General features: G+C 40.5%; 5 protein-coding genes across 5 annotated transcripts in view; 2 read left to right on the top strand and 3 right to left on the bottom strand.

The window, feature by feature from the left end:
- Positions 1-2,996, bottom strand: part of tm4sf21b (transmembrane 4 L six family member 21b) — a 4,138-nt gene extending 1,142 nt beyond the window's left edge. Inside the window, exons 1-4 of the mRNA XM_071900508.1 lie at positions 2,805-2,996; positions 2,153-2,218; positions 738-889; positions 461-647 (exon numbers count right to left, since the gene is read on the bottom strand). Coding sequence (XP_071756609.1) covers positions 461-647; positions 738-889; positions 2,153-2,218; positions 2,805-2,996 — 597 coding nt within the window. The remainder of the gene's footprint in view (positions 1-460; positions 648-737; positions 890-2,152; positions 2,219-2,804) is intronic.
- Positions 2,997-7,719: 4,723 nt separating this feature from the next.
- On the bottom strand, positions 7,720-10,267 carry mblac1 (metallo-beta-lactamase domain containing 1). The gene is made up of 2 exons (XM_071900512.2): positions 9,761-10,267; positions 7,720-8,804 (listed from the first exon to the last, which is right to left on the bottom strand). The coding sequence occupies exons 1-2, from the start codon at positions 10,181-10,183 to the stop codon at positions 8,565-8,567; spliced, it is 663 nt and encodes a 220-aa protein (XP_071756613.2). The 5' UTR covers positions 10,184-10,267; the 3' UTR covers positions 7,720-8,564.
- Positions 10,268-37,772: 27,505 nt separating this feature from the next.
- On the top strand, positions 37,773-39,501 carry LOC139912651 (E3 ubiquitin-protein ligase TRIM39-like). Its single transcript, XM_071900502.2, has 3 exons — positions 37,773-37,881; positions 38,776-38,802; positions 38,954-39,501. Exons 1-3 carry the CDS (start codon positions 37,773-37,775, stop codon positions 39,499-39,501), a joined length of 684 nt encoding a protein of 227 aa, XP_071756603.2.
- A 1,409-nt stretch (positions 39,502-40,910) lies between these two features.
- mpdu1b (mannose-P-dolichol utilization defect 1b) lies at positions 40,911-49,661 on the top strand. The gene is made up of 7 exons (XM_071900504.2): positions 40,911-41,039; positions 42,394-42,459; positions 42,581-42,713; positions 43,978-44,063; positions 45,578-45,696; positions 46,247-46,357; positions 47,060-49,661. The coding sequence occupies exons 1-7, from the start codon at positions 40,913-40,915 to the stop codon at positions 47,186-47,188; spliced, it is 771 nt and encodes a 256-aa protein (XP_071756605.1). The 5' UTR covers positions 40,911-40,912; the 3' UTR covers positions 47,189-49,661.
- Positions 49,662-63,488: 13,827 nt separating this feature from the next.
- Positions 63,489-70,684, bottom strand: sox19b (SRY-box transcription factor 19b). The gene is made up of 2 exons (XM_071900499.2): positions 69,634-70,684; positions 63,489-66,062 (listed from the first exon to the last, which is right to left on the bottom strand). Exons 1-2 carry the CDS (start codon positions 70,293-70,295, stop codon positions 65,801-65,803), a joined length of 924 nt encoding a protein of 307 aa, XP_071756600.1. The 5' UTR covers positions 70,296-70,684; the 3' UTR covers positions 63,489-65,800.
- Positions 70,685-71,824: the final 1,140 nt, after the last annotated feature.

Below are 71,824 nucleotides of genomic sequence, written 5' to 3'. Positions count from 1 at the left end.
TTTGACAACCATGAAAAGGTAACGACAAATTACGCCATATACATTTCACATAAAATATTAGAACGCAGAAAATGTCAATTTATTGTTTTGCCCATAGAAACTGAATAGGGTTTCGTACTTGTACCAGACTTTGCAGGTGTGGCCTTTTTGCCGCGCCATCGCCATTCTCATCTATAACTTAGTGTGGCTAGATTGTATTTCTTCAGCTTGTATCAAGAGTGCTAGGCTTCATATTAGCTTCCTCCTCTCTTACCTCTTGCCTTCTTCACTGGGCTTCAGTCTAACGTTACTTAGACAGAAAAACTGTGGTTCTTTGGCTCTGCCCACTGATGTTTAACTCAACCAGTGAGATGATTTCTTCCTCCAGAGCAGCTCTGGAGACGCTCTCTCAGAAATGTTGGTAGAACTAAAAGTCCAATCTGCTGATTGTGCAGGCAGCATTAGACAGCTCCAGCCTCACCTCCTTGCCGGAGCAGGTACCGCAGAGGCATCCGAAGAGTCCGTTGACCATTTGGATGGCACAGAGGACCAGCTCCACGGCGGCGGCCACCAACAGAGTGGAGAACAGAGCCACATTGAACTCCACCACGTTCTCTGGAATTTTACACCACTTCCACATCTCCTTGTCACCCAGGTAGCTCCCATTACTGGGGAAGGAGGACAGGAAACGGGGATTATTTTTCCCAGGAAAGACCTACCAGCCACACTGACAGGAAGACACCCACATACTGTCTTACCTGCTGGCGAACGGCGTGCCCCATTCTGGGATGATATTGTCCGGGTTTGACCAAAAGCACGTGGGCCCATTGGCCAGGCCCAGGGCAGCTACACTCAGACTGTACAAGGCCCCCACCACACCAGCTGCTGCAAAACCAATGGACAGGAACATCTAGAAGGAACAGACACAGTACAGTCAACGGCGAAAGTAACAAATTACATTTACTCTTCTTGCTGTAACGAAAAGGCAATTTTGCGCAGTTGCACATTTTTGAGTATTTTTTGATGAGTCAGTAATTTTACTTTTACTTATTGCGACTGAAATCTTGTACTTCACAAGATCCGTTGCAGAGTATACATTTTGTTACATAAATTTGCCACATAAATGTTGAGTCACATTTTACGTTGTTTTTGTACTTTCATTTGATTTTTTTTTTTTTTACACAAAAGAATCTAGTTCAAAATCCCTAAACTTCCCTCTTGTCCTTTTTGCATTGTTCAATTCTTATGCAATTGCACATTCTTATTTAAAGGCCTTCATTAGAATGTAACAGTGTGGATTCAATAAATATATTTAGATTGTGAGCAAGAGAAAGATATGTAACAATGTTCTCTTTTTAAAAAAACAAACCAACCCAAAGAGTAACTTTTACTCCAAGTAGGGGAGACTGGGTATAGTTGTAACACGGGAATGCCGTGGTTTGGATCCAGTTCATGATTTTACAAAAGATGTAACATTTTACCCCAAATGTTGTTACAACTAACCCAGGATGTGGGGTAGAATGTAACATTTCTCTCCCTTTCTTTGATACAGAATAACTATTTTTCTGTGTACCATGGAGATGTTGAAACTGCTCAGTTTTGTAACAGACAGATGTAAAACATTTACACCAGATTTCTCAAATGAGCAAGGAGATATGGACAGAAATGCACAAAGTGTTACAATCCCCTACATTTTAAAAGAGCTACCATTTACTTTCACTTTAGTAGATTTTCACTCCAGTAATTTTACTTCTCCTTCAGTAAAATTGCAGCAAACTAAGAGTAACAAATTATAGTAACCCTATCCTTATTGAGTAGGGTATTTTAGTACTCTTCCCAGCCCTGACTTGACAATAACCTAAACAATGTGACATTTCAAAAAATCATGCTGGAAAGTGCTGAAAATGTAAAAATGTATGTGTTTCAAAAAATAACATAATCTACAGAGATGAAGTTCATTTGAGAGAATACAAATGTAGGAGTATCGCACCATTGTGTCATTTTCTGACTGTGATGATGCAGTAAACTGAAAAGCACTACCACAAAAGAGGTCAAATGTATTCACTGCAGCCCATTCTCCAAAACAGGTTGGTCCAAAAACTGTTTTCCAGAGCAACAAGAGAACAGAAACATTTCAGTCAGAAACAAATAGACAAAACCTGTATGCACTTACCCCACAGCGGTTGTTACAGCAGCCCTTACTACTGGTCAGATGGATGTGGATGGCAGGAATAAGGACCTGGAATCAGATCAGAGAGAGGAAGAGGCCAAGGAAGGGAAAGAGGGAAAGTATCAAAGAACAAGGGAGGATGGGGAGAAAATTAGGAAAAATCAGAGAGAGAAACCAACATGAGACTTTGGCTGATTCTCAGTCTTTATATGGCGAGAAACTGCACACGTCTACAAGAGAACAATAAAAGTAAAGCAGATTCACTGCAGGAATCTGCTATTATTATTATTTCTTTGTAATATTTATAAAATAAAGGCAATTGTGATTAAAAAGTAAATGCATTCAAATCAAATAAAAAAAACTAAGAAAGTAAAAATAAAGGCAAAAACAAAAGCAATTTAAGCAAAAATAAAAAGAAGATAGTGAAGTCACTGCATGGAGCAGAACATAACAGAGCTGAATAGAAATGGATGGACTGGACTCGACTAGACTGGATTGGACTGGACTGGACTGGACTAGATGGAATTGAATTGAACTGGACTGAACTGGAGTAAACTGGGCTGAACCGAATGAAATTTGGAAATTTTAAGTTCTAAATTCGAAGTTCTTACACGCTCGAAATCAAAGTAAAACCAAACATATCGGCGATACTCACCACGATTCCTCCCCCTATGAAGCCTCCCATATATTTGACCTCCTCTGTGAGTCGGTCTTCTCCGTCCCTGTCTTCGGACGCAAACTTTGTGTCAAAGTCGGGGAAGAAGAGCATGATGTTGCAGATGACCGACACCGCAGCCAATACATAGAGGGAGATGGCAATGAACTTGGAGCACTTTCCAGTACACATGATTTCTTGAGATGTGCCGTAAAACAAGGGGGGTTAAAAAAAAATTCAAATCCTAAGTTTGCTTCTCCCAAAGTTCAGATTTTCTGCTTCTTCTATTTCAGATGTTGTCAGTACAATATGTTTCCTCTTCGCACACTTGGGAAAAATGCAAAAAATATCAAATTGGTTATTGTTAAAAGACGTCACATGTGGACGTTTGCACTTCAGATGTAAAGAAAAAGAAGATGGAAGTCGTGTTTATATATGTAGTTGAGGTTTCTTGGGTGGAGGGCGTAGAGGTGGAGTTATAGGAGAGAACAGCCAACCTCTATCTTTATCACACACCTTTATGACTCCCTTGTGTGTGTCAGTGTGTGTGCGTGATTACCTGCCATAAAGTTGAGTTTAGTCCACTGCCCAAAGTTATTTTTTGAACTGTGGGCTTATGACCACTCCTGTAATTAAACTAGACGTACTATATTTGAACCCTTGTTATATGATGTGGAGCTGTTGATTTTTTTTTACTTTCAAATAAAAGACTAGTAGGAGTAGAATAGAATAGAATAGGGGGGGAGGGGGAACAGGAAGCAACAGGGTTTATGGGAAATGTGGTCTTAATACCACTGGTCTATCAATTTATGGTTAAAAATCATACACATAGCACCTTTAATAATCAATTTGACAATGGCTCATAAAATGTTTGTTTGCGTATTTATACCCAAATGAGGTTCATCTTGTTTAGCCAACTGTTTTGGACCAGAAAACATCCCCACAATTTTCATCATGGACACTGACACACCACCTACCAAACCCGCCTCTCATTTGTTGTCTGAGGTGCAGCTTCACGGTTTCTACCTCGATGAGACGGCATCTTGTTTTTAAGCTTTCGGAGGGAAGCATTCACAAACCTATTCTGTTTATCCAACGCCATGAGAACAGCCTATATGAATTTAACCTTAGCATCTAAAGTATCTCTTGTTTTTATGAGAACAACAGAATCACTATGGATACTGATAAGCGCTGTCAGTAAGGATGATGTGTCCGTGTGTGTGTGTGTGTGTGCATGATTTGTTTGCCTTATCAGTGAGTTATGGCGCCAGTCAAATGAGTAGGGAGGCGATGGCAGTGAGCATGGAGGTCGAGTACAACCAACATCTGTCAGGGACACCTGTAACACACACACACACACACACACACACACACACACACACACACAAATGTAACCATAAAGCTTCAACGGAAAAACAAATGACGAGCCCTCAGTATGATTATCACCAAGGCTTACTGGGTCATAAAGGCTGGTTTCCATTACTGTTCCCTGACCTGGCCTTATCTGAGCAGAAGTCAGCCCTCCTAGGTGAAACAATGTTGCTTTAAAAATAAATTCAAGATAAGATGAACATAAACATAAGTTATATGTGATTAAGATACTATGCATAATCAAAGCTTGGGAATTAACTATTTTTGGTGTTTCATGTGAGGCTGATGGATTTTAGCAAAGTTTTAGCAAAATTTTAATATTTCCAGTCTGGTGTGTGTAATGACGATTATATACACTTACTGTAGGAATGGTAAAAGATTAAAAATGTGGTATGCTCTTTCTTAGAAGCCCTGCCTTTATCCTAGGGAGCTTTACAACATATCCAGGCAACAGATATGTAAATATGCAGACAGAGGACAAACCAGAGTCATATTGTAACAAAGTATTGATCCTAGGCCAGCCTAGCCCTGCTCTCTCCTGCTGTTATATAATATAATACAGCATTTCTACATTTTTTTGTCTTGGGGAGTGGCAAGTAATGCTACCACCACCTCCTGGGACAGTTTCCATTCAGTCTAATGGCCAAGAAGAGTTCATTCAAACCAGACTGTAATGTAGTGTCGAAACTTTGTTCGGTCGTTGCCCATATAGTTCACTAGATGACAAACACTCCATAGGGAATAATGAGTGATTGAATGAGTGAACCATTCCGAACACGGCTCCAATAACCTCACCGAGACACGGGTGTTGGTTGTCTTCCAAGTTAACTACGGCTAAACTAACCAATAGGAACTAATAACAAAGCACAGCCAATCTCACGGATTTATATTAATGTAACCTATAACATTTGTTGCTGAACTATACAGCAACTGCACTGAAAAGAATTGCATCAAAGACAAACGGATTCAGAACAAATTATCCGCCTGTTACGCACAATCCAAACCATCACGCCTTAACAAAATTGCGCAGTTGTGGACAACTTCAGTTGTCAGGCATGCCCTTGTCTCCATAACAGCCGATATGGTCAGTTTGATATAAAGAGACATATAGCCTATGCAGCACGTTAACCCACAGAGGTAGCCCCCCCGCACCTTGGATTTACATAGACCTAGTGATGCCCGACCAGAACTAAGGGGGCCGGGCCCTCCTGGGCCTCAGCGCAATTCGAAACAGTGCATGGCATCATGATCTTGGAAAGTCAGCAGGCTAGCTAACTAGCTTACCTAGATAGCTGTAGGCTAGTAAGGCTAGTTTGAACTTGGAAGGTCAGCTAGGCTAACTAGGAAACTTACTGTAGATAACCTAGTTAGTAGCAAGTGCACTAGGCTTCATAATATTAGCCTCCTCTCTTGCCTTTTTCACGGTTCTTCAGGTGAACGTTACTTAGCCAGAAAAACTGAGGTTCTTTGGCTCGGCCCATTCAGGTTTAACTAAACCAATTAGCTTATTTCTGCCTCCAGAGTGGTTTGTACAACTAAAATCTGACAATCTGACAGCCCTGGGCTCACAGCTTGACAAACACTCATATGATCTGAGCAAGCAGGATATTATCTGTTGTTAAAACATATAAATTACCCGGCCAACGCCCTCTCTGTCTCCTACAGAGAATCATATACTCAGATAGAGAATCAAACACTTAAGACTCAAGTCTAAAAGTCAGAGGACTGGCCATGTTTAAAGATGTGACTGTTCATACACATTAACAGATTTAACATTATGGATTGTAACATTAGTTACATTAGTCTTGATGGTCACAAAAAGAGCAGAGATACACCCAGTCAAGAATGAATGCATAGATCAGTACACATAAGTTGCTAGGATAAGTGTACAGAGAGACTGTGGAACAAATGGATAAAAGTGCAAATAAATTAATAATCATCATGGACTCTGGAGTTTAGACCTTTAGATGTAGAAACCCATAATCTTATTTTCTGTAGATAAGTGATTAGAGTAAAGGTCTAATGGTCATTAGGAGACATCGGTATCGGCTACCAGAGGTTACCCAAAAATGAAATTTATTTTTTATTTCTTTAGCCCAAAAATCTTGAAGCTTGATACACTGGACGTACTTGATTGTGAATAAAACTGAGGTCATTTTTTCTATCCTTATCTTTCTTTATACAGACTTAGGTAGGAACATCTATACCAAGTTCCCTCTTCTAGGACTATTTTGTATATTTGTATGTTTAAAGGTTCATTTTACAGAAGTTTACCATATTGCTGTTTCCCCAAATGACAGCCAACAATAGATGACCAAACACTATTCAACACATATCAAAAGAAATGTATTGGTGAAACACAAATAGTCGAATGACATTTATTGACCCGGATGTCAATAATGTTTTATGGTGATGTTACATAAACTTCTCTAAGTATCTACCAGCCTGTGCCTGGTACTACCACTCTAATGGCATTCTGACACGCCCACACACACACACATAAATTCAGAGGCTTTTCCACCCTGGCATGAAATTCTGGCATGAAAATGATCAAATGTAAAGATATTGAATATTGGCAGAAAATAGTGGTATCCAAATACATTGATATTCCCATATTGGAATAAAACCTCGTAATAATTAACCTGTCTGCTGACGTTAATGGAAACTAGTGTGATGCTATCCCTGACCTGAATGACTGAAACTAGTGAGATCATCAGTAGTTCAGAGGTGAAGCTCTGTGTGTGTGTGTGTGTGTGTGTGTGTGTGTGTGTGGGTGGGGGTTTAGACACAGTTGACAGAGAGATAACAGTACGATAAGAAAATATGACCTTGGATTTATTGTCTGATCAAAGACATCAAATATATGAAGTCTCTATAAGGTCATCAAATGGATCTTTGATCTGCGAAGGGGAGAGGGAACAGCAACTTTTAAAGGCACTCTTCTTTAAAAACCGACGTTTGTAAGACACCTCATAACCTCATAAGCATTCATTTGGTTTAAAGGTTAATAAATCTGAATATGTACACCAAGTAAGCGCATCTAGAGCTCAATTACTCCATGTAGAGTTAAAAGCAGTTCAGTGAAATGATGAACATTGAAAATTAGCATGTTGAAATGCAGTAACACCCTGCTAAAGTGAATCCCTGATCTGTTTTTTTCCATGTCAAAATATATTTTACACAATATTCATATGGAAGTTCAAGCCAAACTCTCTTAAAGTGACAATGAAACTGCATTTTGAGAACACCTTGCTTACTTAAAAATGATTAAGTGTATTTCCTAAGTGTTGTTCCTGTTGAAACAGGATATTTGGGTGGGACATAACGCAGAGAGGGATCATTCAGAAGTGTAAACTAATGGGAGATCAGTCAGGGAGAGAAAGGCAGTTTGATTTGATGGGAGGGGCAGAGGGGCGGGATTGTTACAAAAATCTGTGATTTTGGTTTTATTGGCTGGAATTTTTATGTACTCCTCCTGGTACAAGATGAAGTCACCACTTAAGATTTTCCATTTTATAGGAAGTAATGATTCTGATATAAAAATACAAATAAATACAACTTTTGCCATTGTCTGGCATAAATTATGTAATAGGTGTACAGTAAAGAATGAGCTAAAAAGGGGGGACTGCTGCTGAACTGTCTGACCAAAGCTCTAGGAAGTTGCTTATATCCGTAGTACAGTGAATACGGATGTTCAGGAATTCAGTTCAAACTAAACCATCATTACCCATCTTTACCATTATCTAATGAACTAAAGAAATCTTCTTGTAGGATCAATTACACTGAAGCCTGGAAGAAATACAGTTCCAGCTGTTTTATAAGTGAACCGCTCCTTTAACTACAATACAATCATTTATTCTCATTTTATTGTGTTTCTGGACTCCATGCTCACTCCCCAGTGACAACCTAACAAACAATCACTCTCTAGGTATTTACCAGTCTATAAACACCTCACAGCCAAAACCTAAACTGAATCAATGAGATGTTTTGATCAGAATCGGCAAAAGTATGCATATAAATATGAATTATTATTATTAGTGTAATCATACTGGGTTTTAGTTAGAGTTTTAGATTCTCATGCTGGTCAGAATGCTGTTTCAGAGGCTTTCTCACCCTGACAAGAATAAAATTCAGGGGGAAACACTGAATACTTGTCACTTTTGGGATTTTTTTGGGCATGAAAATTGTCCATTTTAAAGACATTAAAAATTGTCTTTCAGCAGATCAATCCAAAATTGACCAGTATCAGCCTTCAAAAATGCATTTGTATTGTAGTTAGATTTTTCTCAGTGTTTAACTTGGATAAAAGTGTCCAAACTCCACCTACACTCCATGTGCCATCACATCCCTTCTTTAAGTAATTTCAAGTATAGATCCAGGTTTGGTTCATCAGTTCCTGAAGACTCTAAATGGCAGTCCATGTCCTGGTATGATGACATCAGCGGTGCGTAGCGCCTCTTGGCGGCTGACCTCATGTACTGCAGGGCTCACACTCAGAGCCCGCCAGCTCTCCTCATCTGAGCAGCATTCAAATAAGTCCCCAGCAACCAGCACCGTCCCCAGTGAGGTTCCCCTCACCTGGACGCTCACGTCCTGTCCTGTGTGGCCTGGACTGGGAACTATAGACACCTGGAGGAGATAAAGGAGACTGCATTTGTTGCAATACACTGTACTTTACTGTACTGAGCTTACAGCTTTACAGGGACAGTGCACATTAGTCAACATTTCAGTAAATGTGCCAGTATTTGCCAGTCAACTGTAGTCGCTGGACATGATGTTAAAGTGCTTTTTAAAGCCTCATGAAGAACCCTGTTTGTACTGATTACATTACATCATTTAGCAGACACTTTTGTCCAAAGCGACTCACAATAAGTGCATTTTGTCAAGATAAAGATAAAATTTGTGCTACCAAACATGAAAAAATACAGTGCCATGAAATCCACAGGTACGACATAAAGCCACAGAACATAGCAGTAGAAACACTGAAGCAGACAGATATAAAATGACATTAAAGCATCTAAACATGGAGCAAAATAACATGTAAGCAGACAACAATGCAACAAGTAGGCAGAGCCACAATATATGAGTGACATATGTGAGACATTCTAGTAGCAGTTTAGACCCTCGTTTCTTAAACTATGGAAACTATGAACTACAAACGGTTTCTAGTGTATCGGCAAACGTACACACCTCATAGAACATGACTTAAGACATTTCATGTATAGTTAGTAGCTACTCTTCAATTCGACATAGATCCAATACAACAAGCAGCACTTATTACATTAAAAAAAATAGCTTTTAGAACTGGCACGCCTGTTATTCCCACAATTGTCTTCCACCAAAACAACACCGTGCGGGTGGTAGGCTAGCTACAGTATCACGGTGAATCAATTGTAAAAGTTGTGATTTTATTAAAATAAAGTCCTGCATAGTGTATCTGTATGCCGAATTTACTAGAAGTTCCCAACGATTCATGAACTGTCTTATTTTATGAGGTGGGTACGTTTAGCAATAACCAAATCAACATTAAACAGATTTTTGAATGGAGTGTGGGCGTGACGAGAGAGTATAATAAACACACTTACATGCTCATCAATACGGTACGCTTGTCCCTCTGCTAGCTGATTGGGGAGGTACCTGTCACCTTCACTAATATCACACCCTACCACTATCATTGCTGTTGGAAAAAGTCCCAAATTTCCTATGTGGTCCGAGTGTCCGTGAGTCCCTACGACCAAGTTAACATCTCCCGGCCCCAGACCCCTTTCCTTCAGTGTCGTGAGGAGGAAGTCGCGGTCCCACGGTCCTCCGGTGTCCACTAGAATAGTCCTGGGTCCCGTTATGAGGGAAATAGTCCCGTCTGCGCGAAATGTGCCGTCGGGCTGCGGCAAACAGTATCCTACTTTGACGACGGAGACGGAGTACGGCTGTCCGGAGATGTCCAGCTGAGATTCAGAGAAAGGGACTGTTTTAAACTCAAAGGGGACAGGTTTACCGCCAGTCTCCATCTTAGGAACAGGTATTCTAAAGAAGAGCACATTACCAGTAGGTTAGTTCGACAGCAGGAGGGAAAACACGTTTACGTGATGCTGTCTTCTTCTTCCTTTTCCTTCTTCCCGGCAGGCTAGGCGCGGTCAGCCCTTTACTGCCACCCTCCGGTTAGGCGTGGACTATTTTGGAGGCGGAGTGATACAGGCCAGCGGAGTGGAGGAAGTTTAGGAACCTTCCTGGCAGGCAGTGGCGTGCACAGACTCTCTAAGGGGCAGGGGCAAAACACGCGCGCACACACGCACACGCACACGCACACACACACACACACACACACACACACACACACACCTTCAGCAAGAGTGTGTATTCCAGTGGCATGAACACTTTCTGAGAAGGCACTTTTTCTTTTTTCTTAGTGTTGTTAGCTCCGGCCTTACCTATATACTCTAATAAAACAACACAAAGACAAATGTAGCCTATTTCTTTGGAGTTTCTCTGCACTCCATTTGATGAACAAACCAAACTCTCCCTCCGTTCCAGGTTAACCCTAACACATCACGTAAACACCAATGAATAGGTTAAAATAACAGGGATGACCAATCAAATAAAAACTTGGATACCAACTCTTACACTAGGATTAATGTTTTATTTATGATTCTGAACTAAATTGTCATCAGGGATAATAAGAGAATGCTGTTTACCATTTATTTATTTATTTATAACAGAAAAAAATACGGGGAAGACGGCCTCAAAAATGTTAGCTTGAAAATTCATAAATTATGTCAAAACAAGCAACTCCCTAAGAGGCTTTTATTTTATTGTTATCAGCAGCAGCAAATGGGTAGATTTTGGTGTTGGGTTATCTAATCATGCCTCAATTCAATTCAAATATTGGCTTGATCTTAGTTCAAGTCTTTTACATAAGGATATTTGATATCAAACAAGAATTTCTAATTGACACTCCTCTATAATTTTTAGATAATGGCACTGGTGTATAGTTTATTAGTAAAATACCACCAGGAAAATCCCAGAAAAATCTCTTAACTGTGGGCATGTTAAAAATAATACATTTTATTTATATAGCAGAGCTGATTTGTCGAAAAGAAAGGTTCACAGCAACTTATTTCGCAGATAATCACTAAGAGTGATGCATGTAGATTATACGAGTTTCTTGACTAAAGAGATGTTTAAGCTTTCTCTGTAGGCCCAATTGTCAAACAAATTTTCCTACCATTTCTGAAATAGCCTAGCATCTTATTCAATGTACATATAAATACTACTTGTCCATGTGTTTGACAATGAGCCAGCAATTAATTGTTACTGAATATCTGAGGTTGCTGGGAGAGAATGGCACAAGTTTGAGAGACTGAAATATCATGTTTTTATAGCTAAATAAATAGATTTAGATTTTTCTACTAGTCTAGGGTATTGCTGCCTTCCTCTCTCAGCATGCTATTTTGGATTTAAGTTGGCACTATTTTGTTGCTTGAGCATGGATTTCTTTTTCAACAGTAATGAATGCTTGAGCTCAGTTGTGACATTTTCACATCTTTAATTTCTCCTGAATCACTAATGAAATTTATATATTTTATATATTATATTTTTTTTAATCTATTTTTACAATTTCATTTTTTAAGAAAGGAATATAGTCACAGTTGAATAAAAGTAATTCATGACTCATTGTCTTTCCTATTTAGCTGAGCTGTATGGTCAGCAAAGACTCATCCAGTACATGACCAACTTGAGGAACCGTCCTCTGACTGTGGACAACATCTTTGCCATTGGTCAGTCCATCCCAACACTTCACCGCCGCCTCGCCGGAGAGTCCATTGACTACACTCGGATTCCTCATGAGGGAGTCCTCCGCATGATAAGGCTGGTTTCCCCCATCCTCTATCCCTCCAAGGACAGCATGGAGCCGACTGAATTCATTATGGGCAAAAAAAATAACATGTTAAAAGACTTAGCGTGTTACATTGAACCCAGAGGATGGCAAAATGAAAGTGTTACACAAAACACTTATTTCCAAGATGGCAGGCAGGCGTTTCATCAGGGTCTTCTCCCCAGTCTACTGCTCTGAGAGGGGAGCTAGAGGGCCAATGGAGGCTGTCAGTCTTCTGTACCTTCCCCAGGACCAGAGACATGGCAATGCCTCACAGTCAGTGGAAGAGGAAGGCTAGCTGGGATGAGAGCAGCGGCGGCCCCCCTCCACCCAAGAGACACCTGAGACTCTGATACTGTAAATAAAACGATTTTAGACATAAATAGGTTTTTAGAGTTATGTATCATATGATAGCATAGATTTGGTAACTGCAGTGAGTTGTGATACACTGTTCTCAGATCTTGGTGTACTTGTTTGCTTATACGATTCGTTTTTTTGGTCTATTGTCTAAGACAAAAAGGAGAAATTTCCCTGGTGGCCTCAGTTCGGGTATCACCAACCAAAAATAGTGCCGAGTGTTGAGTGCTGAGTTTGCTGAGTGGCAACATGTCACAGCAGCAGTTGATGCTGCTCCGAGAGCAGAACCCTTTATAAAAATAAAAATAAAAAAGAAATGGTCCGATATAAAGGTTCATGCCAAAAAGTGCATTTCTGCAAATCGACTCGTCTCTCTGTGCCACTGGCGGTGCAATGGGACACCGGAGTTCTCTCCTCTTGACTGATGTCTCACCTCCATAACAGGGGAAACCCTACGTAGTGTTAGAAAAAGAGCGAGCAGGGAGAAAGAAGTGCCCATTAGGGCATGGACCTACCCTGGTTAAATAAGGTAGCTACATAGCTAAAAAAAAAAAAGGGCAGGGGCAGTTGCGGTCTCTTCACTAGACCACAAAACCCCTCGCTCTCCATGAACCGCCATTTTCTCTGTTTTTCCGCGTGTTGTCATGGGACATTGCAGTTGCATATGTATGGTAAGCCTCAATGTAAAAAGACATTAAGCAAAACACAAAGCAGACTGGGGCTGCACATATGCACAAATAATTGCTGAGTCATTGTGTGTACTTGAGAGGCTGAAATGGACAAAGTGTTTTGAGTTTTAAGTGACCAAGGCTTACTTTTTGACAGAAAGAAGTGCTGAAGAGTGACAGGTGTCGATATTGTTGTTTCTTTTTTCCCAGATATTTCATAGTCCAGTTCAGAGTCTGTTTTTCACCTGAATAATCATTGGACAATACAAGTCAAATGAGTCCTTGCAGTGATAGAAACTTTGGCCTGCAGGTAAGTTTGTTCAATAATTTGTTTCTGAGCCTATTCAAACTTATTTGCTGAATCTTGAATACACACAACTGATTAAGAACAATCTAACTATATTGTACTACAGTTCATTTTTAACTCTCAACCTCATTTTAATACTTATGGCCGCTGCCATGGAGGTCGACTCAGCGTGAAAACACACACACACACACACACACATAATCCTTTTTTAAGCTATCAAAAGGATGTAATATACATGGGGATAAGGTAAGTGTGGCCATCAGGTGGTCATTACCAATATCTGCACGGCTTAACTGCCTGGTGAATTCTATGTGGTTCCTTCCACCATTTCATTTACTTATCTCTTGATCACGGCTTAATGCTCTCTTGTAAATAATCATGTTTTCTAGGATAGAGCGCTTCCCCTGTGGCTTAGTGTAGTCCTCTGTGTTGTAGAACATGTAGCTGTCTTGTGAATAATCTCATTTGACTAAAAGTAGTCCTCTGTAGTGTCTGACAGTTGTCATTATACTTCTAACCTGAGCTAATTGCATTTCATCTTCACCCTGTCATTCAACTTACTCTTCATATTAACTGATTGATATTACTGTCTTGTAGCTGCTGCCTAAGACCTGGAGGTTGACGCTGCCAGAGGAGCAGCAGGAGCGGCTGAGGATGATGACTCTGCACGGAGAGATGTGACTGTAAAACAGTACATGAAAGAATAAAAACAGCATTAGCTATCACTGTTTTCACTCACTGTGGCCCTAAAATGTTTTTTTTTCTCCAACCTACATATTGATTAACCTTTAATGAAATTACAAATGGGATATTCATGTTATCAGCAGAGGTGGAAGTAATGAATTACAAATATGTTACTGTAATTAAGTCGTTTTCTGTGTTTCTGTGTGTACTTGTACTTTTCTGAGTATTTTTCTAAGTCTGTAATTTTACTAATACTTAAGTATGCATTACATTATGTAATCTACTTTGCTACTATTAAACAACCATTCCCTACAGAGTACGATTTCAAAAAAAGCAGTTGATCAACTAAAATTGTGCTGAAAAACGTCATTGAGAGATAATGCCAACCTGGAAGTTACTTCGAGCGAGCGCAACGCGCGAACAGCCTACACGTTGAGGGGTGGCTGGAATCTGTAAACGCTCCTAAATAGAGACTGAAAGATGAGACTGAGAGATCTGTATCTATGTGCAATTTACATCCCCCCCTCTGAGTCCCCCTACTTTTCTGAAGACATATTTTCTTCTCTTGAAACAGAGATATGTCATTTCCAGAGGCGGGGGGAATGTAATCATCTGTGGTGATCTAAATGCACGAACTGCTACTCAACCTGATGTAACTAACACCCAAGGAGATAGTTTTATCATCAATCAATCTCCAACGGGTCATCTGCATGTCCCCCCCCGAAATAACTATGATATTGTCATCAATAGGAATGGTAAAGACCTGCTGCAGCTCTGCCGCAGCCTGAGTCTGTACATCATTAATGGTCGAGTGAGAGGGGACTCTCTGGGAAGGTTCACTTATTGTTCGGCTCTTGGCAAAAGCACTGTAGATTACATGATCACAGACATGGACCCATTCTCTTTCAGTTCATTCACAGTCAAACTCCAAACCCCTTTATCAGACCACAACCAAATTACTCTCTCCCTTAAAAAGACAAGTGTCACACCCACAGAGCCCAGTAAGCTGTCCAGTATGCCCAGTACATATAGATGGACCCATAACAGTGCCGAGCATTACCTGAAAGCAAGTAACAGTCATGAAATTGAGTCATTACTGGAGGCTTTCATTGACCAGCCATACCCTCATACTGTAGAAGGCATATCTCAGGCTGTCCAAAATCTTACTTTCATCTATAAGAGAACTGCTACAAAAGCAAAACTGAAAATTTGTAAAAATAAAAGAAAACTCAAAAAGAATTAAAGCTGCAAGCAGCGATGATCGGGCCCTCGCACTTCGCGCAAGTCGGGGTGTGCCGCAGCCGCCGCATCATTACTGGACACTGACTGATCGACGCGGCTCAGAATTTTCAGTATAGAACGTGTCATTTCCTGTGTTGGCAGTAGGTGGCACTATGACTATAACTGAATATTGGCATGTCGATGTCTTCAGCCCGGGACTCTCATCACATATGTGAAGTTTGGTGCAGATTTGACCACGTGCAGTTGAGTTACAAACCACTTCCTGTGTCGCCAGTAGGTGACGGTATGACCATAAGTAAATATTTGCCTGTAGATGTCTTCAGGCTGGGACTGTCATCAAACGTGTGAAGTTTGGGGCAGATTTGACCATGTACAGCCGAGTTCCAAACCACTTCCTGTGTTGCCAGTAGGTGGCGCTATGACTGTAACGGAATATTGGCCTGTAGATGTGCTCAGGCCGGGACTCTCATCAAACATGTGAAGTTTGGGGCAGATTTGACCATGTACAGTGGAGTTACAAACCACTTCCTGTTTTGCCAGTAGGTGGCGCTATGACTATAACTGAATATTGCCATGTCGATGTCTTGAGGCCATGACACTTATCAAACATGTGAAGTTTGGGGCAGATTTGACCATGTACAGTGGAGTTCCATAGCACTTCCTGTTTCGTGGCGAAACATGGAAATTCGACGCCTCGCCATGACCACGCCGTTGGACGAAAACTCAAGCTTATCATAACTTTTAATCGTCAAGGTCTGTTATATACGCTGAGCAAGTTTGAGGTGGATCCGATTAACCTCCTAGGAGGAGTTCGTTAAAGTATGACCCCTGTAAATGGCCAAAAATGCCACAATAAATGCAAAATGGCTGACTTCCTGTTGGGTTTAGGTCATGGCACCCATTGACCTTTTTTTTAAGTCTGGACATGATACATGTGCCTACAAAATTTGGTACATGTAGGTGAAACGTACGGCGAGGGGTATTTAGTTGAAATTTTGTAGGGGGCGCTATTGAGCCATTTTGCCACACCCATGTGCAAGACCCATAAAATATTAAATTTTTCAGCACTTGTGAGGCATGTGCAAAGTTTGGTGAGCTTTCGAGCAGCTTTAGCCCCTCAAAAATGCGATTCACTGGAGGAATAATAATGATAATAATAATAATAATAATAATTCCTTGAAATACAATAGGGCTTCGCACCAGTCGGTGCTCGGGCCCTAATAATAATTCCTTGAAATACAATAGGGCTTCGCACCGGACGGTGCTCGGGCCCTAATAATAATAATTCCTTGCATTTCAATAGGGCTTCGCACCGGTCGGTGCTCAGGCCCTAATAATTGGTTTGACAAAGATTGTCAAAATCTTAGAAAACAAATGAGAAGGCTATCAAACCTGAAACACAGAGACCCAGGAAATGAAGAGATACGCCTTCAGTACTGTGAGACACTAAAACAATACAAAAGTACAATTCGAAACAAAAAGATAAATCACACAGAAAGGCAACTCAGTATAACTGAAGAAAGCATAGAATCAAACTCATTCTGGGAACAGTGGAAGTCTCTCTGTAAGTCAGAGCCTGAGGAGCTGGTTATTCAAGATGGAGAAGTATGGAGTAAACACTTCCAGACCTTATTCGGACCAACACCACTAAGTGATGACTCAGACACCACACAAATTGTGAAAAAATTAGAGCAAATGGAATTGATCATCAAAGATAACCAAAACCCGTTAGATTTCTACATTACTATAGATGAATTGAAAACAAAATTGAAGCACCTGAAAACCAAAAAAGCATGTGGCCCCGATGGCATATTAAATGAAATGCTAAAGCACAGCACAGAAAAATTCCAATTGGCTATTCTCAAATTATTCAATTTTATTCTTAGTGTGGGATATTTCCCTGAGAACTGGAACATTGGATTGATTACACCTATATTCAAAAGTGGAGACAAATTTGACCCTCAAAATTACAGAGGGGTGTGTGCCACTAGTGTTATAGGAAAACTGCTTTGCAGTATCATCAATTCCCGAATCATGAAATTCCTCACAGAACACAATGTTCTTCATAAAAGCCAAACTGGATTCATGCCCAAACATCGCGCAACTGACCATATCTTCACCCTCGCCACTCTGATCAACACTCATGTACACCAAAACAAAAGCAAAATGTATTCATGCTTTATAGATTTCAAGAAGGCCTTTGACTCTATTTGGCACGAGGGACTTTTCTACAAATTATTGACAATTGGCATAGGAGGTAAGATATATGATTTAATTAAAACAATGTACATGAATAACAAATATGCAATTAAAATTGGAAGTAACAGAACCAACTATTTCAAACAGTGGCGTGGAGTGAGACAGGGCTGCAGTTTGAGCCCAACGCTTTTTAACATCTATATAAATGAACTAGCAGAGCAACTGCAAAAGTCCTCAGCCCCTGGGGTCAGTCTGCAGGACACAGAGGTCAAATGCCTGATGTATGCAGATGACCTTGTTCTTCTTTCTCCCTCCAAAGAGGGTTTACAGCAGAGCCTGGACGTCCTCTCCAGGTTCAGTGAAACATGGGCATTGACTGTAAATTTAAAAAAGACCAAAATCCTGACGTTCCAAAGACGTTCCAGTTCTCAGAAACACAGATTTATACTAGGAAATACAGAAATTGAACACACAACAAATTATAACTATTTAGGTTTGATTATCAATTCCACAGGACGTTTTAACTTGGCTGTGAATGAACTGAAAGAGAAAGCAAGAAGAGCTTTCTACGCCATCAAAAGAAAAATTCCAATTGACATCCCAATTAGGACCTGGCTCAAAATTCTAAATTCAGTAATACATCCAATTATGCTATATGGTAGTGAAGTGTGGGGTCCTCTAGCCAATCAAGATTTTTCAAAATGGGAAAAACACCCACTGGAAGTCCTGCATGCTGTGTAAAATCATCCTGGGAGTCCAGAGGAACACAGTCAGTAATGCATGCAGGGCAGAACTCGGCCAGTATCCAATCATCATCAACATTCAGAAACGAGCCATCAAATTCTACAAACATCTCCGATCCAGCGACCCCCACTCCTATCAGTATAAAGCTCTTCAGTGCCAAGAGTGGAACAAGGACAAGAAGAGTTCCTTCTGGACACAAACACCAGGGATTCAGGACAATCCTCAGTCTCTCTGGACCAACCAAATCATTTCAAAACAGAAAGAAAAATATATCACCTATTGGAAGGAAAAGACAAAAACACAAAGCAAATTAGAATTCTATCTGACCCTAGACAGAGTACACAGTGGCAGAATATCTGACCACTGTGACCAACAGCAAACTGAGGAAATCCCTAACGAGGTGCAGGCTCTGTGCTCACAAGCTGGCTGTAGAAACAGGCCGCCACAGGCAGACCTGGCAACCCAGGGAGAGCAGGTTGTGTTTATTCTGCTGTCAGGGAGAGACAGAGACAGAAAGTCACTTTCTGTTACACTGTGACAGATACAAAGACGTGAGACAGACTTATTTTGAGAGGATAGGTAGAATTTACCCAGAGTTCAACCATCTGCCTGATCCTCTCAAACTGCCCTGCTGTGTGTGGAGAAAAGTCAGTGTGCAGCATCAGCTGCTAAATTTGTAGATTGCTGTCACACTTTAAGGGAAGAGGGACACACAGTTGAATGAGAAATGTTAAGAATAATATATGAATGTATGTGAAAAGTTCTGTTTTTAATTGGCTAAGGTGATATTTTGCTGGTTTATGTTTCCTCAGAAACACAAGTGACATAAACACAGAAACAATGATAGTCAGTAGACAGTGGAGGCACAGCAACACACACGCACACACATACACACACACACACACACACACACACAATAATAATAAATAGGAGGGGATGGAATTATTTTTCTGTTACTTCATTTTTTTTTTAAATTTTATTTATTTATTTTGTTATTTAATAATTTAATTGATGATTAATCTCTTGTTACATGCTTTGGCAATATTGTTTGTTTGTGAACTGTCATGCCAATAAAGCACCTTGAATTGAATTGAATTGACTGAAGAGGGAGATAGACTGACTGACGCTGAAAATTCATGCTCTAGAATTGAAGAGGAAAAGAATGAAAATGTGACAGTGAGCGAGAACCCATGGCTGCATTTGGAGAAGTTTTTCATGTACAAACACAGAAAAGGCGACAGTATACACATGCAATGTCAGCTCTGTTTTCCGCGAGCTATGGTGGTCTCAGCCTACAAAAATTTGACTTCAAATCTTTTTTTTAGTATGGTAAGAAAAAATTCTGCTAAGTATAGATGTGCATAACGTTATTTGTACATAACCATTATTTGATCTTTTCAATTTATCAGAGGAATATATTTTGCTTTTTGGAAGAGGTTTATCTCTGAGGATTTTGTTTAACTCGTTTTCATTTACACACACCAGTAGCCAATTATATGCAATAAACACTGCCTTAAAAGGGAACTAATACTCTGAGTACTTTTTACTTATACTTGAGATTTTTTACATCAGTACTGTAGTTGAGTACAATGCCTGTTAAGTAACAGTACTTCTACTTCACTACATATTTTCACTACTCTTTCCATCACTGGTTTTCAGTTTCATTTAGTGTGCGGTAATGTAAATCAAACCTATGTAAACCAACCTACTGCTCTGTATGTATTTTACATATTGGAATATTACAAAAGACTTGGTATTTCAATTAGAGTATTCTAATCTGATCTGGTACATCAATAACATATAGTCGGGTAGGAAGGTAGGGTCCCCATGCACCCCACTGATATATTTTTCTAACTTACTTTTTTGTAATCCTCAAGGTGTCTAGTAAAACAAATTTTGATGTTCCCAACTCAAAATATTGTCCCAAGGGTCCGTTTGGCGGCCGTCTTTGCGGCCATCTTGGATTTCCGACGAAAATTGAAAATCGACATAACTTTTGAACTAGACATCATACAGAGACAAATGACCCCATTTTTCTGTGTAATTTTGGCATGAGGAATTGATTGAGAGTGTTATTGTCATGATTTTAACAAGTTTGGTATATTAAAACTTAAAAAATAAGAAAAAAGTCTGTTTACACACAAAATCTTGCAAAATATCTGTCTACATATATACCAAACTATACGATCCACGCAAACTCTGAAATCAACTACAATTGACAGTGATTTGGGAAAAATAACAAAATATGAGTTAAATAAGTTAAAATAACAAGGAAAATGTTCCACTACTAGTTTAATCTTGCATGACAGAACAAGCTACAGAAGCGGTAAGCAATGTTATTTTTTTCATCATGCTGCTGTATATTTAGTCATCATCATTAAGAAGCTCTTCATAGTCAATCTCTTGCTCCTCTTCCTCTTCTTCACCCTCCTCCACCTCCTCAGCAGTTTTCTCTAGCAAGTCAATGAGGGAAGGGGGGAAGATAGGGCCACAAGACCACACTGGTTCCAAGATACGCCTTGATGAACCTCCCCCCAACGTTTGAGGGAATTTGCCTCCAGGTTCTAGATCAGATGGTGGCTAAGAAGAATTTTGTCTTCTCAACTGATTCGTACCATGCTGACTCCGTCAAGGCTCAGGAGAGATTGTGCCGTGGCTTCTCCCAGCGGTATATCATAGGTGGACCTGCAACAAGGAAGCTGAGTGACTTCAAACTATTCCTGGCAAATGAGTAGAATAAGACACAACTCTGTCAACTACTATTACAGGTGTGAGGGAGCAAGGCATCTGCATCTCGGCTCGAGAAATGTGGGACAGCGGTGGCAGTGGTGGAGGGCAAAGCGTATCAGCTGGACTCATCTGATGGCAATGTGAGTATATTGAAATTTATATGATGCACCTGTGAGCCTTTCTCACCATATGCTTTTTAATTTGACAATTTGTAGGGTAGGGGAAAAATCTTGTCTGAGGTCAGTCAGACATGAGAAACTGATAATAAAAAATGGAGCCCTAATATATAATCACAACTCACACAATAACGTGTTTCAGGTGACCACATGTGAGCTCCATAAGCTGGTGTCAAACCAGGAGGAGACAGACACCCGGGTTGTTCTCTACCTCAGGTATGCTACTAAGCTGGGGTACAAGTCAGCTGTGGTGAGGACGCCAGACACCGATATTTTCTTTATCCTCCTGCACCATGCCCAATCCATTCCACTTACCATCTACCTCGATATCGGGACTGGAAAGCATCGCCAGATTGTGAACGTCAGTGAACTGGCAGAATCAAAGGGAGCTGACTACTGCACCACAATACTTGGCCTGTATGTGTTCACTGGGGAAGATGTAACAAGTACCTTCAAGGGCAAAGGCAAGGTCGGACCCCTGAAGAAGCTACAGAGCCATCCCAAGTACCATGCAGCCTTCAGGTGAGAGTGTTTTCTTTATATGACATTTTCAGTAGCATTTCATGGCAATCAAGTAATTGCTGAATATAGGTACTAGTACAGCATGATTTTGTAATGTACCAATGTCTTTTTTTTTCAGAAAACTTGGTGATGAGTGGTCAGTAGAGCCAGAGGTGATGGATGATATTGAGGCATTCACGTGTCTGATGTATGGCCAAGCCCGGGAGAAGTCTGTTAATGCTGTACATAGCATCATGCTGAAGAAGATGGTGGGGGAGGATGAGGAACTGACAAGCAAATCTAAGGTGGATCGAGTCCCGGCTCCCACCTTGCAGAGACAACCTTATCCCGCACATCGGCTGTGTGAACCACCGCCTTGCCATCTACAAGCGAGCTGACAAATCAATCTTCTGGTGCCCCAAGCCCTATGATCCTGGACAAGGCTGGGAGAAGACTGAAGAGGGTATCTTGGAACCAGTGTGGTCTTGTGGCCCTATCCTCCCCCCTTCCCTCATTGACTTGCTAGAGAAAACTGCTGAGGAGGTGGAGGAGGGTGAAGAAGAGGAAGAGGAGCAAGAGATTGACTATGAAGAGCTTCTTAATGATGATGACTAAATATACAGCAGCATGATGAAAAAAATAACATTGCTTACCGCTTCTGTAGCTTGTTCTGTCATGCAAGATTAAACTAGTAGTGGAACATTTTCCTTGTTATTTTAACTTATTTAACTCATATTTTGTTATTTTTCCCAAATCACTGTCAATTGTAGTTGATTCCAGAGTTCGCGTGGATCGTATAGTTTGGTATATATGTAGACAGATATTTTGCAAAATTTTGTGTGTAAATTATACAGACTTTTTTCTTATTTTTTGAGTTTTAATATACCAAACTTGTTAAAATCATGACAATAACACTCTCAATCAATTCCTCATGCCAAAATTACACAGAAAAATGGGGTCATTTGTCTCTGTATGATGTCTAGTTCAAAAGTTATGTCGATTTTCAATTTTCGTCGGAAATCCAAGATGGCCGCAAAGACGGCCGCCAAACGGACCCTTGGGACAATATTTTGAGTTGGGAACATCAAAATTTGTTTACTAGACACCTTAAGGATTACAAAAAACTAAGTAAGTAAAAGTAAGTAAAATATATCAGTGGGGTGCATGGGGACCCCACCTTCCTACTAGACTAATAAATTACAGCAATTAACTTTGTGTACTTCATATCCCTTTTGGGACTCTGTGGAGTGTCCACTCCAGAGCGTTCACGTTTCCTCGCCTCAGCTGCCTTGTGTGTATGTAAGAGAAAGATCTTCTAAGATTGAAATTGTTGAAGGCGTTGAAACTTAAATTCCATTACAAACGGTAAGAGTTATATAAAACCACTAACCATGGCTTCAGCAAGGATGTGGTCATACTTCAATCCATGGGCAAGGGCAAGGCAAAGTCTCCCCTCTTGGTAGTGGGGGTTGAAGGGGGCAACGATATATTTGGTAGCCATTTACAGACAGCTACAGACAGACTGACAGATAAAGATATAGATACAGACAGACAAGATAGATAGATAGATAGATAGACAGATTAGGCTCTTAAAAGAGCCTTTGGGTTTCAGAAATTTCTCAATGAATGGAGCAAACTGGCCGGCTTATCTGGACCTGCAGGGAGAAAAGTCGACGACGAAATGTCCATGTATAACTGCAAGCTAGCTATTCTTAATTACAGCAATGTACACTAGAGCAGTCTATAATGCATGTATGTGTAACAGTATGAATAAATAATTTATGTATATATTTCAATTCCTGTTTAATTTGGGACCACCAACCATAATTTCTCTCTTCATTTTTATTTTCTAATGAAAGTGCATAGCGGAAATCCAAGGCTTGTGTTTTGTATTATATGCAGGGCATTGTGGGTGACCCACAGCAGAGTAGGATTCTCATGCTGTGGGTAAGTTGGTCTCCCGCCCGCTCAGATCTAAATTGATCTATAAAAGTGATCTGCATTGTCATACGATGTGTGGAAGCTGTCAGCATTTACCGTTTGTGTTCTTTTTTATATACAATGCAAGTCGTTTCGCAGTTCTGTCGCTACGTGCACATTTGCTGATTGAAAGTATGGTAACATGTCACATTTTGGCTAGCCGCTAACTAGCTCTGAAGCACACATGTGATAGTCTATTAATGTGCAACCTTGTCTTTTAGCTCAAGCTGGAGCGAATAGCAGACCAACTTTCCATTAATGCCAACCGATTGTGGTTGTGTGTGTGTCCCACTATTACAGGTATGTTCATATGTTAAAATGTGAAGTGCAGTATTATATGTTATGTAGATCGCCAGTTAATTGGGTGAAAATCCTTTTGTGAAGACTGCCAAGACTTGCACGTATTACGTGCCTGTTATTTTCGGTAACCACCAGAAGGTGGCAGCAAAGCAAATGTATTGTTTCCTTGTAAAACGGAGCATTTAGAGTCAGGGATATGTATGCTTTTGTTTTAATGCAAGAATTGTATGTTTATGTTATAAGAATGTAGTACTGGATATTGTTATAGTAGTTGTATGTAATAGTATTAATAGTATTGCACTATTATATTGACACTATTACGTAGATAGATAATATAAAATATCTGTACAGTTAAAATATTTTTATTTTTTTAAGTTATCTTTTTTTTAATATATATAATCAATGTACCACTATACGGTCACAATGTAAAAGTAAAAGACAGCAGAGTAGGATTCTCATGCTGTGGCTCAAGCTGGAGCGAATAGCAGACCAACTTTCCATTAATGCCAACCGATTGTGGTTGTGTGTGTGTCCCACTATTACAGAATAAACCACTGTGAATGCTCCATCCATCCCGGCTCCTGTGCAGTACTTGGGCTAGTAAGCAGAACCGGAGACCATTGGTCACATATGCACCAACATGACTTACAGTAAATACAATGGCAGCTCATCTAATTAAATTAATTTTAAAAATGATGTTGTGTTGTATTATTTCTTTCATTATTCATTTGGGTAAACCCGCACTATGCTGCCCTTCAGCATGGATACGTTAGCTAGCTGGAAATAGCTATAGCTAACGTTAGCCAGCTGGGTATATGTCACTTAAGTATTGGAGCTGCTGGCCAAATATTGTATTTGGCAACCATTGGCAAAACCTTTGCGTTATTAACGTAACATAAAAACCTCAAAAAGATTTCATGCAAAACATACAGCAGGTTATTTGCGCAACCACTTACCAGAACAATGGTTAGATCACACTAAAAAAAAACATTAACGATTACAAATGGTACTTTAGCTACAAGGCGCGAGCTTCCAGTATAATAGGATAATAATATTATAAAATGATGTTGATATCACAAACAAACACATACAATTCTATTTAGGTAAATGTTGTCTATAAAGATAATAATAGATAATACTGACTATGATGTTTAAAATTGATTAAATAAAGTTATTTCCGTAAAAAAGTATAAACGAGTAAAAACGTATTGCATTATCAATAAATTACTCTAACTACAAATTGCGTCCTACTTTGAGCACCATCTTCCAAAAAGCATTACGTCTTCCCTTTTCATAAATATGGAGGACGTTCTTCTGCTTTGTTATTGTATGGCATAGATCGGGTTTGACAATTGCCAGCAATGTTAAAAAGCGGACGTCTCCTCCAGCTCTGTCTGTGATCACTTATTTTGTGTTTCAACATAGCGTATAACACAATACAGGTGCTGTCATTGACATATCTTTCTGTTTTGGTTAGACAACTGCAAGACTATAAAAAGTGACTTGATCGAGGGTCACAAAACGCTAACTGGCTAACCAAGGCTAATGGTAATTTCTAGTCTGTTAGCATTTTGTGACCCTCGATCAAATAACTTTTTATATTAATCACAAAAAAGGTAAGAGTTAGCGTTTGTTAAAACCCTCAAAAGAAAGGAAATTAAATTGTTCATCACCAATGCTAACTTCAGCCTGCTCTCCATCAAGGTGTATCAGCATAGAGTTTGGACAACTGCTACAGTATAGCTATGTCTACTGTACTTCAACCCTAACCATGATAACACCCATGATACTAACCTTACTTTTTAAAGCTATGTTAGTTTTAATGGATAATTAATGACAAGACATTTCAGGGATAAAATTAAGGGGTTTGGGTTCAGCGTAGCTTCGATGCAAAAGTAGAATTTACCCTTTAGTGTCTTCTTACCTACTCCCACCAGTAGCAGTTTGTCCACAAACTAGCACTGCGCTTGTCAGCAAGTGAGCTGCAAGTGCGACCATGGGAATGGACAGTTTGTTTGTTTGTGTGTGTGTGTAGAGCAGAGAATAAAGGAATCTCCTTAAATTCATGATCTGTCCCTCATTACTTAATGTTCATTTAGTGTCAACATGTAGATCTAGATTTTTTTTCTAATTTGTTTTTTTTTTACTGCAAACAGCCTATTGAACTTTTGTAGATGGAATTTTTCTGAGATTTAGTAGCCTACATTATGGACAAGATGCCCTAACTCTAACCCATGATGTCTGGTTGAAGAGCCCTAGCTAGCATCCATATCATTATCAATCAACAAACAGTTGCATTTCATGATTTCTTGTGTTCCAGACGGTTGAATTACATAATGAAATAAAAAAAAATTGACTGGCGAATGTCTTGCTCTTCTGTACAGCAGGAAACCTCAGTAGAGAGTTTGGTCTAAGACAGCAGCGTTCTTCATGCAGTAAAGGCTTGTGGATTTCACATTTGTTTGTTTTTTCCGAAGTTGAAGTTTGCATATAGACATTGTTCTTTTGTCTAAGTTGTATAAAAAAAGGAAATACATGTAAAATCGCATACAAAACAATGTTATTACACGGGCGTAGTAGTGGGATGCCACTGTAGTGACGACTTGTTTACTTACGCCTACTTCCCCGGATTTGTGTATAGCTAGCCTCCTGACAGGAGGGGACAGTGTTACCAACTTGTTTCCAAGGAAAGTAGCTATTGGCTGCTCAAAAAGTCGCTAGAAGTCACCAGATGACATCATATGCTAATTTGCATATCAATATATAACCTACAGTCCCCGCTCGCAGCGGAGGGAGGGGGGCTACGCTGTGTGTGGGAAGCGCTGTGATCATTAGACCTCTCTGGATGACAAGCAAGTAGAGCAAACCGGCATCAGCCATACCAATTTATTGGCAAATGCTTTGGGATTCAACACTTTAACATTGCCCCATGGGTCTGAAAAGTCGCTAAATCTAGTGACAAAGTCGCCAAATTGGCAACACTGGGAGGGGAAAGTAACTAAAAGGTCTTTTACTAAGGTCTCTTACTTGGGTGTTTCCACATACATGAATTATGACAACCTGCATCAGGAATTTTTTTTCTATGTATTTTTAGTCTTCTTTAGGCATGAAAAACACACAAAAAAAATTAAGTTACGACTATAGTATGTTGAACTGTGTGTATGGTTTATTTTGTAAACATTTTGAAAATACATTTTACAAATTCTACAGTTCTACAAATACTCCCAGCCAGATATTCCCTTGAGCGCTGTCAGGTGGGGTCATCCTCAGCATCCTCAGCTCCACTGTCACTACTGCTAGCTCTACAAAATATGATAAAGATGCTACTCACACAATAGAACTAATTTGCACAAAATATTGTTTTTGTAGTAAACACACTGCAAATTACATAATAATAACCAAAATCAACTAATTTACAGCTAAAAAAATTTACTATAGAAGAGGTTTTCACAACAACAAAGTTGCAAGTGGATGCATATGTGACGTGTGCTGCTGTTCCCGGTGGCCATTTACAACAGGAGGTTCAGTTACAAAGACAGTTTAGCCTTGTCAGACTCTCATCAGTCTCTTCCACACCGGCAGCTACTAGTTCCTCTGAAGAAAAAGGCTTTGCAAAAATTATGTTTTGTTGAATAGCATTCATATTTATAGATACGAACATAGCGGAGGGATACGTAGCGGAGGCATGTATCCCCCTACTAGGTTCATCTATGAATAAAAATGCTATTTGGCGAAATGACGTTCTTAAAAATATGACCAAACATCAACTGAAAATCACAGTAGCGGGATCTGTTGTTGAATCTGTTCACCAACGTGTTAACTGTAAATTTTCAGGCTATTTTCGTGGCCTAATTAAAATGAATAGGAAGTAAAAATCTGAACGCTACAAACTCGTCCCATGCTGCATCCGATCTTGGTTATATTATGGTTTTCATGGCAGTCAAGAGCCGAATAACCCCCATGTTAAAAATTTGTGGAATATTGCTGTAAACATAACCTTACTAGCGTACGGCCAACTAGCTAACATGTGGCTATATCTTTCAAGCTAGCTAGCTAGTCTTGCTTGTCTGCTGGAGCAAGCAACGACTATTTAGTCGTGACTGTGTGGCATATTTCGGACTAATAATAGTTTAATTAAACAGCTGCTACGCCACTGTGGATATTCAAGTAAGTACTATCCATGGTTTAGTGTGTTCAGTGACTGCAATATTTGTTGTATTAATGTCTGTGTGTCTCTCCCAAAGGCCAGCCACCCACTCCTGAAGAGTACCTATGAAGCTGCAGTCTGGTGCTAAAATCACACATTTACAGGGGAAGTGATGGTGCCGGCTGTCCACTATTAAGTACAAGCAATTTAACAAACACTAATTAGTGACCAAAGATAAAACCTTAGAAGATTCTGACTGCTATGATAAACATAAAGTTTTTGAGGCCACAATTGACTTCTTCCTTTTCCTTCTTCCCGGCAGGCTAGGCGCGGTCAGGGCATTGCTGCCACCCCCGTTAGGCGTGGACTATTTTGAACAACATGATCTCACACAAATATGTGAAATGAACACAAACTCTAAAACAAAGACTTACGTGCTTTGGACACGCATCTCCAGCACGAACTGAATTACGTTCCCCCGCAACAAATTGAAATACATTCCTCTGTCATGAATTTAACTACGTCCCAAAGGTTGGTTAACGGTTAAGTTTAGGAAAGTAAAACAATTTTGGTTAAGATTAGACAAGTAAAACAATTGGTTAAGGTTAGGGTAAAGGTTAAGGTTAAATTTAGGCAAGTAAAACAACTTGGTTAAGGTTTGGGTTAAGGTTATGGTTAGGCAACTAAAACAAATTGGTTAAGGTTAGGGAAATGGTTTGGTCATGGTTAAATAAGAAAAACGTTCGGTAAAAATTAAAATGTGACTTAAATGTCCTTTGAAAACGCTGGGAATCAAACCCCGGTCGCCGGCATTGAAGCCAAACGCATACACCCGTCCAGCACCCCGAGCTCCACACCCTTACACCTCCACACCTCACCATGCTACTTCAATGTGACACTATTTACTGTTAATAGTCGTGTGTCCTTCACGTAACAGTTTCGTGGTGGGAATATGTAAATTTAACACTTTACGTTCCACCAACACGTAATTTTCTGTTAAGTCGTGTTCATTTCACATTTTTCTGTGAAATCAGTCTGATTTTGGAGGCGGTGTGATAAGATAACCCTAGGCTAAGAGTTAGCCATTTAGGGTTACCACATTTACCACATTTAGGTTAAATGTCTGTGTGTGAAAAGGGGTTAAGCTAACCCTGGGCCAACTGTTAGCCCGGGGTTAGGATATAGGCTGAGTTAGCTAGGGGTTAAATGCCTGTGTGAAAAGGGGTTAAGATAAACCTAGGCTAAGAGTTAGCCATGGGTTAAATGTCTGTGTCTGAAAAGGAGTAGCATGTTCCTGTAATACCGGAGGCTGCCGTTTCAGGACCGCAGTCCTAGGACTGCATTTCTAGGACCCTAGTTTTTCGTGACAGCACCACCTAGCGAATTGGATAACCAAGGACCGCATTTCTAGGACACATGGACAAGATGGACGACAATCAGAGTGTGAGTACTGGATGTGAATCAAGTTTTATTTGTTTAACGTTAAAAACAATTCTGGTGTCTTGAATTGGACAGCAAAGTTAACGTTAGCTAGCCGAAGTGTGAGTAGCTAACTATGATAGTCTTAAAGGCACTACAAACAATCAGCTGTTAGTTTATGATAGCTTGCTGCAAAACGAACTGTTAGCCTATTTGTTTATTTGTTAAATGAAACCGTAGCGCGATTTTAGCCCAACTAGGTGTCTTATATCAATTGTTGACTTAATGACTATGATAATTAATTCTAGCCAGCACATTAATTAAACTTCAAAAGATGATAAAAGCATGTCGTGATCTGTGTCTGTCAGCTACATTAAATCAGCAGTAGCCTACTGTCTTAAGTGTAAATGCTTGTTTAATACTCATTGTTTTACCATTTTAATTAAGTTTAAATAATCTTAATAATTAAACTGTGCTGACTGCCTGTTTACCTACAATACGTGTTATCAGCCAGTCTCTTCATTAAAAATGCCAAATGTCTCATCCAACATTACAAAGCAATGTCATTTTGCTTTGTAATGTCGGATGAGACATTTGGCATTTTTAATAGTCAGTTATTATGTAGGCCTATTCTGCAGGCCTACACCACATGTTACCACGTGTTAGATTCTGTCATGTACTGTATAGCCTATATGAAGTGATTTCATGGACACAGATTAAGCTCAATCCAGGACAGAAGATTCAAAATGTCTTTTGGTCCAGTGCTAGGCTTAGGCTTAATTTATGTCTGTGAAATGATCTCAAAATGTTCAATTTGACCAATTAGGCTCTCTCTTTTTCAAGATGCATATAACAATCCAAGAAGGGAGATTCTTGCCCGAATTAAAAAGATGCACCACATGCTGCAAGGACTTCCACTGCCCGTTCTGTAGCTCAACTTTGTTTCACCCAACAAAGTTGAGCAAGGTCAGAACCCATTTAGAGAGCCATTTCAACCGTGCAGTTCTCCATGAAGGTAAAGTTTGCAAACATTCTCTCGGGAAATGCAAATGGAGTTACAATGTGTCTATGCATTAAAAGCAGCCTGAATGTTATGATCAATTCCATTTGAGCAATGAATCAAAACAAGTCCCTCTGTGATTTGTTTGTGGCGACCAGATACTTGATTCAGATTTTGGGTATTCATAATTTACACTTTTAAATAATATGATCATAAAATAATAATACTACAATTCTGTGTTCTTATGTTTTAGGGTATACCATTCACAGATGTGAGTTACATTGCTGACCACAATGGCATTACCACTGCATCCACTGCCGATCAATGCTGTCACGTAAACCGGACTTCATTAAACATCTGTCTTTGTGCAAGGAGAAGCACCCTGCCATAACCCCCACCATCCCAGCTCCAACAACCACCACCATTCCAGCTCCAACAACCCTCACTGTGCCAACCACCCCAAGTGGACAGATGCAAAGGGTCCGTGTGAGGCCAAAAAATGTCCCATATGCCAGGTTCCCATGAACAAAATAAATTTAAAAAGACACATAGAAAGGAAGCACACAGGCAAACATAAGGACATAACAGCAAGTTCCCACCTTCAGAGTGAATGTATAGATCCCGAGAATGGAGTCTATACTGTCCACAAATCTTTTCATGGTACCAGTACTCCTCTGCATGTTCAAACTAAAGTATGGGGGGAAAATCAACATGTTTCCTGTGAATCCACTGAGTGCCAGGTGAACATGGAGTTGGCATGCAGGAGTGGATTGAAAGCATATCAATGCATACACCTCAAATCAATAACATACTGTACATCCTATGCCTCCTCTCCTGTACTTCATGAAGAAACACTTACTGAGATGGTGAACAGCAAGTGGTTTGGTGAGGATAAAAAGGTCTGCCTCGATCGGCAAAACCTTGCCAAAGGCAACCATGTACCTCTGTCTATGTACTCCAAAATTGGAACCCCTCAGTCATAGAAATACCTCTCCATTTATGAGCCCACAGTTTCATATTACAGTCGATTGGGAAGAGTCATGGTGTTGTACGACACAAAAAAGAATTCATGGCACTGTCCTTGTGCAAGGACAAAGAGATCATGCCCACACAAATATATTTGGGTGGAATAAACCTTTAAAACTATAAGTCGTTAGAAAGTATGCAGTCCTAGGACTGCGGTCCTGAAACTGCAGCCTCCTCTGTTTGCGGTCATCCAATTCGCTAGGTGGCGCTGTCGTGAAAAACTAGGGTCCTAGAAATGCAGTCCTAGGACTGCGGTCCTGAAACTGCAGCCTCCGGTATTGCAGGAACATAGTATAGGAGTAAAGGGGTTAGGCTAACAGTTGGCCCAGGGTTAGCTTAACGTCTTAAGCGTCTGCTGTGTGAAAAGTCCTTTATATTCCACTGCACAGCTTTGTATTGGAGTGCTCCTCCACTGCCTGTAGGCCTTATTACAAGCCATCACTTCGTCCCGCATGGTACTCATCTCTTTAGTGCTACCTTTTTTGCACTGCTATTGCAGCCGCTCTGGATATGGTGCTACAAAGAGAACGCTCCTGCGGAATATTCTCTCCATATTAGAATATCTCTGACAGACTTTTTATGGGTTACCGTGACTAGTGGCTGTGGTCAACTGACTAGCAACTGGGTCAATAAGGCAGTGTTAGCGCCATCTACTGGAATGAATTCACAATTGAAAGTTTCAACAAAAGTATCGAGATATTTATTTGATGAAGATAAGATGAGGTGAAACTGATCCCCGTGGGCAAGTTGAGTTGTCGCAGCAGCAAATGGTAATAGGATACAGCAAAGAAAAGCAGAATGATTTTGTGCCAATATGCAATAACAAGTATTCAGTGTTGCTTCCAGAATTGTATTCTTGTCAGGATGGAAAAACCTCTCAAGCAGCATTTAGACCATCATGGAACATTAAAACATTGAATTACGGACTAATTAAATTATTTTAGAGTTTGTAGCTCTTTAAGGCAGGGTGGTAGAAGAAACTGAGATACATTACTGCTGTTACAAAAAAATGTCGAATGGCTAATGAATAAATAAAATGTGCAAAGAAAATACAATTTTGTTGACGCTGTTGGGACATGCAAACACTGTGACACCCATGAAATAAACGGTGTGTTTTTCAGTCTTTGACCTGAGGAGGATGTTGGCAAGAATGGTGTGGGTAATAAAAAACAGCTTCCAGTAACTGGTTTACAGGCCAGAGTCCAAAGTTCAGAGTGACACCAAAGTTTTGATCATGTAAACTCACTTGAAGATCCTGCTCCGTAGAAAAACACAGAACACATCTGAGAGCGTAAGTAAATTATTCTGATTAACCGTCAACATTTACAAGACTTAGGTATAGGTCATATTTCACTGTATTTATGATTTATGACACTTTTGAGATTTTGCTACACAGCAGTCTGGTTTACCGTATCGCTCCCAATATGACCAATCATTAGACTTAAATAAAAGTGTTTGAAAGGCATTACATTTATATTCAGTCAGTAATTAGAGACTGTGTAACTGGGAGATCACCAGTTTGATCTCCATGATGTCAATATCAATTATCAATTGATTTTAAGATTTTACTGATCACTTATAAGTCAGCATTGAGTCTGGTAACAAACCTTCAACCCCATATGAGCCGGATCATTGGCTCCTATTGGCTGTTCTAAAGTCTAGATTAAAAACAAGAGTTTGTTATTGATTTTTCTAAAATCTAGATTACAAACAAGAGTTTGTTATTGATTGTTCTAAAGTCTGGATTTAAAACAAGAGTTTGTTATTGATTGTTCTTGAATCTAGATTAAAATCAAGAGTTTGTTATTGCTTGTTCTAAAGTTTCGACTAAAAACAACTTTTTGTTACTGATTGTTCTAAAGTCTAGATTAAAAACAAAAAGCTCCTATTGGTTATTCCAAAACCTAGATTATAGATTACAGATCAATTCTTTACAATCAGGCCTTCTGGACTTTGGGTCCACTTGCCTGAGGAGCTCAGGCTGCAAAAGCAATACCATCTTTTATTATCAGTCATTTTACAGACTTGTTTTTATGTAATGACCTTTTATTATTATTGTTTTTGACCTTCTTTTCAGAATTCCTGAATGTTTCTTCCTTGCTTTTATATTCTTTCCATTTTCATTACTTTTGATGTTGATTTTGATCTGGTTTTGCGTTTGTAGTCCTTTATAACGTGCTTTGTAACTGTGTTTTGAAAAGTGCTATACAAATTATTATTATCATAAATTCAAATTCAAATGTGTCCATCCCATTTATCAAGACACTGACCGCTATGGCTTCTATCCCAGTGCTTTGACCCGTCTGGTGATCAATACAACATATACAACATACACACTACATGAATACACTATAGATCTAGTATATAATACATGAACATACCATTAATAATAAACATAGTAATACATTTACTTATATAGCACATTTTAAAACAGAAGTTATAAAATATGCATACATATATAAACACACATACATGTACTTATATACATACACATTTTTATGTCACATTAACCATGGATAATATCATACATACACACACACACACATATATATACATATATATATATATATATACATATATACATATACAGTATATATATTATGTGTATTGTATATACATACTGTATACATACACATATACAAATGCATGCACATACATAGATCATACCATATATACACAAAATATTCTACATAGAAACATACATACATACATACACACAAATCGCCCAATAATACATTAAAGATAAAAATAAAGATGCACTTTATTGATCCCCTAGGAGAAATTTGGGAAATTATATAGCCTACATAACTGTGTGTGTACTATATACATGGCTTACACATGCATCCCAATAAGAAAATATTCTTACTGACCTTTGACCTGAACTGTGCTGGGTCCAGTTTAATGTTAAATGTCTCCACCATCCATGTCTCAGGAAACGTTGGATCCAGAATGGCGGCTAAGAAACCAGCTTCCTCAGAGACCATGGCTAGAACCAGGAAACAGGTATTCCTACTCTGTCCTGATTGTTACTTATAATTTCCTTAGTTTTATTTTACTTTTCCACTTAGATATTGTTCCTTGCTGGTGTAATAATTCTACTTGAGGTGTTTTTCTTCATATTATACATTATGTTTTGAAACGTCATGCCATAGAGGACTCTGACCTGCAGAGGCCATTTTTCTGTTCGTTCCACCTTACTCTAGGGGAATTGTGGAGGGAGGGAACTGTGGTTCTGTATTCAGATATATATGTAAGATAATATGGACACAAATAACAATAAGAAACACAAATATTTTTGCCCATCCAGAGCCAAAAGCCCATTAATTTTATTCAGAGATTGCATATCAGGCTATCATCTCCCTCTCCAGACTCTGTCTCTTGCCTTGCCCTTCTCTGCTCAACAGAATTCATTATGTCTGTGTTTTTTTGTGTAATTAATAAAATCTTGTATTCCTTCAAATATACATAGGATAGAGCCTTAGAGAAGAGCAGATTGTGCAGCTCGGTACCATGGAATAAACCATCACTCAATGAAGTCCAGGTGAATTTGGATCTATTTGCAGCAAATGGGCAAACATGATGATCGGTCAGTGCATGAAATTACACAAGTTAGAACATTTCAGTTTTTGTTTAAATGTTGTTTGTTTCTGTTCTTACAGATAAGGGATTTGCAGAGACCGACAAACAGTTGTATGGCTTTGGGCAAATCCTCCATCGGCAAGGTAAACAAGTGGTTACAAGGTCTAAAAAAAAAAAGAAGGTAGAAGAAGGAAGGGAAGAAGTAGGGAAGGAGTTGAGGAAGGAAGGCAGGAAAGAGTAGAGGAAAGAAAGATGGAAGGAGGAAAGGAGGATGGAAGGAGTGGAGGAAGGTAGGAAGGACTTTTTGACTTTTGATATTCTTTAATAAAACACCAAGAAAGAAAGGAAGGGAAGAAGGAAGAGACTGAATGAGACTACCTGATTACATAAATTATTACTTACTTTCTTTCTTTCTTTCTTTCTTTCCAGCCTGATCTGAAAGAGATACAGACGTTGACAGAGTGTCTTGAGTTCCTTAAAAACCTGGCAAAGGAGGTGAAGGACATCAGCCAGGTACACCACACAGGATCCACTTATACTACACTTATGAAATTATAACCCCCTTGACTTGTTTCACATTTATTTATGCCACAAAATTAGCCCAAACAATACATTTTTTTTTTTTTGGTCTAAAATCTAAAATAAGTACTCTTAGGGCTCTATAATTCTGAATCAATGGCACACGGCTCAAAACGCAGTCAAAAGTGCATAGCATGAGCCACAGGGAGGGCAGATGGTGGTAAATTAGCTTGGGAGCTGGTAATGCATTTGGTTAAAGTACAAGGATATTTTAAATATTGGTATAAAGAACCCAGGGCACTTCTCCCAAGCTTGAACAATGAAGCGGGCTAGGTGCTCTGGACTTAGAATGCAGACAACTTCTTAACCCAGACAGTCCAGAATAGACTGTTTATGGATAAAAAGACACATGAGCATTCTTAGATCTGCTCTTGGAGGTAGGATATAATGGGACCACATACATTTCAGCAGTAGGCCTTTCTATTTTTTCCCTTTGTGGAACTCTAAAGATCCAGCTCCCAGTTTGGAGAAGGAGCTGCGCTAGCTAACTCGTTGTGTGTTAGGTGGACATACAAACTTCACCTGTGTTTCAGCTGACATGAGGGTGAGTAATTAACTGTTCCTTTAATTCATTATAGCTGAAGCATGACAGTAAGAGATCTGTACCAGAGGGGGACACTGCAAAGCCAAGAAGCCTGGAGAGCAGCAGCAGTCTGATCCTCTGCTGGGCCAAGGAGCTGGACCAGATCAACATGGTCATTAACCTTACATTTTATTCATTGATTTAACCGTTAAAGTGGTAATCCATGGCATCCTTATTTTGTTTTTTTATTTTGTCTCCATCTTTGGTGCTAAGCACTCATTGCTGTGGTGTTTCTGCACTGCACTTTGCAGAGATCACCTGTCAGTCAAAAGGTGTGTCCAGCACTGATGTCTTTTCCTTGGATTTTCTGTTGATGCAGTTTGGATTTCTGTACAGTGGATGTGAACCAGTTGTGAACAGTTGATTGCATTTCCAAACGCACCATGTCTATTAAATTCTGTTGGGACAGGCGACTTGCCTGTCCCAACAGAATTGGATTTAATAGACATGGTTCATTTCTGTGCTGTTTTTGACTAGGGACAGAATAATTTAATCTCTGATACATCTGATTGAATGGATCTACAGCCACACCACAACAAGCTTTTCATCTTATTAATGATTAATGGAGCTTTGAATAAACAATAATAACTACAAGACAACGCACAGACTTTTAGTATTAAGGCCGCTTTCCCTGTGTTTCGCCTGGCTATCAGTCATTATTGTACAGCATATAGGGATTCATTATGGGAATATCAAAGAGCTGTTTTTCTGACATGCTCTGGTTCTCCATTTTGTTGCTAGTTGAAAAAGGAAACCAAGGCAACAGATAAGAAGATGATAAGAAGGAAGGATCCAGGAGGGACAGAGAAAAATCTGGAAAAACAGAATGAACGGCTTCAACAGTGGGCAATAGAGCTGAGGAACATCAAAGAGGTGTGTGTGTGTGTGTGTGTGTGTGTGTGTGTGTGTGTGTGTGTGTGTGTGTGTGCGAGAGACCAAGAGACAGGAGAGAGAGGATGTGAGGAGGGGGAAAAAAAACACAAATTCTGTCTATTATTTCTGTTTATTCATGTTTAAGCCCAAGACTAAAAGTGTGTGTGTGTGTGTGTGTGTGTGTGTGTGCGTGTGTGTGTGTGTGTGTGTGTGTGTGTGTGTGTGTGTGTGTTAACAAGGCTAATGGTCTATCCGATGAGGAGCTGAGGAACCTGCTGTGTCCCAAAGGAGTGAAGGGGTCGAGGTTGACTGCGCTTCTCCCACTGCTGGAGTTTGTGGCTTGGTCGCTGCTCTCACACGATACTGAGGTGTGTGTGTGTGTGTGTGTGTGTGTGTGTGTGTGAACACATGCATGAATGTGCACAAACATACTGAAACAGCACTGGTAATATTTTTGGGTTTAAGCTGCAGATAGATTATATTTTGTGCTACTCAATATCTTCAAATTTGACCATTTTCATGCCAAAAAATTGCCCAGATTTGTATTTTTGTGAGGGTGGAAAACATTCTGAAACATTCTTTTAGTGTTAAGACAGGTTATGTCTTCTTTTGTGCCAGCAGCGGATAATAATGTTTTATGAATGTGAACTACAGGAGGCAATATCCATGCTGTGGCTGCCAGCCAAACAGAAGGCCTGGAGGACTGGGACCGGAAGCCCCAAATACATCCCCAATTCAGGTGAGTCAGCTGTTGCTTTTGCTTTTAAAAGTCATTGAAACAGATTTTTCAAACCTCTGAAATACCTTTCCAGGATAAAAATGGGAGTCATTTGGGTAAGTTCATGCTTTCTGTGTGGCTAGGCGCACAGGAACACCATATGAACACAGACGTGTCATCAGCGTATCGTGGCATTGGTGTCTCTCATACTCCTCATGATGGCTGCAACCTGAAAACTCCAGTACTTTAAAGACAAAATTCAGCTTTCCACATCCCCAGCAAGAAGAAAAACCCACCAGAATCGACCGGCAGTTCCCCTTCGTCTTCTTTCAACCAATCCTGGACAGAGGCGCGATTAGGTAACGGTGTTGCTGTCCGCATTGTTTCAGATATCATAGCTGGTTCATGCCTCACACAGAAGCACACATGACAGAGTGCGCACAGTCAAAATGACGTAATAGCGACCAAAGTGACATTTGGGAGTAAAATTTGACACAATGTGGACGTTGTCGCAGTTACAGTACATTAGCGTGCCTCCGTCCAGGATTGGCTGAACCAGCAGGAACTTGAACCACTGGCCGATTCTGGTGGGGTTTTTTTGGTTGGGGATGTGGAGAGCTGAATGAGATGAAACTTAAATGATCCCTGTGAGGAAACTGGGTTGTTGCAGTAGTAGATAATAGGATACAGCAAAGAAAAAAGCAAATGGAGGGTATTAAACATAACATCACTGATAATTTCAACATATCAAGAACATATTAAGTGGAATGCAATGAATGAATGAAAAGTATAAAAAACATGAATGACAGTGTTGTGAGGATATGTGCAAAATAATAAGAGTAGAACATACTGGGACAAAGAAAATGTTTGATATAAATAAATGATAATATGATTTAAAATGCTATTGCCTTTCAGTATGGCAGTGGATTCACAGTGCATCAGGTAAGTTTCTTTTTCATAATTTCATCTTTCAGAACTTATTTTGAAATTACTACTGCTACTATTACTGCTACTACTGCTACTGCTAGTACTACTGCTACTGCTACTATTACTGCTACTACTACTAGTACTTAATATTCTACTTGAACCCCAGTCTCTGTGCAGTTGGATCCCAGTACCAGTCATCCCTGGCTGGTCGTCTCTGCTAACCGGCTGCAGGTCCAGGAGGCAGCAGGGCTCCAGCACTCCAGCACTATCAGAAACACCGCCCAGCATTTCGACGGGTGGCCCTGCGTTCTGGGTGACACCGTCATCACCGAAGGGAGACACTACTGGGAGGTGGAGGTGTCCCAAAATGGTTGCTGGAGGATGGGCGTCATGTCACTATCTGCTCCCAAGAAACAAAAGCCCCCCATGTCGCCCAGCACAGGATACTGGGTCCTGTGGCAGGGCTCCAGCCTGTGGGCCTGTACCAATAAACCCACCGAGCTGCCGGGGGCGGTCGTGCCTCGGCTAGTCGGGGTGTATGTGGACGTTGGCGAGGGTCAAGTGTCCTTTTATGATGTTGACAACAGGGTTCACATTTATACTTTCTCTGATACCTTCCAAGACAGTCTGGTTCCAGTGTTTGGCTGCCTTGATGGAGACACCGTGCTTAAAATCATACCATCAGAGATGTCAGTCACTGCTGCTGATGCATGAATGTATGAATGTGGCCCTGTAGCTCAATGGGTAGAAATGGCACTGACATAGTCGGAGCTAGGGGTTCGATTTTCACTGGGATCGCCCATGCTGAAAATGGATGCACTCCTACTATACTCCAAGGCTCTGTTGGATGAAAGTGTCCACCACGTAGCATATGAGTAGAGTTAAGATGTGTTGAATTTGAATTACCTCACTCACTTCATCAAACTGATCATTAAATATAATGGATCCACCTTCAGTTTGGCTATCAATTTGGAGGGCCTCTTGCATTATTGTATCACTGTTCTTCCATTATTGCACTTGTTACTTTCTGCAGTATTTAATTTTACATTAAATAAACACCTTTCAAACAGTATTTAGGCTATTTTTTTTACTTTTTTATCCAGGGAAAATTGACGGTGCTCCATGTTCTTTTCCAGCAACATCCTGCTTCACATTCATACAGTTCCAGACATTCACAATGAGCTGGAGCAGTGGGGGGTTCAGCGTGTTGCTCCAGGGCACCACAACAACAGTTATGTAAGGAGGGGAGGGTGTTACTCATTCACTTTCCCCAGCCACACAGGGGGTTTGAACCAGCAACCTTTCAGTCACAAACCTCTTCTGATGGCTCTTAATAACTGATGAAATTGTGTACAGATTAATTAGCTGGCTAGTCACGTGGTACCGTTATTCAGCAATTGGTTTTCCCCATGTCACCTGTCCAACTTCATTCTATTGTTGATTCCAGCCAATCTCTATCAAGCTTATTATATTCTACAGGATGAAGCAAGACTCCTTTATGAGATTGCTATCATCAATGATTGTGAATGCCTCTGTCTTGCAAAATATTTTTTTTTACAAAATGTATTACTCTTGCACCATGAATTATCTGATCGATTGAATGAGTGGAACCATATGGAACCCAGATATTTTGAAATCTGGGTACTACAATAACAATTTCTTATGTACTTATTTTAGTTTCTTTTCCTTTTCTTTTTTTACATATCCGTTTTTCAAACTTTCCTTTTTTCAGTTTTGTGCAGTTTTTTCCTTCTTGAAATTTAGGTATTGATGCTTGATTTACATTTGAAGCTCATGACTTGTTTATCTTATTAGGCTACTTTAAAAAAAAAAAAAAAAAAAAAAAAAAAAAAAGATGATATTATGGTCAATCAGCCTGACATAAATGATGTACAGGCATAAATGAAATGTGACAATAAATAAAAAGTATTAATAAAAAAAAAACAACAACAACAATAGAACGTGATACAGGATCCCTTGGTAAAGGGTACTACAAATGAATAGCCAAAACACTCTCTATCTGTTCTAGCCTATCTTGACGTCCGGACCCTTTGTCGTAACAAGCGGGTCGGTGGGAACTTTTTATTTGTTACACACAAACTCAACGTCACAGCCCATCTCCACAATGGCGGCTGAAACAGTTTTGGAAAAAGGCTCCTCTTTTATGGATCCACTTAAAGGGGTTTTGCTGGCTTATTTCATGCCAGAATCGTGTTACGACGAATTTTTTCTCAATTTCAACTTTCTGGATGGTAAGTGACCCACTTTTTATTGGCGTAAAGAGTCAGCTCGCTGGCTGGACGGACAGTGACTTTAGAGCTCTTGTCTGAGTGTATGCCGCAGATAAAACCTTATGTAAATAAATCTTATGTAGACTTCAAAAGCCCGATACGAGCCGTTATCTCTTGTGCTGAAATGTCACGCCAAACGCCATGCAAAATGTGGCAGTTTTATTTTACCTTGCTTATCGGCAAACGTGCATAGCTGGAAGAATATACAGTAGCTTCGACAGTCTTCTTCTACGCAAACACCGTGGTGGGTGTGGGGGGAATGGATAACTTTAGAGCTGCTAAACGTGTATGCAAATAAGCAAACTTAAAAGTAATGAAGTATGACTGGACTGGCTGTGCTTGACTGTTGGTCTCTATTAACGAACGCCAGAGGGCTGAGTGTGAAATGTAGTTGTCATAACTGTTGGCTAACAGATTAGCTAGCTTTAGCTTTATCTGCAAAAGGGACACTGAGGGTTAAGAGTGAGCAGTCGTAATAAATGTATAATGGCAGTTAACAGGCACGCGCACACAATACATTCATGTCCACCATTAGTTGTATGTGGTAGATAAGCTGTAGCTGTTTTCCATACAACTAAATATAGAAAACTGTTTTGAATGAATGAGGGTTGTTGTGACAGCCTGGGAGGGCGGGGCTAGACACAGGGCACTATCTGATTGGCTAACCCATTCATTGACTACAATGCATTGAATAGTCAAAGGTTCCAATAGTAAGATGAACTGATGCCTCTCCACTTTAAGAATGGTAAAATAAGTAGCATTAGAGACGATGTTGACCTTTTTTATTAAATATAAAATATGTTCTTCGTTCACCTCTGATATGATGGAGGTCCTTCCCTGACCATTTAACATAAGATGAACTTTATTGTCCCAAGGGGAAATTTGCATGGGACATTAAGTGCTGCTGCCGAGGACAAACAAACACATCACATGAAAACACTTAAATAGTGAAAAAGCTACAGTAGGTTAGAAAAAGAAATAAAATAATACCAATAATAAAAAAACATTGTTAGCCTGCCTTAAAGAGCTGCTAACCCTAAAATAATTTAATTAGTTTGGGTTTCAGTGGAGAGTGTTAGTGTTCCATTTTAGTGTCTAAATGCTGTTTCAGAGGTGATAAGAAGAATACAATTCTTCGGGAAGCACTGAACACAAAAATCTCTAATCCCAATTAAATTGGAAAAATGTAAACATAATGAATATCAGCACAAAATAACAGCTATCAGTTTCTAACTAATAATAATTCTAACTTTGTATAGCCTTGATATAATCCATGACATCTGATTAATTAATGATTGCTTGCATCTGCCCGCAGTGCCATGTCTGAAGATCGTGCTGAGCAAAGGCCTGGGGATCGGCATCATCCTGGGATCTGTGATGGGTAAATACCTCACATCCTCTTCTGTCTTTATCTATTTGCTGGAACTGATGCCGTGAATTTGTGTGTGATTATTGAAATTGAATTCCATGGCTTGTATCTGTACTTCATTGTTCTTTGACAGTGAAGCTACCTCAGATCTTGAAGCTGATGGGAGCTAAGAATGCCGAGGGGCTGAGCTTCAACTCTGTGCTGCTGGAGCTGTTCGCCATTACAGGAACTATGGCCTACAGTATAGCCAACAACTTCCCCTTCAGGTTGGGACATACACTTCTCAATCAGATACAGAGGATGTAAAAAGTATTCAACCGCTTTGATTTTTGCATACTTCCTTGTGCTACAAAATTGGTTCAAAATACATTTATTTTTTGAGTTTTGATTGCAAACTTTTGCGTAGATTTTAGACCAAAGTGGATTGGAAATCCAAGAAACTAAAATGTGAAAGTACAAAGTTCCAGTAATAATCCAATAAAAATCGTTTGCAAACGTATTCCATTTTTTCCGAATTAGAGAAGAGAAAGTGGACTTCGCGCATTGTGTCTTCTATAATTTTACTATTCAAGTAAGTGCAGAAACTGCACCGAAAACAACTTAGAAAAATTTGCCCTAATTTTGAAAAGGCAATGAATTCAAAATATTCACCTACATATATTATTCATTCTTCATCTTTAGGTAGTAATAAGACATGGTGAATATATTTCCTTTTCAAAAATGCTATATTTTTACCTTTGTTAAGCGCAAATTATACTTGCACGTCATGCACGTGGCTTACATGCACCTCTCCAAAAATGTAACTACACGTAGGGCAACACACGACCACAAGAACGGTGGCTGTACCGCTTCGTATTTCCTCCTACCTGTATCCGGTTGCTGACAATGGAGCAGATAGAAGAGAGACGAGCTGAGGAGAGCTGCTAATATATTGATTTGTAGTACACTTCATCCTCAAATTATAAAAGACTACCAGATGCCACTGAATTCATGGTGAGAAATATCCCAGAACACGAGCTTCAGATAATGTAAACACTACTACTTCTTCTGTTATTACTTCCGTGTTAAGAAAGCACACTACTGCCGTCTAGTGTTTCAGTGGTGTACTGCACAATCACAGATGCAGAACCATAAATGCTTGGACCGCCGGAGGCACCTATGCCGTTGCTCTGGCGGCAGTTCAACAGAGAAGTCTAGGCTTTATCCCAGGGATTTAATGGGATTTTAGGGTGTAGTTTGGAACACAGTGTGGAATAGCAGCGTCACTTATGGAGTTAATGCATTTGATTCCAGTTCCCTTCTCTCCATCACTATATGTAAAACTACAGAGTGTGAACTTTCTCGTCTCTAATTTTATGATTGAAGTCAATGAAAAAACTGGATACGATACGATAGAACGTTGTCAGATTTCTCTGAAATTTGTAATGCATCATAGCAGCTCCGTTTTAAAAAAAGGACAGGATAGAATGGGGACAGGATAGAATTATTACTGTGTCAAAATGTTTACTAACGGTTTGTGTTCTGCCTCAGTGCGTGGGGCGAGGCTTTGTTCCTCATGTTGCAGACAGTGACCATTGGCTTCCTCATCCAGCACTATGGAGGGAGAACTGGCCGAGGTAAGCCTTTGTTCACACTCAGCCCAATAACATCAGTAAAATGGTGTTTGGAGTGGTGCTCTCATCTGTCCACTGACCTGTGAGCAGCCTGTTGCATTATATTTTACTGCTTGGGACAAATGTGATATCCTACCATCTCAGAGGATAAGCTCATCTTTTTATTCACTTATCAATTTCGCATCAGTATCCAGGGCCCTCATTTATCAACGGTACGTACGTACATATATGTGCGTAAGCCATGCGTACGACCATTTCCAAGCAAAGAGTCGGATGAATTAATTTGTACTTATGCTTGAGAATGTATGTAAATTTAAGCACAGCTGGAGTTTTGATAGCAGAGTCTTTTTCAACTGTCAGTCCCTCAGAATCAAAGAGTGAGGGCTTCTTTCTAGAGCCGCCATTTTGTACCGACGTTCAATCATACAGGGACGCAGTCACGCAGACTCATAGGACAACAGTTTTTAGTCTTCATTTTAAAGTTTATTTTAGTGGAGAAACTGGCCTAATACGTCATTGTACCAATGAATGTGACACCCTGGTATGAAGTTTTTTCTGTGTGAACTGTGCTACACCTCGCTCAGACCTCTACTAAAGGTAAAGAAGGTGGAACATTTTCTGAAACATAGTGTGTGTATAAATATAGTACTTGATTATTTCAGCCAGTCGTACTACAGAACAGCAATTACATTGGCTGAAAATAACAGTTGGCACTTCATTAATTTGGAGCAGTGAATATCAGGTATTTCAGGGAGGTTCCCTCTTCAGTTTGAATAAACCCTGAGGGAGTTTTCACACCTAGTTGGTTCAGAGCAGGTAGTTCAATCTCTGGAGTGGTTTCCTCCTTAGTTGGGTTATCAGTCAGACCAACCAAGTTTCAAAACCAACCCTGGAGCTTTGTTTGGAGAGAGAAGGTGATCCCATCCAACTACAGGAAGCACTGTGCATTAATGTGTGGGTTTACCACCAGAGTCTATTATCTCAGAAAGGTATTGAATAGAAAATGAAAATGTTAACAGTTGTTTAAAGCTACATGAAGTAAGGTTTTCCCTGCCCCATAGCACAATAAAACATAATATATCTGTGAGGGCTGATAGGGTTGTTGATCAATACCAATGACTAATTCTAGCTTTGAAAACTCACTTTCTACTCTGTTTTGGAACATAAACTCCCCATCCATTGGAGTTTCAAGACACTCCCAACCTCTCACCCCTCCCACCCTTCACCCCACACCCCCAGCAATTTAAACTGCTGGACGATGGTACAACAGGTACAATTCCCACAGACAATTTGATGATGCCGATGCTCCGTGTTGGTTTTCCTGGAAGAAAGTCCTTTTCCTGCACCAACTTTCTGACCAATGACCGAAATGAATGAAATGCTGAGAAAACATAACCAAATCAGTGCCCCAATTCTATAAAGGAACACCTCGTCCCCTGATATGGACCAAAGCAAACAAACTATAGGTCTGAAAATGTTCTTGGATAACCTTTGACCCTTTGTGTCTCCTCTCTCAGGTCTTCTTCTCATGTTTATGTATTTTGGCCTGCTGGCCGTCATGCTGTCTCCCGTCACTCCCATGTCAGTGGTCACCACCATGCAGGCCTCCAATATGCCAGCCATCATCATCGGCAGGGTAGGTTGGTTTTAACTCGCTCGATATGCCAGTTAGAGCTATTCCCAGGTAGGGCCGATATTGTTGTTTTTCTTAAAAATGGGATCCAGTCCAGTCAGTGTGGTCCACCTCTGATATGATTCAGTTTGATTACATATTTATTGTAGAATTGATCACACTGGTTGTCTGTGGGAAGCCCTACACTTGAGATGATTCTAATAAGACGTTTTGATCACATTCCACAGAAGTACACATTTTATTCATTTACACTGCCAATACAATAGCCAATTCAGTTTTCATAGCCAAATTGTAATATCACCATATCCTCAGAAATAAATAATAGTTTCACACACATACTAATGTTCACAATACTCTGTGCTCTTGGTGGACACTTTTGTCCGAACCACTTAGGGGTATTAAACATGACACAACAGATCATTTCAACACTAGTGGCAGACTACCCGTTGAGCTACACAGGACTTGTGCAACAGAATTACACATTCTATTTTAGGTGGAAATTAACAAACACACACGCATTCTAAAAGACTAACTGTGTGTTTGGTTGTCTCAGCTGATCCAGGCAGCCACTAACTTCCATAACGGACACACCGGTCAGCTGTCTGCTGTTTCTGTCTTCCTGCTGTTTGCAGGATCCCTTGCTCGCATCTTCACCTCAGTACAGGTAGGAGGGAATTTGTGTGTGTGTGTGTGTGGGTGTGTGTGGTTCACCTCTGATACGATGCAGTTTTTAATTGATTACATATGTATTGTAGAATTGATCAATACTACACTGGTTGTCAATGGGATGTCTTCTTCCTCTTCCTCCCTAAAACAAAGTCCAACCAGACTTAGTAGATATGTTTCAAATCTGTCCTTCTACTAGGGCACCAAAAAGCCAGATGGTGGTGCTATAACAAGCTTTACTTTTTGGCCAATAACTCCTGAACCGTAAAGTCAAGAATCATTTTTTGCTTTGCTCAAGATGAATCCATTGCACATATGGATTTTCATTTCTGTCATGCTAGTTTTTCCACCATTTTGAATTTTACACAAAAAGTATTTTCCATTATTTCTCCTGCAAAGTCGATCCAACCTCAGTAAAATTTTGCATACAGCATGAATGGACTTCCTAGATTTCTAGACCTAGAATATTGAAAATCCAAACAGTTTGGCCGTGGTGCACAAATGAAGTTGAGGGCAAAGATGCTCAAAAAAGAAGTGAGGCATAATTCCTAAATGCTTGATGCTAGAACAACCCAACTTCAGATATATAGTATATTTGGGATGTGTGACAGACCACATTTGGTTATGCTCCATAGCGCCACCTTCAGGCCACCATGCAATACCAACTATTTTTAAAAGAAATCATTGTCATCCTCTACAGGAAACTGGAGACTCCCTGATGGCCCTCACCTATGTCATATCTTCATCCTGTAATGGCATCATCGCTCTCCAGGTCCTCTACTACTGGAACAGCTCCCCAGAACAGCAGAAGAAAAAGAAGAGCGAGTAGTCAGAGGACGGTGGCAAAAAAAAATTATTGGTCAACATTTTTTTTCAAAATCCACTGTTGGGCAGTAGCGAGTCAGCAAGGTCTCTTCAAAACTTGAAAGAACAAATTTATACATAAAACGCAACAACACACCCAGATACAGACACTCACTTGACTTTGAAGCAAAGATCTGAAGTCAATATGCCAAGCAGATCTGGATCTATTAATGCTTGACATATCACCTTGGTTTCAATATGGGTTCAGTCCTGGAATAAGTCCCCTTAGGAATATTTGGCTTTATGAATGATATTTAGCGTAGTTTTGAAGTGGTGCTTTAGCTCAGGAAAGGGCAGGTTGTGGGTTCGGACTCCCATTGTTGCTTCAATCGACTGTGCAATATACTGTTTTAGCATTCCGCTTCATCTAATTTCCATCCATTACAGTAAGGCTTTGTACATACTGGCATGTTTAAAAGTTTGGAAGAGGGTTGTGACTCTTTCTATTGATTCCCCCACATCCAGGGCCTGTGATGGTGTTTAAGCATAAAATCACCTGGGAGCAAGTTGTGGAACTGGTTTGAAAATTAAGGTTTTAGCTTTGGACGCATAAAAAGAGTAGTTGGCAAACAGTTATTTTTATCATGTCATGTAGACTCTTGCACATTTTACACGATCAATTCCAAACTTGCTTAGCAGCTGGATTCATTCTATTTCAGTTAACTATGAAATTACCATGTGATTTTTTTTGAAACGTGAAATTTTAAACTGTCAGCGTTGAAAGAAAAGACCCATATTGGATGGCAATTCTCAGGTCATACCTCATCGACAACAATGCTCTGTGGTTATATTGTCGTTGGTGGCATTGTGAAGATTCATATTATGAATGTTTCATGGATTTCACATTTTGAAGAGGTGTACAACACACTGCAAAGTTCCACTAACTACAACGTTTCTGCAAAAAACCTGGGGAAGTTGCAAGTGTATGTGTCATTCTGTTTGGAAATTGTTGTCGGCTTGTCTATGTTTAGGTTAACATTTTACATGTGGATGGGAAGTAGCAGAACATGACCAAATGGAACAAACTTATTTAAAAGAGCTAGGTGTCATCATCAGCATCAATATAACATTGTACAATTATTTGTGATACCTTCGTATAATTACCATAAACAAATGAGACAATGGTGGAGACAATTGGTAGCCTCAATCTCATGTTAGTGGTATCAGTGCCAGAGTTTCTCGAAATGTAAGGAATAGTTTCACATCAAGATTCAGTCATTAATCACTCACCCCCATGGCAAGTTGTGATTTTTCCATTGGCCTTTCTCTACTTCCACCGTCTGCCATTACCAGAAACTCTGAAACTTCAGCTCCGTTTTCTCTGGCAGAACAGCGCCCTCTTCCTTTTTTGTGCCCTAAAGCAGTCCAGCAGATTTCCCTCCAAACCCATCCCAGTGACTCACAATGTAAAATGCAGTGCGATAGAGGATGCCAATCTTCTCAGCGATGGCTTCGTTTGTTTACAGTAATTATACTAGCGTCTCCAAATGAATGTGATCATGTTTTATTGAGCTTAAAATGATACACAGAGCACTTTTAAAGATGACTGATGTCTGATTGAGGACCACACAGAAGCAACCCATTGCTCCAGTTATCCGAGTTATCCTTGGAGTTCAGTCATCTAGAGTGAGAACTCGTCGTACAAAGTGTCCAAAAAAATGGGATTCGATCCCACGCCTCCATTCCAGAGACCAGAAACCATGGCACCATAGACCACTCGTCCATTCTGACAACTAGTGTGCTCAGGGAAAACAAGAAAAAATATCTTCTATTATCCCTAGGATTGCACTTTTCAGATAACCCTATAGAAGATTACCACAAAGTGAATTAGCTTCAAGGATTAAGCAACTCTGATTTTGTAGTGTTAAAATCACAAAAACAGACTGCCTCTAGAAACGTCTGTTTGTGAAAGCTTTGTATGTAATATCAGAGAACTGATATTGAATGAATCACATGGCTATATTTTCCAAAACACGTTTGCACCTTCTAGCCTTTTTTGTGTTTCTTAATGAGTGAAAAGCTGGAATTTTCTTTTTAAAATGATTACACATACTGTAATGATGAAGTCATAATATGAAACATGCAGAAATTGTCTCCCGCTGTGAGATATTAAAGAGGAAGCAAAGGTGTTAAGAGCACTTGGTCTTGTTGAGATACAGTTTGCACGTCTGTATTGCATGGGAGCGCTATGGTTCATATAGCACTCTAACAGATTATGGGATCATATCACCTCATAAACCAGGGTTGGGCTCAATTCACTTAGAAGTGTTTTCCTACATGAGAAAAATTTTGAAGCATTTCTTTTATCCAATCAATCAGGAAATAGATGAAAAGGTCAGTCATAATTTGCAGTGTCATATATTTTGGAATTGATTGAATTAAGAGTGACTTGATTTTTCAATTAAAAAAGGGGTTGAAATAAAAGTGTTTTGCTGGTACATGGAAACAAATAGTGGGAGTGTTTCTTTATCAACACTGAAGTGATCAGTGATGTAGAGAATAAAAAGGGTAAATCCTGATGCTTTTTTCTCGTAAAGAACCTATCTTCTTATAACTTACATCAGTTAGATACTACTTTCTATGATGTGTGTAGCTATTGATATGATTCATATAGATTTTTGTCAGCTTAAAAGAGTAGGTAAAGTGAGTTTAGGTGGGTTTACCCTCCACTACATCCCTGAGTGTGATTCATACTGAATCCATCTAGATGGAGACAAACTTTCACCAACTTCACCTTTAAAAAAAACCTGTTGTGTCTCTCCCAAAGCAAACATGGTTTTCTTCACTTACCCAAATGCTTAAACTTACCAGAAACTAGAATTTCATTATACGTTTAAAAAAAAATAACAATGTAGAGACATTTTGACAAGTTCCTTCAATTTGTTTTCTTTCATCATTTCTCTTGCAGCAAAACTAGTTTTGTTTTTACTTTTCTCTCAGAGCTGTCATCTGCTTTTCCTTCTGTTCTCATGCCCTTTTTACCATAACGTTATTTTTCACGACGTCTGTCTATCAAACGGCCCTTTTCTTTTGTCTCTTTTCTTTTCATTCCTTCCTCCCTCTTTTCCTGAATAGATCCGTCCCCTTCCCCCCTTCTCTTCCTCTCTCTCCCTCCCTCTCTCCATTCGTGACAGTAGGTACTCGACCAAACCCCCCCCCCATCCTTTCCAGTCCCACAGCAACCAAAATGAGCCACTGCAGCTTGAAAATTGTACTTTGTTTTATTTGTTCCAACTACAAATGTGATTCCATTGGTTTAAAAGAAATCCCAGGTTGAAAGCACTCTCTATTTTCCAGAGTAATTTGATAAATCCCTAAAATAAGATTTTACTTGCTGTTTTTTCCCTTTATTTTGTAGTAGACTAACTTGCCTTTGAGGCATTGTAACTACCCACCTTAACCCAGTTTACCACCTTTTAGGCAGAGAAATCTTTCTGCCTAAGTATAATTTCATAGTTTACATAAAAGTTTTCATAAATTGCATCAAAATTATGTAAATTGTTTTAGGATTGTGCCATTTGGTGGGAAATACGTAGGAATAAATGCTTTTCTTAAAGTATAAATGAATTTTGTCTAGAATGGTGGTTGTTTGCCTTATGATGATCACTGCCTGAAGGTCATAGTTTACCCACCTTTTAATTAATTTTTTTCACAAAATAAAGTAGATAACCTTGCCGTTTCTGTAGGTGATGCACTGATGTTGATGTTGATTACCAGGAACAACATTGTGAAGTTTACCCATCTTTTGATTTACCACCACATTACTGATTGTAAAGTTGCCTCCTTAGCTCCTAGGCTACTATCCCCCAACAGCAAGGGACTCCCATCTCACCTAAACCACGTCCTCTTCAGAAAGGTGGAAGGGATGACAGACAGTGAGAGGGGATTAAAAGACAGAGGAGGAGTTAAAATACAAAGAACATGGGTGATTAGAGAAAAAAGTGTACAGTGGCCCTGCAGTTGTCACCAATCTCCTATTAACCCAGTATGGCTCCATCATGGAGGTCCACTTGACAATTGTCTGGTAGTTAAAGTCTAAATCTATAACAACCTGGGTAGAAAAAGAGCTAGCTGAAAAAGCTTCTTGTGGTGTGGCTGTAGATCCATTCAGTAACGTTCTAAGTAAAAGTGATAGATTTGTTTCCAAATGTAGGTTACTATGACACAGTAAACTGTTAGAAAAGAGGTGAAAACAGGGTCTGAAATCGCTTATTGCAGGTTTAATGTTAACATGCGACTACTACCCACCTCTTTTGCTAGCTTCTACTAGGTAGCACGCTAGCTATTAGCTAGTGTGCTGATAAATAGCTAGTGTGCTAATAAGATGTGTTTACAAGACAGTGATGGTTAGACAGAAATTAAGCATGTCTATTCAATTCTGTTGAGATGGCCATGTTGTATATTTAGCAATACAATCAGCTGTTCACAACCATTGATGTCGACCGCCAATATGGCCGCCAGAAGGTGTGTTATGTCACCTGAAAGCCCTAAAAAAATAAAAAATAAAAAAATAAAAAAAAGATTTCTTGGGTTGTATTTGAACTACATAATTTTTCCTTCCTTTCCTACAGCTCTTTCTCGACCATCCTCATGGCTGTTCGCCAGAGTCCAGAGAAGGGAAGGAGGAGGTTGGCTGGGACCAACAACAAAATTTCATCAAAAAGAAAAGAAAGGGGAACTCCTCATCTAAAGAGAGAGAGAGAGAGAGGGGGGGGGGGGGGGTTGGGGGGCAGTGCAGCAGGCAGGCTGGTATCTGATTGTGCAGGAGAGATGGTAGAGATTGGTAGGTTTGTTAGGCCGGATCACCTGCCGCTTTTCATCTTGGGAGGTCCTTCCTCCCTCCTCGACCTCAGACGAGGCCTGATGCTCAGGCAGGCGCTGCTTTCTCTTCAAGATGCCATGCCCGGTCCGCAAAATAACACCACGGATGCAGTTTGATTAATTACATATTTATTGTACAAGTGATCAAGCATCGTTTGCCTTTTTCATTGAAACAAAGGGGCATGGCTGCTTGCAAGTAGCTGCTCAACCCCTATTGGTGTGTGTAATTTTCATGGGGATCCGCAGAAACACCCTGCCATACAATAAACAGCATTGCAAACACGCTACATTTCTAGATGGCCCGATAAACAGCACAGGAGAGGAAAATACGTTGGCCACACTTAACGTGAACCTCGGTGACGAAGCCTCACCGGCAGATGAAAGGAGTGCCGGGTGCCTTCATCTTATCTAGAGCGCAGGTATTCATGACCCCCCCCCCCCTACTCTTCCCCCAAGAGATTGCCGTGTTCAGTGTGGGTTCTGGAGATAGACTGTGGAGATGGGGAAATGCAGCTTGTTGATCGTCCTGATAAAAACAGCCCACACATAAGACAGATTAAAGGTGCGATGAACACTTAAATGCACGATTTGTACTGCCCCACAAAGGCAAAGAGCAGTAACTGTGAGACTAGTGAAATTGAGAAAACAGGGTATTATCAGGTCCTCAAAACTTAGGAGAAAGTCTTAAAATATATTATCCAAATTCTAGGCCTAAAGTATTCAAAAGTCTTTAGTACCGTTATTAAAGGTTTCTTTGAGCTGCATGTCCACTGTTAAATTAATCCAGCACAGGGTTAGTAGTACAATATGCACCCTATTTGTTTAACTGAACACAGTTGGACTTCATGTCTATTATTAATGTCCTGATGTCCTTTTTTTTATGCTGCTGTATCAACTTTCATTAGCTTGCTCAATCAGAAATAGTCTGGTTTTGCCAGCTTTGTTTCTTTACTTTGGCTTTTAAACTGTATATTCAATTCCAGGTAGCATTAAAAGGTCTTAAAGTTTCTGAAATCTGCAGATACCATGGAAAAATGACTTAAAAGTTTTTCTCCTGTCCCACCAAAAGTACTGTTGGTATTGTTGTTGGATAATACAGGCTAGTTGTTGAAGGCCGATACTGATAACAATGTTTCTTGGATTGAAGCTTATGAAAGTCATTTGTGCCGATATTCAATATGTTTAAAGGTGCTATGCATATTATCTTTAAACATCCATATATCCTTGTCAAAATAATTGTGACACCTTGGTATAATGACTGTAAACCAATGAAACCAGACGATTGGTCTCCTCTATCTCACACCAGTGGCATTGTGTCAGTGTTTCTTAAAATTAAGACCACACTCCCTGAAGAGGGTCAACATGTTGGAAGTGATTTTTCCATCGGTCTTTCATTCCTTCCACCATCTGCCCTTCCCAGAAACTCTGAAAGCTTTAGCTCCATTTGCTCTGGAAGAACAGCGCCCTCTTCCTGTTTTGTGCCATAAAGCAATCCAGCAGATTTCCCTCCAAATCCAACCCGGTTGAGAAACGATGGAAAATGTAGTGTAGAGGCTGACAGGCTTTTCAGTGATGGCCTTATTTGTGTTTCAGTAATTATACTAATGGCTCAAAATTAATGTGGTAATGATTTATTGTTGTTGTGCTACACATAGCACCTTTAACCACTTACATCTAACATTTATGGATATTTTCATGCCAAAAAGTACATACAATTTATTCAGTGTTTCCCCAGAACTTATTCTTGTCAGGGTGGAAAAGTCTCTGAAACAACATTTAGATCATGGTACACTAAAACTCTCCATTGAAAGCCAGGATTGTAAAAACCATAATACTAAAATTTAAACATATTCATGCATACTTGATTTTTAATAAAGGGGCCAATATTGGTCCAAGTCTGTCTCTAGTTTTCAATGCTGTTTTTTCTACAGCAGGCTGTTTCTGTGCATTCCCATGAAAGTGACACACACACCTGTAGTCGCAAGGTTCCTTCCTTAGGCACACAAACACAGAAAACAAACACAGACTTCACCTGTTCAGTCTGGCGCAACCCAGCCACCTCTCTTTACCCCAGGGTGTGTCTCACACCCACCAACCCGCCCCCATCCACTCTCTCCTCACTTCATTAGAGCTACCTGTCAGTCAGTCTCTCATGGCTTAGCAAACACTTCCCTCTATTAGTGGCATTAGGCCTTTATCTGCTGACAGCCCAGCTGGCCGTCGTGGTGGTCCGTCTGATTCACAGAAGGATGAAACTCATCTGGGAAAACTTCTCTTTCTTTTCTTGCCTTTCTTGCCTCATTTGGAAAGAAACTATTTGTTTTCAAAGGCCTACTTTTTTTTTTTTTGTTGTGATGTCGTTTAGATAAAGGTTCGACCAACATGGGTTTTTGAAGGCCAATACACAAAGCTACCAATGCCATATTCATGTCAAAAATTCCAAGTAATCAATGATTTTTTTCTTCTTAGGGTGGGAAAACCTTTGAAACAGCATTTAGACAACGGGACACTAAAACTCCCCATTGAAGGATGCATTAAGGTTTTTCCTGCCCCATAGCATAAAATGACCATAATATATCTGTGGGGGTTGATAGGATTGTTGATCAAGCAATCAATGACTCGTCAATTACCTGGCCAGGTGCTGAGATTTCTGGCTTTCACAACTCACTTTCTGGCCCGTACTCTGTTTTAGAACAAAAACTTTGGAACAAAGACTCAAATCACTGACAAATTTTCAAGGATGGAATCAAGAAATTTGAACTTGTAGGGTTGATGCATCATGGTGGATATGGAAAAGATTTTCTTGATGTTGCTGTGATTTTGATGCATTTACACAACCAAATAATAAATGTGGCAAAGGTCAGCTAAGCCCTTGTGTTTTCTCTGACATGTCACTGAGAATCAGAGCTGCATTTTCTATAAACTAACACATGGGAATTTAAATAAACAGTTTTCTTATTATTGCTATTGTATACCTATAAGATGAGTAGACAGAGGCCTCAGTGCTAGGTTTCAGTACTATGGGCTTGAACCCCTAATGCTAATAATAGACTTAAGAGGTACAAAGCATTAGTATTTGGGATAGTGATTTAAAGGTATAGACTTTTTTGCTGCAGTCCATCCATACTGAAATATGGATTTCTGATTAAAAGATGAATATGAAAAGAACTGTCAGCTTTTGATTATTGATTGGCTTCATGTTTCACCATGTTGAAATAATGACATCAGATTAATTTAATTTTATAGTCCTGATACTGTTGTGCTATTGATTTATATTTAGGTTGCATCTAACAGTTACAGTTTAATATGAATTAGTTTGACATGACCTTTCTGTCCCTTGGTTTGAAGTTCACTTAGATTCTGTCTTTTGCCCTGTGTACGCTTGACAACTGTACCGGGGGATTATTGTAACACTTTTTGCATTTCTGTCCATATCTCCTTGCTCATTTGAGATACATTTTTCAAAATCTGGTGTAAACTTTTTACATCTGTCTGTTACACAACTAGGTAGTTTCAACATCTCCATGGTACACAAAAAAAGCGTTACTGTGTCTCAAAAACAGGGAGAGAAATGTTACATTCTACCCCACATCCTGTGTTAGTTGTAACACCACTTATGGCAAAATGTAACACATTTTGTATTGTGACAGTTAAACACACTGCTATCCAAAAAACGATTTTGATTTAAAAAAATGACTTACCTCAAAATCAGAAATTTGTCTATAAAATTCCCAGTTTTCTTCAGAACTTATTTTCTTTCCATATGTGGGCCTGGGGCTAAATGGAGCATTTACACATGTGATCACCTGATTTCTAGCTTGCTCATGATAGGAAGAATTGAAAGTGTTACAACTATCCCATGCCACAACTATACCCAGTCTCCCCTAAATTTGGTATTGTTTTTTGTTTTTACAATTTCTGCTTTATTAGATATTGAGACTGTGGTTGGGTTTCAATGGAGTTTTAGTGGTTTGTGATGGTCTAAATGCTGTTTCAGAGGCTTTTCCACCCTGATAAGAATTACTATCTAGGGAATACAATACTATGTTAATAATAGGTAGAGTCATGTTACCGCTGCACTGGCCGGCTGGATGAGCTGCTGCAACTAAGACAAATGAATGTACGGGCGTCTAATCGAACGCAACCTCATTCCTGCCTACTGTACGAGTGTGAAGCTGCAGCGAGGAACTGTGTGTGTGTGTGTGTGTGTGTGTGTGTGTGTGTGTGTGTGTCTTCAGCGTAGATGTGGGATGGCAGTGGAGGGTGGCCGCTCTGACAGCTACTGTTGAGAGATGAGGGAGCTCCCCTCCCTACCGCCGAGACACTAAACCGTCACTTCAGAGTTTTTCCATCAACCTGTGGCTTGGCCTCCCAGGATGCCTCACTGCAACTACAGTCCGCATATTGTAGCCCTAAGCCTCTAAGTTGAATCATTGGTTTCTCGTGGTTTTGAAAAATACATTGAAGAGTTTTGATCTTTAATAATCTGGGCATCTGGGCTTGTTATAATTATATGATGTTATGTGTCAGATCGCTGGGTGTGTGTGAATTAACTCCAACCTACATACACACTACATGATATTCTAATGAGAGGGAGGGAGAAGCTGTGTTCTCTTTGAAGGTGCTACGAGTATCATTTTAACATTAATAAATTTGGAGGGAAATCTGCTGGATTGCTTTATGGCACAAAACAGGAAGAGGGCGCTGTTCTTCCAGAGCAAACGGAGCTACAAGCTTTCAGAGTTTCTGGCAGCAGATGGTGGAAGAAGTGAAAGGCTGATGGAAAAATCACTTCCAACATGGTGATCCTCTTAAGGGAGGGGGGGGGGGGGGGGGGGCTTATGGGAAATGTGGTTTTAGTTTGAAGAAACACTGGCACTAACAATACCATTGGTGTGAGATAGAGGTGACCAATCATCTCCATTATGATCTCATTTGTGTACAGTCATTATACCAAGGTGTCACAGTTGATTTAACAATGATATATTGATGTTTAAAAATGCTACACACGGCACCTTTAAATTGTCTAGCATAGTATTGAGTTATGAATAATTTGGTGAAACCTGGAGTTTGTGTTTCACTGAAGTGTCCCATGCTAACAAAAGAACTGAGAACCACTGGTCCAGGAGTAACAAAGTACATTTAGTCTTGGTCATGTAACTGAGTAGCTGTCTTGTGTACTGAGTATTTTTTGAAGTCCACCTCACTCCATTTTAAATCACATCTACTGCAGAATACAAATTTTGTTTGCTCTCCATAAGCATTGCATCCGAAACTGAACAATGGCTGTGTGAAGCCTGAGGGGAAACGATGAGTAGGTTTGGGAAAGTCAGTGAATGTCATCAGATCCAAAGAAAAAACACTAACAAATCCCTAAATTATTTTTATAATATTAAATCATGCTTTACTTTGTTTATGCACTTTATTATGTAAAGTCTTTTTCAATTAAAAAAAAATCTTGTTTGAACTCTCTGGCCTCTTGGTATTACATGGGAAAGATTTAAGATGTTTTTTTGTTTTTGTTTTTTCTGTTTAAAAAAACTCTGTAACTTTTACTCTCAAGTTTTACAAAACTATACTAATACTCAAGTAAAATTTCAGCAAAGTAACAGTACTTTTACTTGAGTAGGAGATTCTAGTATACTCATATCCTCCCACTTCTAGTTATTATTATGCAGAGTTTCCCACTGAGTTCTACTGTTGTCAGACAAAACAATGATCCTTATCGTACATTTATCATCAGGCATCCCGGCTGTCTCTCAGTGCTTGTATGTGTGTGTGTGTGTGTGTGTGTGTGTGTGTGTGCGTGTGTGTTCGTTTGTGTGTGTTTTCATGCGTCCTCATGCATCCGCCCCCCCCCTCCCACTAAGCCCTCCCATTCCCACCCAGGTATTGCGTGCCATCAGTGGTTCAGCTGCAAAGTGTGACGGTGAGTCAAAAATGCAGCGGATCCAGTGTTCAGGTTGACGTTCAGTCCAACCGTGGCGGCGCGCTGCCAAAACAGCAGCCGCCCACTTGCTCACCTGGCTGCCAGCAAACAACACTGCTGCTCGCCCAACCACCTGTGGAGGAGGGAGCGGCTGCACGGTCCCCTGTGTGTGTGTGTGTGTGTGTGTGTGTGTGAGAGAGAGTGTGTTCTTGTAATTCTATACCTATGAGGACCAAGTGTCCTCACAAAGATAAAAAGATGAGGAAAATTAGATTTAGGATTAGAGCTCATATTACCCTTTTTATTACTGTTGTCTTTGGGAAGCCCTTAACCAGAACTGATTTCAATGACACATTTTGATCAGATTCCACACAAGTAGGCATGAATGTGTTTCCTTTCTTATTTCTTTCCATTCTTATTCTCATTCTCATTCTCATTCTTATTCTTAGTAGCAGTAGTAGTAGTAGTAGGAGTAGTTGTTGTAGTAGTTGTAGTAGTAGTAGTAGTGGTAGTGGTACCACTAGTAGTAGTAGTAGTAGTAGCAGTAGTAGTAGTAATAGTAGTAGTAGTAGTAGAAGAATAAGTAGTAGTAGTAGTGTTACCACTAGTAGTAGTAGAAGAAGAAGAAGTAGCAGTAGCAGTAGTATCAATATCAATCTATTTATAAAAAAACATTTCATTTTACCACTGTGTTTTGGGTAATTAGCAAATTCTGGTATAAATAAAAATTAAGGAAAATCAAAAGCTTCCCTTGGTGGATTAGCCTATATCTTTGACTACTGTGTCCCTACTCAGATTTCTCAAAGTAGGCTATATTGTGAAGACAAGGGGAGACACAACACCCCGCTGTACTGAACAGACTCAGAGGACAGGGAGTCTTCATCCACACTCAGTCAAACCAGCTCCGCCTGCAAAGTCTATCAGCAGAGCAGATCAGACCTGAAAAAATTGCCTCACTAATGCTAAATTAGTAATCAAATTAATTAGACTATTCCTGGAGCAAACACAAAGCACATGAACAAGCAACTCTCTCTCTCTCTCTCTCTCTCTCTCTCTCTCTCTGCTCTGTGTGTTTGACCAGCAGCGGCAGACTGACTATGGAACAGAAAACTCCGCCTCCTTCTCCTCTGAGTTCAATGAGTTGTCAGTTGAATAGGCCTATGTTTTCTCCACAATTAGACGTACTATTAAAAACATCTGAATAAAACTGAAAAAAAATATTTGTGTCCAATTCATTATTGGTGCATTGCTGAATATGGTATTCGGATTCAGGAGCATCCCTAGTATAGAGACGATGGATTGAAAAGGGTTAAGGTGGGGACTCAGGGGGCCCCATGCTTGCCTTTGCCTAGGGCTCCCAAACCACTACGTTCACCCCTGGTGGTGAGCGAATGGATTCATAGAAGATCCTCATAAATAGAGCAACACAAACATGTTTGTGTATTTGTGTGTACATAGGTCATGGGTGTGTAAGAGCTTTTGAAGTAGCTATACCTAAGAATTTTTTACAAAAGGTCTATTCTGATCTGCAAACCTCTACTAGTACTTCTACTGTGTATTCTCATGTGTTTGCGTGTGTGCATGCGTGTGTGTGTGTGTGTGTGTGTGTGTGTGTGTGTGTGTGTGTATGTAGCAGGGTGTTTGCCCTGCTATGCGTGCAGGATAGGAGTGGTGTCTAGGCTCCCAGAGGAATGCAGCAGGTACATAAATACCCAGGCAGCGTTTCCATGACTGCTTTTGAAGTGGTGGTTTCCTGGAGCAGCGTTGACGAACTCATTCCTGTCTTTTTGTGTTGATATAATTCCTAATCTCTTACTTTACTGCTTGGAGTGTTCATTGAGAAAAGAAGACAACAGCGGCAGCCGGTGAATTAGAGCCCGGCCTGCCAGTCAGCGAGCGTAAACTCACCCCGCAGGCGAGGAAGCGGCATTCAAATCTAATGTGCGTCGCTGCAAAAAACATGGGAGTTTATGACTAAATTGTGTGTCAGCAAAGTAAATGCCAGCTCGCGCATAAAAACCCTGTTGGTAACCGCCACCTGATTCACCCCCCCCACACACACACACACACACACACACACACACACACACATACACACACACACACACACACAGACCCTCTGTGTTGAGCGCTGAGCCTGGGCTGACCACAGCTCCTTGTAGAGACTTTAAAGTCACCCTCAGCAGATCCATGGCAACCACTTGTTGAAGCCTCACTGCTCGTTGCTAAGAGATGGGATGTATTGGACCAGAAAATCCTACCCTCGACCCCCCCCCCCACTCCCTACCCCCGCATCCCCACCCCGCTCTCCACCCCCCCCAACACCACCCACCCATCGACCTCAGCAAATACAGCCCCCCCATAAATGCACCGACTTCCGCCGGTTTACGTGCCGAGAAACTTTCTTTCGGTTCTTTTGCCAAATGCAAACCATCATGAATTACGCTCCTCACCCAAAAAATGGGTTCTATACAGGACCAGAAAATTGTTTTTCAGGCTTATACTATAGCAGAGCCCTTTACATTGATGTACAGAAAGGTTCTCTATTGCACCATGCTCAAATGGTTCTACATACAACCTTTATGGTGCTGTAAAGAACCATTTACAAATGTAAATGCTCCAAACCAGAAGTACTAAAGGAACCTTTTAAGAAATACATACAGGTTCTTTATTGAGAAAAATGTAAATTTTAATGTCATTGTAACAAATCAAAGAGTTCTTTGTGTTATTACAGTTCTATATAGATCCACTATCCTAACCATAGAACTGTTGAAGAACTCGTTTTTTGCCCATAGGTTGTAATCAACATTTAAGGGATCCATTAAACACTAATATATGCCAGCATTCCTGCATCTAATATTATTTGCCACCAAAACTTCACATCTGCTCATATCCACTGAATTTCTGACTGTTGACTGACAAGATATTATTTGGTCAATGTGAGACACAGGGACTGACTAGATATTATTATTTGGTCAGTGTGATAAATTATTAGTTGTAGGTCACCAAACTATCAGCGCTCAGGTATGTTATCTAAAATTAGTTCTCAAAGTGGGGTCTGAGAACCTCTGGGGCTCTTTGAGGGGGTTCCTGCGGTCCTTGTGAGGGTTTCAAGGGTCTTTGGGGGGGGGGGGGGGGGGGGCAGTTCCAGGAGTCCTTGAGAGGGTTCCAGAGGTCCTTGAGGGGGTTCCAGGAGTCCTTGAAGGGTTTGCAGGGGTCCTTTAGAGGGTTCCAGGTGTTCTTAAGGGGGTTCCAGGAGTCATTGAGAGGGTTCTGCAGGTCTTTGAGGGGGTTCCAGGAGTCCTTGAGGGGTTTGTAGGGGTCCTTTACAGGGTTCCAGGTGTTCTTAAGGGGGTTCCAGGAGTCTTTGAGGGAGTTCCCGGGTTCCTTGAGGGGGTTTCAAGAGTCTTTCAGCAGGTTCCAGGGGTCCTTGAGGAGGGGGGTTCCCAGCAAAATGAGGAATAGTTAAATTTCACTATAATTGAATTCACTAGAAATTATCCCAATTAGAGAATGCATAAAAACGACTGTCGTAATCCTAGGTTTCATTCTCACTACTTTTATCTCCCCACAGTGTAGACAGTTCTACAATTCAATATTAAATCAACAAGTAATATTTTCCATATGGGTCCCTGCAATGACATCTAATCAAATGCGGGTCTAGTGTGGGGATCTTTACATGAAAATGTTTGAGAAGTTAGACAGTAAAGCTACGGTGGGTTTTACCCCCCTGCGTCCTCCATCTTCCTCCTCCTCCTCTTCATCCTGGTGCCCTCATCTTTCCCCCCCATCCTTTCGCTCCCATCCCCTCCCCTTACTGGCCGATTAGCCGGTGCAGGGCTCTCTCCCATTTCCATGAGAAAGGCGGCGGTCGGTGAAAGGGTTAAGCCTGAGGACGAAGCCCCAGAAAGCAGCGCTAATTTTCTGCCCGGCGGGGGAGCGGGGGGGTGCGGGGAGAGGGAACAAAGCGGCCCGGGGGAGGAGCGGAGGACTCCGGCTTTACTATCTGCACCTGCGGCCTGAAAAGCCGCGGACAATGCGCCTCCGAAACGGCCAATTACGAACGGGCCAGCCACCCGCTTTCTCTCCGGAGAGAGAGGAGGGGTGGAGAGGAGAGAAAAGGACGAGGAGGGGGATGGGGGAAAGTGAATTTAAAAAGAGGGTAAAGAGAAGAAAGTAAATGATCGACCTTTAAATCATTCTAGGCGCTATAGACTACACCCCCCTCCATCCAACCCCCACCCATCACCTCCTCCCACCCCGGTTGGACACCCATGTTCTCTAGCAAAAGTTTAGTTTTGTCCGCCTCCAGAGTTTTCTTCTGAGCGCCCTCAGGCATAACGGGTCCGCCTGTGGAGCCGCTGTGAAAGTGAACGGGTTGGTTTTGATTGCCCCTATGCCATGCTTGTTATTTTCTATAATGATGTGGATGGGTGAGGTCATGGTTGCAGCAACAGCTGAGCGACAGCAGAACTCATGTGGCAACACAGACAGAGATAACCAATCTGTAGAAGTCACCTGAAATGGATAGGAAGTGATTAGGCTGGTCACACACACAGACTTAGAGATAGAGAAAAGCTAGAGCAGAAAGTTACCTATTTCTTAAATTATTATTATTATTATAATTATTATTATTATCATTGTAGAAGTAGCAGTTTTAGCAGTAGTAGCGCTAGTAGTACTTATACTGTACTTGCAGACTTTACATACAACTTATAAAGGGATCATTCCCTATTCTTCCACTTTAAAATTTCTTATACACAATTTTATATAATTTAGTGTTATGTTTAATGCGACCAACAGGAGCAACCTACCAAGTCAACTCCTTGTATGTACAAACTGTGCCAATAAAACTGATTCTGATTCTTAAAGCTAAAGTCATAAATCAGGTGACTACAAATTCTCCTTCTCCAATGCAAGTGAGTTGTTTTTAGTAGTGGATTGCTAAGGAACGTCTAAGCAATTTACCACAATGTAAATATTCACCCAGTTTTTACAAATTTAAAAATTTAGGCTACAAATAAAGTTCCCTTCAAATGTATTGCACCCCTCACTGTTCAAACAGTGGGTTGGAAATTAGTTTGTCAAGCTAGAAAATGAGGTTAATGACCCCATAGCCTTTTCACTTTTAGGTGTTGTTTATTAATAAACTTCCAATATGTCAGATTGTATTATAAACTTGTCAGAGCACTAACACGCATATGTTATTGCAGTAAATATAGCCGAAAACCAATGACTGTGGAGTTAAAGAGCCAGTTGAATCAGCTTCTCCACTAAATGTGTGTAATCTGTCCATTATGTAAAGATGTTCATTGATCTTCATTCATAAAAGGACCTGAAGTGCCCCCCGGGAAAAATAAGGCTTTTCCTTTTCCATTCTTCTCGCCTCTATAGGATCTCCATCATAAATAATGCCTTTGGAACTGAAAATACCCACACATTTAAGAGAGATATGAGGTCATTCAGGAAAAACAAATCTATTTTCATTTTGACTTTTTATTAATATTTTGTTTGTCATCAATGCCATAACAAAATGACAGGTTTTTTTTTTAATCAAAAAGAATTAAGACCCTTAGTATAAGAGCTTAAAAGGAATTTTATACATTATGTACATGAATGCTGCAGAACTTCATATCTTACACTATTTACAAGCATGAGTATTAACATACTAAAAAATAGAAATACAAGTCAGTATAAAAGTTAATTTTCAAACACTTGGATTGCAATGTAAACATTCACGCATTTCTTTAATATAACTTAAAAGGTGAAAGACCTTTTTCCAAAAGTAATCAGGTGACTACAATTTCCCCTTTTCCAATGCAAGCAAGTTCTTGTTAGTAATGGATTGCTCAAATCTAAAGCGACTGTCAAAATGACAATCTACTACATGCTAAATATTCACCCAGTTTTTGCAGATTGAAAATATACAAATAAAGTTCCCTTTAAGTCCATAGCAGCACTGGTAACTATTCTGACAGCGGGCTGGAAAGAGTCAAAACAGGGAACTGGGACCCACAGAGTTCAGAAAAACTTTGAAGCTTTGTCATTTTGCAAAATTATTCTTCAAGAATAAAGATTAACATATTTGAAAGAAAATCAGAATTTAGAAACAAGACAGGTTCGTGGTAGGTTTAATATGAAACTTCTTGATACATTCTTTTCATTGATGGTAAAGTGAAATGGCTTAATTTAACAAAAACAATGGATAGGTCCTAAAAAAAAAAAAAAAAAAAAACATTGTTTGGAAAAAAAAAAAGCATACATTTTGTAATTTTGTAATTTAATCATTCAAGTGTACTTTGAAAAAAACAACAACTTGTTTTTATTTTCTGTTTGGAGTAAAACCATTGAATGGAAATGCAGCATTTCACATCAAATTTAATTAATGATAAATCCTAAGAAGAATGCAACACCTGCCTACAGCAAGTGACAATGAATAAAAAGAGCAACTCGGGACGCTGCCAGAACAATGCAACTCAACTAAAGGAACATTTACAAACAAAACAAAAAAAAAAGTCAAACAAACAGCAATCCAATCTAAAACTAATTACACAACATAATTAAACTCATACCGGCAGCAAAAATGACAACTGTCACATTCCTTTTAGACTTGAGAATTTAAATCCAGTGATCTGGTCTGAGTGTGGAGAATGGCTACCACTGAGTACAAGTACATTAGATTTATGGTTCAGTATTTTTGTAAACTATTAAGACCCGTGCTGGTTTTGCATTCTAAATAATATCACGGATCTTAGAATAGAGTTTGTATCATTTTTTTATTTCCATTGGATGCAGTGACGATTGTCCAACAGGCGTTTACCATGTCATCCAACAGGATTGAGAGCAATAATAAAAAAAAATAAAAAAAGAGCATTTACTCAACCGAGCCCAAGGCACAAAGAGTTCATTCTTATAAAAAAATATCTCTTGCTATTCAAAGTTGTGCATTTCCCTCCCACTTTTCCACTCCCCTCATTTCGCCCCACCGGCTGCTCTCCGGCTCCTTTGAGAGGGTAGAACGACGACCAAATAACCAATAACCGGAGCACTTGCAGGTCATGTGATTTGTATATCACCGGCCTGGAGATTTTGATTGGTCACCTGGCTGCCAGTGTTTTGTTGGTGCTATAGGTGTCTCTCTGAAGTGTTGGGGTTTTTTGGGTGGCGGGCGAGCGGCTCGAGGGTGAAGCGGCGGAAGACTGAAAAACCCCGGTGACGGGTGTAACGGGCGTCGCGGGCGAAACCCGGGAGGAAGTGTAATTGGTATACGGTGGAACATTCAGGAACCCCAGTGTCACAAGTGGCAACATGAGGTATCAAGAGGGGGTCTGTGATCGGACGTTATTAATAAAAAGACAAAAAGGCTAAATTCATAATATGTACATAATAAACAGACGCCATTGTCCGTTTACAGCAGTCCTTCGTGGAGAGAAGTCCACTAGAGACGGGGGGGAGGGGGTATCAGCTGTGTGTGTGTGTGTGTATGTTGGGTGGGTATTTAGCTGGGACAGATGTGTGTAAAGTCCTAAAATGAAGAGGTAGAAAAACAGCCTTTTTATCTAAAAAAGAAAAAAAAAAGTCATGGCTTGTGTGTGCCAGTAGAAGCATCTGATGACAGGTATCTATGTGGAATGTATGAGACTGTATGCAAGTGTGTGTGTGTGCGTCCTCGCATCTCGTGTCCCCACGCTACTGTCAAGTCTACAGTCACCCAGACCGGACTCCATCCCCAGCCCAGCCAGTTGTGCATCGTGAGTGTTACTGGTCGTCCTGCACCGTTCAGTCTTTAATCCCATCGTTCCCAGTTTGATACAAGCCCTTTTCCCCCTAGATGTGCGTGAGCGGGACGGTCCCGGTGAGGTAGTGCTGCTGGACACTGCCGTAGCCCCTCTGCGCTGCCGCGGGGTCGCCGGCGTCGCCCCCCGGTCCCGGGATGTACATGCTGATCATGTCCCTGAGGTCGCCCTGCAGAGGCCCTCGGTGGTGGCTGGGCGTCCCTGTCGGAGGTGAGTGGGACACCGGCTCCGGCTTCACCATGGACATGGTGACGGGGCTCGGCTGCTGGGGGCTGCTGCTGTATGACATGGGGCTGTGGGAGGAGGACAAGAGAATGGTAAAGCAAGTGGAGAAGTCAGAGTCCATCTGAGAGCAGAAATACACCATGGATGATTCTTTTTTGGTGGACCTACTTTCCCTCAACCTGCCTGCTACCATGTCTACTTCTGCTTCAGTTAGCCTAGTGGTTTGCTACATTTCCCATAATGACCTGCACCCCTTACTTAAACCGCAACACGTATTGTAGCTGCATTGCGTTCTTGGTCTATTGAGATCACGGTTGGTGGAGATATTGGCATCTCTGCCTCTTCTACGATGGATTTCTCCCTGTATGATTGTTGAACATCTGTGCAAAATGGCAGCTCTAGCAAGAGTCTGCAGGTCTTCCAACCAAACACTACAGCAGCTGATTTCACCGTTAAGTTCCTCCTCTCTGGTTGAAGGTGTGTTAATCAGTGAAGTCAGCTGCTGTAGTGTTTGGCAGGAATAAAAACCTGCAGGCTCTTCGGTCGTGATGACACAGGACTGAAAACTACTGTTACATAGAACCCTTTATGTTGCAATAAACAACCCTTTAGAAAGGTTCTCTATGGCACCATGCTCATAAGGAACCTTTTAAGAATGACAAATGTCCCAAATCAGTAGCGTTAAAATGGGCTATACTTCAGCTCAATGTTGGGAAAACAGTGACTGTGATTGAGGGCATATGCCTGTAAGAGAATTGATTAAGGGCCATTAACTTAATCTTGTAACGGGTAACAGAATATCCCATAAGATGGCTTGTCTATACAAATAGACGGCAGGACCATGATTCTTTATTCAAATGGTCTGCAATCTGAGGTTAAGCACTTCTATACTGCACAACACAAAACAAAGCAGATTTTCAAGTAAAACCTTGTCTTGTCACACCAAAATCATCATTGTTCAAGTGTTACAGTTGTACATTCAAGTTAATCCAAGCAGCAACCTCGCTGTTTGTTTCTGTTAGAGGAAGTTGAGGCTTGTTTAGGAATGGGAAGAAGCTAATTCTGCATGAACGCACCTTCCTCAACTAAACCGCCTCGCTCCATTTTAACATTGGGCAATGAGTCAATATGTCAGTGAGTCAAAGAGCACTCTGGTCTTCAAACCAGAAAGCAGATTATTCATAATGAGTGCGGTACACCTGCATGTTGAGACAAACAAAGCGGGGATCAGGGAGACTGATCACTGCATATTTGACTGATCTACAGATCAACACTGGCCTAGTTTACACTGCCACCTGCAAACTCAGTTCCCACCCCCCACCATTTTAGACGTCCCATCTTTTCATTGCCGTCGAAACAGGAATAACATGGTTTTGGCGTGTTTAGACAGAAAATTAAAAGACGAGGGAGTTCTCCGCAGGGTTTCTCAAGGGCATCAAATGCAACTTGAGTGATGTTGATGCCAAGATGGTTTTCTTTTGGAAAACTCACACCATGGTTATATTGGCTCAACAACATTAGGTTAAAGGTGGTAAGTGAAAACATTTTAATAAGCCCGGGTCCCGGGGGAGGTTAAATTTCTCATTTGGGTCACAGGCTGAAAAGCCTGAAGAGCCCCTGCTGCAGCAAGTGGCAGGACATTATGATCATTATCATAACATTTGTATTATGAAACCTGTTGTTTAGAAGCATGTCTCGGACCCCATTCACTCAATTTGCCAGAGTGGGACGGGACAGGCCTGAACATGTTAGGCCACCAACGTGACTTGAACATGAAGCTTTTGAAATCTAAATAAACATGGACTTGGTGGAAAAAAAATGTCAGAATGTCTTTGAAAGTGGTCATAATCTTAAAATTTGTTTGGAGTCGTTTGTCCATGACATCACTCTGGCCTGTTGTTTTCACTGGGATGCACTGGGGGGCGCTGGGTACACCAAGCACTGAGGAACCATGGGTACATGACGTACTGGGGGACGTTGGGTAGACAAAGTACTGCGGGACGGCGGAGAGACAAATACTCGGGGACGGTGGGTAGACGAAGTACTGGGGGACATTGGGTACACGACATACTGGGGGACGGGGGGGTAGACAAAGTACTGGGGTACGGCGGGTATGCGTACTGGGGGATGATGGGTACGTGTACTGGGGGGTTGTGGGTACGTGTACTGGGGGGTTGTGGGTAGAGGACCACACACAAAGCAGTCCTGGCTGCTGCAGTGAAGTCATCCTGATCAACATGCTAGGCAGGATCCAGGAGCAGAGCAGAGCGTTCCACCCATAACAAGCAGCCTGTTGTTCCAAGAAATGCAAAGTTTCTAAGTGACTGGAAAGGATGCAATTCCTGACAATGATAATGTTATATATTTACATGTTTAAAAGGCTCATTTTGAAGTGTTCTCTCACCAAGTCTATTTTAGGTCAGTCTATATATTTGTGAGTGTATTTACATGATACTAGGCCTATTCTCACCAAGGTAATTTTAAATCAAGTCCATTTTAGACCATAGGGTATTACGCTTATTCCTTTCATGTCTATCAAATTTCTGCCTAGTTTCCAAGTCACTCTCTTGACCATATTCCTAAGGAATTCAATATTGGCAGTATTCAAAAGGTTACTCAAAGATTCTTAAAAGAAACCAAGGCACTAAATCAACAGATCAATCAGTGAAGACAAAGAAAATCTTATCTGTTGGCTAGGTTAGGAGTGTTCTGTGAGAATTTAGAGTTCGGCATCCATCTTAATTTCTGACAAGCAAGCAAATCCAGTTTAGCAACAAACAAGGTGGATTATCAGATTCAGGACTAAATATTTACTCTCAATTCATCGGTCTTAGCTTAGGAGAGTTTGTTCTCAAGTTGATTGATTGAAGAGTAGTCCCATAAGAGTCTGCTAAAAAGTTTGGCAGTCTATTTAAAAAAAAAGAAACATTTGCAGGTTAATTTAGGCATATACAATTATTTAAAAGTAAAAGACAAGAAACTAACAGACAAACATGGACCTGTTGCAGGGGTCAAAATTAGGAAGTGAAAAAAAAAAATCAGTGTATGCTGTGCCTCATTGTGTGCAATAGTGTTTGTGTTTTTTTTTTTAAATCATAATTGAGGAAATAATTATGTGATTGTTGTGTGCGGAATAGGCATGTAGGCAAGTGTAATTATGGCCTTGTGGTTCTACTTTTTAAACCAGTTTTAACAACAGGCTTTGTGGAGAGAAAGTTATTATGAATTAGTTCATCGCTTAGGCTTACAAAAGTATCACCATTACATTCAAATGAAATACTTTGAGTTTCCAGTGGGCCAAGATGTTGGGGATAGCGCAAAGAACCCGCAAAAAGTGAATCGTAAACAGACAAATTATTTGATTACCCTCAATGAATGATTTATTTCCAGTGTCCTCATTTTGCAAGCTAATGGCATTTGGTAAGGGCGGAATTTTTTTCCCAATCCAGATACATTAATAACCTCTCCGAACTGCCCTTACTTGTATAACTCGATGACAAACATCTTCCTCCCATGACTGTGCGAATTATTGAACATTCTGCCAAGGAGCAATGTATTCGAGAACACGCCTAGGCTTAAGAATAATTATATTTGTACAGTAGTTCCCTTGACAGAGTTACCTGTCAGACTGAAGCTCACCTGTACGAGTTGGCTCCGTTCATGTAGGTCTGTGCTGCCGTCATTGCAGGGGGGTACTGAAGGGCCGACAGGTCATAGCGGTGTAGCTGCTGCGTGTAGCCGAGCGCCTCGCCCTGCATGCCGGCGTACCCCCCGGTGGGGCCCCAGCCGTAGCTCTCCATCCTGGGACTCCCACCTTGGCCCTGCGCCGCCGCAGCCAGCAGGTTCCCGGCTGAGAGCGGATACTTGCCCACCTGAGTGTCCTTCTTCAGCAGGGGTTTGGTCTTGCGGCGCGGCTTGTACTTGTAGTCCGGGTACTCCTTCATGTGGACCGCTCGGAGACGCTTGGCCTCGTCAATGAAGGGCCGCTTCTCGGCGTCGGTCAGGAGTTTCCACTCCGCTCCCAGCCTCTTGCTGATCTCGGAGTTGTGCATTTTAGGGTTTTCTTGGGCCATCTTGCGCCTCTGGCCGCGGGACCAGACCATGAAAGCGTTCATGGGCCGCTTGACTTTATCCATGGGGTCGCCTCCGGGCGGACATGCCGTTTTGGAGCTCGGGTGAGAGTTGCCGTTGCTGCCCATGCTCCCGGTCATGTTGCCGGTGACCGGTGACATTCCCTGGGAGGTCTGGTGCGACGGGGGCTGTCCGGTTGGCTTCAACTCGTGTTCCATCATGCTATACATCTTCGATTTATTTGTTTGCCTGCGACAAGTTACAAAACAATTTAACTACTCAAGCACAGAGTCACAGCCTTTGTCGCCGTCCACCTGGCGACTTGTGGCCAGGTTTCCCTACAGGTTGAACAGGGAGCACCAGGTGATCCAAATCAGCTAATTAGTAAGGACACACCCGGGAGACAAACCCAACGCAACAGACGAGCTCGGTGCTACTTTTCAAATTAAAAGTCTGAGTGAGCAGTCATTACTTCGAACGAGATACTGAAATATATTGATTTAGAAAAGTTTTCAAAATGAAACGAAGACAAACGGAACAGCGAGTTCTCTTCCGTCCTGGTAAAGAGTAGGGAAAAGTAGAAAACCACTTGCTGTCACACGGCCGGGTTACTCAGACTGAACTGATCTGCCTGTTAACCAAAAAAGTTCCCCTTGTCTCTCGTGCAGTTGTAGCCGGCTGTGGACCAATGGGATCGCGCAGATCTTCAGCATGTGCGCATGTATTTGCATCTGAAAAGGCGCGGGCTCAGAAGGTGCGCGAGACACTTGTTGATGGCGGAGAGACAGAGAGAGAGGAGGAATCTCAATGAGAAAAGTAGCCTAATAATCAAATCAATAATAGTAAATAGATTTCAAAGTAGGAATTTTATACTTCTCTGTCACACATAAGCTATTAGGCTACAAAGTCCCTGTATCTAATATCATTTACCAAAACTTCCAAACCTGCTGATATAATGTCTGAATGATGACTGACAAGATTATTATGTGATACATTTTAGAAGAAGGTCGCCAAAAACAGTTTAGAGCGAAATATGATGAAAATATAGCCTAAGCTAGAATTCTGAATATAAGCCTAAATGATTTCTCTTTATATGGCGGTTGTTTGCCTGACTGGAGGTCTAAGTTTTGTTACACGTTTTTATTTCAAGCTAGCCTACATCCCAGGTAAGAACAACCGTTAATTCAACTATTATAGGAATAACTTGGAAGTAGCCTAGTAGGACTCATTTCAAATGCACAACAACGGTAATTATTTTTTGGTTGTTGTGTCTGCTGTTAGAGCCAAGTGGTTTCCAGACGTCTGACCCTCTTTTCAGATGATTGTCCTGAAGACGTGTTTCTATACACGGGTATTGATTTGGCTACAATGGCGCACAGAATTACTTTAGAGCCGCAGGAGAATAAGGAAGAGCTCTGTTGGCTTGGCCAAATAGACCTTTTATTATGCTGCCTTCAAGGTCTTTGTTAACAGCAGCGTTTCCCAAAACTACAAGGACCATGCTGCTCCCCAGTCTTCCCAGCTCATAGTAAAGCCTACATCATATTAAGTGGTATCAAACCGATGTAGGCTAAGTCATATGAAGACAGGGTCAATAAGGAATAAAAAAAAACCACAATCACCTTTTAGAGTAGGATATAGTAGCCTATATTTTTCAACACACGCCATCCATCTGATCCATCTGATTTGGGGTAATTACACACATTTATGTTCAATCATTGTTGTTTAATCATACTAAGTGGAAATGTACGAATTAAAA

This window comes from Centroberyx gerrardi, chromosome 23, assembly GCF_048128805.1.
Source record: "Centroberyx gerrardi isolate f3 chromosome 23, fCenGer3.hap1.cur.20231027, whole genome shotgun sequence".
NCBI classification, from domain to species: domain Eukaryota; kingdom Metazoa; phylum Chordata; class Actinopteri; order Beryciformes; family Berycidae; genus Centroberyx; species Centroberyx gerrardi.
The sequence above is the reverse complement of the archived record's forward strand: the minus strand, read 5'-3'. Positions and strand labels throughout refer to the sequence as shown.

What these genes read in the sequence shown, in the direction of transcription:
- mblac1 (XM_071900512.2), bottom strand. Translation starts at nt 10,183, where the DNA reads ATGGAGACTGGCGGTAAACCTGTCCCCTTTGAGTTTAAAACAGTCCCT. An exon ending in CGTACCGTATTGATGAGCAT is followed by an intron (nt 8,805 to 9,760) that starts GTAAGTGTGTTT and finishes TATCTCCTCCAG; the next exon opens with GTGTCTATAGTTCCCAGTCC.
- LOC139912651 (XM_071900502.2), top strand. Translation starts at nt 37,773, where the DNA reads ATGTTTTATGAATGTGAACTACAGGAGGCAATATCCATGCTGTGGCTG. An exon ending in CAAATACATCCCCAATTCAG is followed by an intron (nt 37,882 to 38,775) that starts GTGAGTCAGCTG and finishes ATTGCCTTTCAG; the next exon opens with TATGGCAGTGGATTCACAGT. An exon ending in GTGGATTCACAGTGCATCAG is followed by an intron (nt 38,803 to 38,953) that starts GTAAGTTTCTTT and finishes CTTGAACCCCAG; the next exon opens with TCTCTGTGCAGTTGGATCCC.
- mpdu1b (XM_071900504.2), top strand. Translation starts at nt 40,913, where the DNA reads ATGGCGGCTGAAACAGTTTTGGAAAAAGGCTCCTCTTTTATGGATCCA. An exon ending in CATCCTGGGATCTGTGATGG is followed by an intron (nt 42,460 to 42,580) that starts GTAAATACCTCA and finishes GTTCTTTGACAG; the next exon opens with TGAAGCTACCTCAGATCTTG. An exon ending in GCATCTTCACCTCAGTACAG is followed by an intron (nt 46,358 to 47,059) that starts GTAGGAGGGAAT and finishes CATCCTCTACAG; the next exon opens with GAAACTGGAGACTCCCTGAT.
- sox19b (XM_071900499.2), bottom strand. Translation starts at nt 70,295, where the DNA reads ATGTATAGCATGATGGAACACGAGTTGAAGCCAACCGGACAGCCCCCG. An exon ending in AACGGAGCCAACTCGTACAG is followed by an intron (nt 66,063 to 69,633) that starts GTGAGCTTCAGT and finishes CTCCTCCCACAG; the next exon opens with CCCCATGTCATACAGCAGCA.